General features: G+C 42.2%; 2 protein-coding genes across 2 annotated transcripts; one reads left to right on the top strand and one right to left on the bottom strand.

Moving 5' to 3' along the window:
• The first annotated feature begins 688 nt into the window (after nucleotides 1-688).
• On the top strand, nucleotides 689-16,386 carry ELMOD1 (ELMO domain containing 1). The gene is made up of 10 exons (XM_062020403.1): nucleotides 689-833; nucleotides 967-995; nucleotides 2,199-2,296; nucleotides 6,602-6,731; nucleotides 9,803-9,936; nucleotides 11,135-11,203; nucleotides 11,506-11,529; nucleotides 13,341-13,391; nucleotides 14,892-15,025; nucleotides 16,214-16,386. The coding sequence occupies exons 1-10, from the start codon at nucleotides 689-691 to the stop codon at nucleotides 16,384-16,386; spliced, it is 987 nt and encodes a 328-aa protein (XP_061876387.1).
• An 18,283-nt stretch (nucleotides 16,387-34,669) lies between these two features.
• SLN (sarcolipin) lies at nucleotides 34,670-36,230 on the bottom strand. Its single transcript, XM_062020537.1, has 2 exons — nucleotides 36,142-36,230; nucleotides 34,670-35,068 (listed from the first exon to the last, which is right to left on the bottom strand). The coding sequence occupies exon 2, from the start codon at nucleotides 34,959-34,961 to the stop codon at nucleotides 34,866-34,868; it is 96 nt and encodes a 31-aa protein (XP_061876521.1). The 5' UTR covers nucleotides 34,962-35,068; nucleotides 36,142-36,230; the 3' UTR covers nucleotides 34,670-34,865.
• Nucleotides 36,231-72,089: the final 35,859 nt, after the last annotated feature.

Below are 72,089 nucleotides of genomic sequence, written 5' to 3' on the forward strand. Positions count from 1 at the left end.
GTATTATTGTATCTCAAAATTGGATGTAGTAGCTAAATAAAGGCTTTCTTGGACTACCGTCTGTTCTGTTCATTGAGAAACTGCACAGAGTTGTCACTGTATAACAGTCTTGGGAGGAACTGACAGTTCTCAAGCCAGGTTCTTAAACACCTTCTCCCCTAAAGGAGGAAAGCTTTGGTTTCTGTAATGGTAATTCATCACTCTTGGGGACCTGACCTGAGTGGTGATTCATGTTTGTCAGGATTACCAGTCACTCTGCTCGGAACAGCTGAATGTAGAGACAGAGCAAGCCAGAGTGTAGTGGCTTCTGGGATCCTCAGGAGCCATGATAAGGGAGTGATGTTTTGTATACCCTTCTCATGTCCTGTTTCCCCAAAGCATGAGTAGGAACTATGTGGTTTTGTTTTTTTTTTTTTTAAGGGGACAAAGAATTCTCTAGAAATACTCCTGAACTCCTGAGTATTATTCTGGGCTTCCCATTGTGGTAGTTTTTTTTTGTTGGCTAAGACTAAAAAGCATGATGTAACACCAATATAAACGTTTGCAGTGTGAATGCTACTTTTGCTTTGAATGTGCCTTTAGGCAATTGGAATTTGATGTGAGGAAGTACCTTCTGTTTGGGTGGTGGGTGACCTTGTTGAAACAAACTCTGCTCAAGACTTATTTTCAGGCTTCTTCTTTTGCCAGGATGTTTGTCCAGGTGTGCCTGTACTTCTACTGCAAATGCTTGTGGCGTTGCCTGAAATTTGTGGTCAGGAAGCTAACAGGTCAATGTGAATTGCAGAGGATCTGTTACAATACCAAACCTGGAGCTGCCAGAACTATGAAAATAGGTAACTCCAAAATACTTAGTTCTGCATGTATTGGTACCTTTCTGCATGTGCTAAAAGTAGTTTGACTTCATTCGTATAGGGAAATAAATTTAGCTTGTCTTACATGATGCTTTCAAATACTCTTCTCTTACAGAGGCATCACTGAAAGCTTCAAAAAGTAAGGTGAGTGAAAGACCTGATTGGTCACCTTTTCTATGGTGTCCTGTGCAGTTGGTTTGTTCTGCTGTTTGCTCACTTCAAAAGACCACTTTAAGGTTTGGCATGATTTTGACATTATAACCATCTTCTACTGAAGAAGATTTTTATGTCCACAGTAGCAGATGATCAACCAAAGTCAGGGAGAGTGTTCTGTGTTCCAGAGACAGACATGCAGTAGCACGGAAGGAATCAAGGGGCCAACAGGCCACAGGGAAGATGACAAGGGTAATTTGTTGTAACTGGGGATTTCTTGGCTTGATTCCTCATCCTACCTCAGAGTTGTGTAATTTGCAGTCGGTCACTGCAGAGTTGGTTTTTGTTTTGTTTTTTTTGTCAGGAAAGCAGGGATAAAAGAGGCAGAAGGCAGCAGTGCCTAGAGAGTCCAGAAAACTTTGCTTTCCTTTGAAATACATTGATGGAGAAAGCCTTTGTCACTTTATCCTTTCCCTGTAGCATTGTTGTGCTAACCTAAATTCTTCTCACAAAGCATTTGTGTGTATCTTAAATAGCATCATTCAGCTGTTAGTTTCTCTATGGAATGAGAATCAGTTGAAAAGCTTACCTCAGCATTAATGGAAAACAATGTCAAGTAGCTCATAGTTTAGCATAGTGCTTCCAAATGTACTTTAGCACAAATAGAAAGGCAGAGATGTATTTACAAGCTTGCATTTAAGCAATTGTGGAGTTTTGAGACAAAGCACCAGGAAGTTCAACCTCCTTATTTTTTTTTTGGAAGGCACGTTGATCTTTGTAGAGATGCCTCTGGAAGTTCAGTATTCAAAGTGCAATGGTGTGCAAGAGAAAGGAAAAATATTTTGTTGTGTTCCTGCAACCTGTTGGAATAGGAAATTTCAAATGAAGATAAGAATTCCAGCCTAATTATGCAGATGATCTGAAGCTGCTTCTTGATCAAGGGCTTCAGTGCACATCATCTTCACTGGCAGCTGCCACAGAAATGTGATAGACTGGCTACAAGGGCATGGCGAAGTGACTCAAGTTCTTATAGGGCCAGTGCTCTGAAACAAGTCAGTGGGGCTGTATAGACTGGTGGTTGTGTATGTATGTTGAGCTAGGTCTTCTGTGAGCTTTGTGTCAAATTTGCCATTTTTAACTTCTACTGATCAGTAGGTTCCCTGAGAATTAATATGTGTTTAAAACTTCTTTTAGCGGCTGCAAAGTTCAGTAAGTGTTCACCCTGATGCTATTGAAAAAACAATAGATGACATCATGGAGCTGAAAAGGATTAATCCAGATATAAACCCACAGTAAGTTCATGGTTTTCTTACAAAACAAATGGGAATTATTGATTTCCTCCGTGCCTAGGTCCATAGAGAACAGGTTCTACGTAGTTCTTGTGGTATCGATTTGAAGATGAATTCTTTCTCTCGACATAAAACTTGAAGTTAAGCTTTGCTGTCAAAAAAATGATGGAAAAATGAACACTATTTTATGGTGACTGTAATAGGCAAGTTTTGAGTCTTCATCTAGTTGCTTCCTGAATCATGCTGTCTTAGTATGTTGTCGATGCAATGACTTACGGGGACTGCTTCCTCGTGGACAAAATACCACCAAGGCAGGTGGTCCTGACAGTGTCAGTTATGGCTTCTTAGTGAGACTATATGCAGCTTTTTTAGTAGGGAAGAAGTCATTCAGTTGTAACAGTATGCTGCTTTAGAATTTAAAACTGGCTTTAATTATCCAAACACAAGTTTAAATGATGTAATATAGCTGATCTCTTAATGCTAGAAGATATTAGAAGTAAGAGATTGACAACAAACCTTTAAATTTACAAGTGTGTATTTCAAGAGTAAGTGATAAAAATTTTGTGGTTGCCTTATCTCTCAGGCCTTAGTTTATGGCACAAGATAGTCTAGGTCAGGAACCAGTGGGAGAAGTGTTGAAGTAATCTCACACCCTGACACCTCAGTGAAAAGGATAGTAACTGAGTAGTCTTTATGATCAGTGAAGACTCATTTTAAGGCCATAGAGTACACTGAACGAGTCTCTAATTTGAGTCACAACTGTCGTGGATGTGACTGCTGTCCACCTAGATTGAAAAAATAGCACCTAACCATTAAAGAAAGGAAGAAAGTAAGACAACCAAACCAGGAGAACACCTCATTCTCATAGATGAGATGTCCTGTTAAGCTTTTCTAGGAGTGATCCCAGAGTGTTTCCAAGGTGTGTCTTCACAGGGGCCTTGCCCCTATGGCTGTCAGAAGGAGGGCAATTAAAGAGCAATTGCCACAAGTAGATATTGGGCCTCGCTGAGACGCTGCCCATCTGAGCAGGGTGTCACAGGTCTGATACTCTTGTGTTGCACAGGATGCTGATAGCTAAAACTTCAGAAAAAAAAAAAAATTGTGATGGTAAAATCAGTGAAGGTGACATGAGGAAAAACTGCAGAGTGTAAATGTGTACAGCTCCGAGACCGGCCTGGGGACGTCAGTAATTGCAGCGTTAGCAACCAGGCTGACTCAAGTACTCACTTCTTAGTGTCGGACCCTTGGGTAACTGAGTGGAATAATTCCAAGAAAAAAACCTACAGAATTCATTAGTGTTTTGCATGATACTAGAGATCGCCATCTGATTCTTCTCATGGCATTGCCTTTGGGCTCTTAAGAAATGCTGTCTTCCAGAAGAGAGAGCAAGGAGAGGTGCAAATGATTTCTGCTTGGTTGGATCAGATCTTAATCATCCTTAAATTACATTTTGAGTGATCTGGTCCAAATATTTAAAAATAGGACACAGGTACACACCCCACCTCAAACAAACAAACAAAGCAAAACAACAACAAAAAACAAAAAGAAACCCAAAACCAACACAAAAAAATCTCACAACAAAAACCTGAAATATTTTTTGTTTAATTCAGGTGGTGTTCATGTGGTTAGCAGAGAAGAAATGCTTAATTGCTTTTGGACTAGAACCCTTTCATCCCTGTCTCCCTGCCTTTGGTGAGCTATATTTTCCAAACAGCAAGGAATAGGAGGCTGGGATATACAAGGTGATACCACATAGATAGAAACACATCCAGCTACTAAATTACTTTTTATAATAATATATCAATTATAGTTCTAATAAACTTTAAGGTCTTTCACTGAAGTTTTTGCACATGAACCACTTATACTAAAGTTTTCTGGATGTATTTTAGCAAAAACAGGTCAGCCTATTTCTTTAGACAGGATTAAGGAAAATCTATTAGCTTGCATACTCTTGAAAATAAAAAACCCCTGCATCCAAACTGTCTTGTCCACCAGCTTTGGCCTTCCCTTGCATAGTAGAGACTTGAAATCCTCTAGGATAAGGACAAGGGGATGTGTGTCATGCTATATGTGTTTTCTGCAAATCTGTACGCAGTCTTTTTTGTTAATGTAGCATCTTTTCAGAGCTGAACTAGCATCCCAGGGTGTTTGCACTGTGCTATTCTTGAAGGCTGTGAGCTGCAGTGACCTGAAGAGGAGAATCATAGAATAGTAGGCATTAGAAGGGATGTTTAGAGATCATCTAGTCCAACCCACCTGCAGAAGTAGGTCCACCTAGATAAGGTCACACAGGAATGTGTCCAGATGGGTCTTGAAGACCTCCAGAGAAGGAGACTCCACACCTTTCCTCGGCAGCCTGTGCCAGGGCTCCCTTAACCTCACAGTGAAATAGATTTTCTTATGTTTAAATGGAACTTTTTGTGTTCTGGCTTCATTCCGTTACCCCTTGTCCTGTTGCTAGATACAATAGAAAAAAAGGGATGTCCCAGCCTCCTGACATCCACCATTTATATACTTACAAATGATCCCTCCTCAGTCTCCACTTCTCCAGAGTGATTTCTCTTTATCCATGCTTCTGAGATAAGCATGTATATTGAGTGATAGGAGCAAGTAGAGTGAATAACTCAGTGGTGGCACATGCAGTCTACATTAACTACACAAGCAGCCATGAAATACTCTGAATTTGGGTCTCTTATCCATCTGAGAATTGCCACCACCTGCACAAGGATGGCAGAAAGGAGAGACTTGGGGCATCAGCAGCTCACATCTCTCCTCTGTCTGGCAGGGAGGAGATCAAAAGCTTAATGAAAAGTAGAGTGGAGAAAACAATTACACCCACCCAAAGAACATTGCATGGAGCATTTGACTGGCTTTAGATGAAGTGGAAATGTGATTTGCTTTGTGTACGTTGTACAACTTTGAACTTTAAAATAGATTGGATTTTTTTTAATATAAAATTGCTCTGCTTTGCCACTGCCTGTGGTGTTCTGCCATAAAGTACTCTGAGATTATAGACTAGTTAAAAACATTATGGCTGTGTTTTAGTGATGCACTATAGCAATTCACATAAAGTCTTATCAGGCTTTTCAGCTTTCTTTGAAATTCAGCCTTTCTGTAAAACTGTAGGGTATAGCAAGTGAAGCATGTGAAAAAAAGAAAAACAAACAGTGAAGGAGGGAAAACACTGTGTAGGTTATTCTGAAAGAGTTATAGCATGAAATTGCAGCAAGAGGAATGGCCTAACGATGACATCTCTGATTCTGTAGATTAATCTCAAAAGTTAAGCAGTGAAAATCCTTCTGCTCAGGAAATTTAACAGTATTCTGCAATAAGCAAAATGTTTCAGTATATCAAACAAGACAGATGAGGAACATGTGCAGCTTAATATCAGTGCAATGTATGTTCCATGGAGGGATGAGAGTACAGATTTAGCTGTGCCCTCCAAATTCATGCTAAGAATTTGAGTAATTTCAGACATTATTAAAAATTAAATAGTTTATTCCTAGCTATCATTAAATCTTTTTTGAGTGTGGCAGTTGTACTGGGTAACTTGTATTTAACATTCTAAAATCTTAACCTAAAACTCAATAAGCTGCTATAACTTAAAGCCTTGGGAGACATGGCTTTGGTGGGTTGTTTGGGGATATTTTTTTGTTGTTGTTTTGTTTTGGAGTTTGGGGTTTTTTTTGGTTTGGTATTTTGGTTTGTGGAGTGAGTTCTTAATTCTTCAGGAAATGTAAAATGTGCATTATAATGGAGAGACATACTATGGTGATTTGTAACATGAGGAAAAGAAAAGCTGGCTAGAGGCAGATCTTTGAACTCTATTCAGGGTTTTGGCTTCTTTATGCTAGCTTTTGTGGCATGAAAGCAAAATGAGTATTTTTAGCTTTTTGCTGAGTTTCCTCTCCCCCTCATTCTCTTTTAAATTCACATCTCTGGTCTCAGGGCATTGTTTGAGAAGCTGTCATTTGAATGAGGAGAAAGATTCTGTGATCTGCTTGATGCAGGCATTCAATGCTGCTGTGCATAGTTATAATGAGATTTCAATGTGAAAATTCACTGTTCAAACTTTTAAAAAAGCTTATCGAAGGATTATCGAAGGAATACGTTAAAGACTATATTTCACAAGGCCTTGTTTAACGCAGTATTGATCTCTTGGAAATTCTCCCATTGTAATTAGTATTAGACTATTATTTCATTGATGAAACATTAATTGTGTGAATCAAACAGGTATGTACATGGTATTGCTATTTCAGGGCTATGTATGATTGAGTTGGATTATGTTGCTCCTTTCCCTTGCCTCAGGTTGGGAGTATCTCTTCAGGCCTGTCTGCTGCAGATTGTGGGGTACAGAAATCTAATTGCAGAGGTTGAAAAGCTGCGCCGAGCACCGTATGATTCAGAAAACCCGCAACATGAGGAAATGCTTCTGAAGGTGGGTGCTTAAGAAGTACTTAGAAGGCATCCTTTATTCAAGTCAGCTACAAATGGCCCAGTTTATAGACCTCTTTGAAACATGGAGAGGTATTGTTGCCATCTTCCATCATGTCCTGTTTTAAGATAAGGCTACACAGGAGATTAATCTGGTCTGGGTGTAAGGCCTGCCAAGCACGCAGCTCGCTCCCTGGTTGATAAATGTGTGTCTGTTCACTGGAGTACGTCTAGTCACTGGATACCCAGCTCTTACTGCAGATAACAGCTCTGCTATTTCAGTACACCTTTCCTCAACATGAGAAGGGAATTTTTCTTTCTTAACCAGAATAAACATCTTTCGTCTTCCATTTCTTATATTTTTTTTAAACATTGTGTTTGCCAATGACAAACCTCAAACTTTCATTGTGTGGGATGGAAGAGTGGGAGATGATAACTTACACATTTATAATTACTAAACATCCTTTCAAATTAAAACAAAATTCAAGTTAAAACAAAATGAAACAACTCTTTAGATAGTACATACAGAGTGATGAAAACCATTCCAGTGGGTTTTACTTACTTTGTGCTTTCAGGAAAGCCTCACACTGGAACAGATGTTAAAACTATTTTTTGCAGGAAGATGATCTTGATGCTATAAGCAGAAAGATTGCTAAAGAGCTCTTATATTAGAAAGGAATTGGTGAGAGAATTAAGAAATAATTCTGGAAAATAGTTGGATAGCAAGCCTCAGTTATTCTTCAGAACCTGTTTCTGACTAGATAATACAAGCTGCTTTGGAGAAATTACAAGAAATATAGACTAGTGATAATGAGCTTGTCTACAAGCAAAATGTCTTCTCAGAGAATTTTCAGAGATCTTATAAAACCAACATACCACCTGTCTGAAGCTTTTTAAAAGTATTTGAAACAAAAATATTGAAGATGTAAACACTCCCTGTGCTTCTGCCTCCATGGGATTTTTATAGCACACTCTAGTTTTCAGTTTAGTGCTTTACACCAGTTATAGTGGGAACTTCTGGAAATGTTACCTTAGTTACTTGGGTTTCCAGGTACTTGCAGAAATCCCAGTAGACATCTTATATAATCAGCACTTACAGATGAAAGTGTTTCAGAAAAGTGCCTCAAATGTCACAGAGTTCCTGTAGGTTTCTGGAAAGGTGTCTTTAAGACTGTCTCTTTGCTGGGATGTGGGAATCTTGCTCAGGAGGAGCCAAAATACAGAGCTGCTTCTGAAGGAGTGCTCTAGCCACCAGGTAGGATGATCCAGATCGATAGAGTCTTGTTCAAGTTTTGCTCCTGTATAGCCAAATGCTCACATTTCTGAGAGCAGAATTGCCTTTTAACTAAAAGGAGACACAGATTTACCCTGTGAGGAAGCCTGTGTCTTAAAGGTGGGAGATCCAGATGCCAGCCTACAACCTTGATCCTTGAAAATAGCAGATACCTGGTTGCAGGTTTAATGAGGGTCCAGAAAAGCACTCTTAAATACACTGGAAATCCATATTGCATGGAGAGCAAGAAGTTGGGTCTGAGGATGGGATCATCGTTGAGAATAACCAAGTTGCTGGCTGCAGTCTCGTTCCTGACTACCCAGCCAGTGAGGGTAAGGTCCTGGCTCTTAGAATCATGTCAGTAATGATGTCTAGTCACATAAGTGCTTTAAAAATATAACTGCATGAGAATAAAAGTAGAATGCAAAGTGAGCGTTTGTCTGAGGGGATATTAAACTGGGCAGCTTACGCTATAAAGTGTGTAATGTTAAAGGAAGTATCAGTTTTACCATCTGCTTCTCACGTAAGCTGTATATTAGCACTTGTTTACAGCAGACATTTTGCTTTTGCTGGTTCTCATGTCAAATGGAAATATGTGCAAAGGTTTAATTTGATTTCCAACCCACGCTGAGGAAGAATAGACTACTTGGTTTTCATTCCTCCTAGGTATTCTGCTAAGTGATCTGTGCAACGGGTAATTCAAGTTCCTGATGTCTATCATTTATTCATGCTTACCAGGAGGGTATCTTCTGAATGAGAGCAAGATTAACTTAATGTGATTGAACTAATAAATAATACTGTATTTACTGTTGATGGATGAAAAAGAAAGGTAGCAAATATGATTTAAACAATGATGCTTTATGCAGTCATTACAAAGTGAAATAATTGAAGCTTTGACTTTCCTAAGGTACTTCATGTTAAAGGCAGTTAGAGTTGCTAAAATTAATACCATTTCAGGGAGGTTTATTTGGGAAATGTACATACAGCTCTTTGTCTTGGGTGGTCTTTGTCTAAGTGCATTTCTTGGTGCTTATGGAAAACATGTGATTTCTTAATACGCTTTAGAATGGGTGAGTATGTAATAGGTTGAGAGGTGTGCAGAAAGGTATGTGTTTGCCGGACATGTCAATTTAGTCTGCTCTTAGGTGCCTAGTAACATGATATTTAGGCACTAAAGTTGCTGAACCAGTGCAGCTAAGTGGATTTGTTCTGGCTGAGGATCTGGCTTACTAAATCACTTTGTCCTTTTTTTTTTTTAATGTGAGATCAATGAATGATTCACCTGTTACTTAAATATGAAGGTGGCACATGATACTCCTGTATGGATTGTTTCAAATTTATTTATGTTGTCCAATTTTACTTTCCAGCACTGTGGTAGCTGGGTCGGTCCTCTTGATTTATAGCCTTTCCAGAGACTTGCAAAAGATGCCAGAGAAAAGATTGCTGCAAAGCCTCAGGGACCTGAGGGCTGATTGCCTCCCGCTCTGTCAGTGATTTACAGCCAAACTCCGGCTTACTCCTGTCTCTGTGCTTATGAAGGCAGATGCACAAAGTGCGAACAAAATGAGTACTTGTACAAGCCATTACAGCAGCTGCTGCTAAGGTCAGAAGGGCCTTGTAGGGCTGAAATGTCTGCAATACTGAGAAGTGGTTTGGGATTTCCCCCTTGCCCCCTAGGAATTTGATTTGATGTTTACCGCATTGTTATCCCATCAACACAATGTTACATCAAAACTTAGGTGCATTTCAGAAGAACAAAAAGCTGTGGAAGTTTAATTATGTTTTATGTGTGTTCTTCCTAGTTGTGGAAATGCTTGAAGCCAAATTCACCACTGAAAGCTCGGATTTCGAAGCAGTGGTGTGAAATTGGTTTCCAAGGTGACGATCCTAAAACAGACTTCAGAGGGATGGGTCTCCTGGGCTTATATAACTTGGCGTAAGTATGTTTCTCTGAAGATGGATTTATGTGTGTTTGAAGTTATGAAAAGCAGTATTATTTGCAGATTTTGGGCAAGTCTGTGGGAATAACTTATAAAAGTGTTAGGGACTGAATATAAACAACTGGAACAACTTGTTAGCCCAGTTTTTGGGGGGTTTTTCATCTCAGAGGGGTCTACTTTTCTTTAGTATTCCTAATTCAGCTCAGTAATACCACTTGCTTAAGCCTTTTTATTTTTTTAGTGTCTCTGTGACACACTAAGTTAGCACTCTCTTTCCCCAAGGAAGAAACTGTAAGTCTATTTTCACCAATACCTAAATCTCTCTAAACAAAATGCCCTGGAAGTGGGTGGATGGGAGGATATGCTGCTGCTCAGCTTTCTTATTTGGGAATTTCATGCTGAATTCTTAGGCAAAACACTTGAAATGCAGCTTCTTATGGCAGGCTTCTCTAGTTGGACTACTTGGATTTCTGTCAACAGTCGAAGCAGTGAGCTTACATCATTTTTCCCTTCTGCCCCATGCACACCAGGTGTTGGTACTGTATTTGTGGTTGGTAATTTGGGAACCGACCAATGGCTGTTACTTCCTCCAGCTCTTGTATCTACTGCAGGTAGTTACATAACTTAGAAACATTTGGCAAAATAACCACTCTCCATGAGGGGGAAAAAAATAAAGATGTTCTGTTTTACAGCTTGAGATCCTTTCCAACCCCTCCTGTTCTGTCATTGAAGGACATAAACCATCCACTGTCCATATGTCATTCTTTAGCAAAGCTCAGTTGAGAATCTGGACTCTGGCTTTGAACTTTTATTCCAGATTAATCCCTACCATATACTTCCTTTCTTAGTTTCCTGTGGTGACTCTTGTCTTGGTTAATGAATCTGCCAGATCAAGAAGCCTGAACTGCTTCCTTGAGTTCAGCAGCTGACATGCTTTAAGCAATTGGCAACTGTAGGGCAGGTAGAAAGCAGACTCTGGTACTGCACATTCATTAAGTGCTTGTTGCACTTAGAAGATAAATGCAGCCTCAGATTATGTTTTAGGGGTCTGAGTGGTAGCTTAATGAATTTAACATGTTAAATGCTACTCATACTGCATAGCGCCTTTAAAAGTCAACTTAGTATGACTTTAGGATGCTTTTTTTTTTTGTTGTTGTTTCTTTAACAATTCATCCTGAACGTATATGTTTGCAGGTATTTTGCTGAATGGGACACTGAGATAGCTCAGCAAGTTTTGTCTGATTCTCTGCAGCCTAAATACAGGTAATATTTGTGGCCAGAAGTAATAACTTGAGAGCACACACTGCTGGATTGTGATTGGGGGAGGGGGCTGGATTGGTGGTTCTTTTTTCATTGGGCATATGCTTGGATATTGCCACATGCTGTCTGTTTTCAGATACTGACACTGAAAACTGATCAAGTCCAAGAGGCAAACTTGTATACTGAATTTTAGAAATAGTTAAGTGTAGCGTTAAATGCTTTCACTTGTACTTTTAATTTCAAGTGATTTTTGTGGTTTTTATTTATCTTTCTTTTAATTCTTTTGTCTTTTTTTCATAATGAAGGGAAATCACTAAGAAGGAACTAAGGTATTTTTTTTTCTTTTCTCTTGATTTTCTGAGACCCTACATATAAATAAAGATCAAGCCATACTGCAGTTTGGAACGTTGTAAAACTTTATTTATAGTCATATACTTGGTCTACCTTGACAAATGATGGATCTAATCTGGGTAGTCCAGTGTCTTGATTGTTGAAAGATCAGGTACCTTCAATTGGGAAAAAAAAATATAGTTGTATTGTGAAAGACTTATGAACAGAAGATCTATTCCATAGTTGTTGGGAGTGGAGGGGAGAAAAGATGCCTCTTAACTAATTCAACAGTAATCAATTGCCTTAAAAAACACTTGTCTTCTGCCGAAACTGCTAAATATCCATATAGCAGGTCCACATCTGAATCCTGTGAAGCTTTTTGATTTTCTCAGTATTTTGTGGTCAAATTCTGTGACAAACAATGCTTGGAACATGTTGATGTTTTTTGCTTACATATTTGATTACCAAGCACCATCTTGGAGTGTTGTGTGAGCATGTGCAATCTCTATCCCTTGAAAGAGCATTTAGTAGAAGATAGATGCTGCTTGTGGTGCCTGTGGTGTTCTTCCTGGCATGCTGGTTGCTTAGCAGCCGTGCTGGTTTCTGTTGTGATCATGATCAATGTAATTTCTGGTTCTGTTGAACTGCATTGCTAGTCCACATCCTACATGTGCCATCTTTGTTACTCAATGTTTGCTTGGGGTTTTTTTTAACTGATGTTACACCACAGCCTACAAAGATGGTTAAAATTTTAGAGAATGAGTGAAGATGGATGTATTCCTCTATGCTTAACCATGTAGGAGGTGAACTTTTGTCCTCACACATGCCACCTGGTAACACTTGGGTCAGGATGGGTGTGAACCTGTTAGCATATTAAATGGCAACAGTTTTCAAATACTTTAATTACATGAAGCCCAGGGGATTGTTTTTAGTGTAATACATACGCTTATTGTAGTTCAAGCATAGTCCAAGAACAGTGCTTTCACACAGAGCTGCCTACAATTTGGGATCTAAATCTTGCAATCTCTGATGAGTCTTAGCAAGACAAAACTCTCACAGGCATGTCTAAGTTTTAGCCCACTGGTTAGTTGGTTCTGTGCCTGGTTTTGTTTCCTCTCCTGTTTGAACAGATTAAAGCCTGATTAATGGGATGTCAACTGACTGGTGGCATGTCACAGCTCTTTTAAATGACAGTGGTACTGAACAGCTGAACCTTAATTTAAAAATCAATCTATTCCTGCCTAAATTTGTTTTAAGGGAGGGACCCTCTGTGTCCTTGAAACACTCTATATTATTGTGCCAAATAGTAGGAAATACTGTTCCTTATTTTTGGCTGTTGAATGGTTTCTGATATGGCTGGAAATAAAAACTTTCTATCAGAGAAGTATTTTTCTCGCTTGCTGCATCAGGTGAATCATGCCTCCAGTGATGTGACGTATATCTTTGAAAACACAAAAGGCTGAAACTATCTTTTATTAGTTAAAAGAAATGTAATATTTTAACTGTTTATATAGCTCAGACATAATTAAGTGGATCATCTTTGTGGTATATGTAGAAATTAATTGTTTTTTACTGAGAGCACTGATGTAGGTGCATACTTTATCATCAGTGCTATAAAGCCAGTTAGCCACTTAAAATCTTTTTATACCGATCCATTCAGTAAGGAGGAGAGTTAAATGCGATTATCTGTATCAATGGAGGTAAAAATAACAGTGTTCAGTCAATGTTATAATATCAAAGAAAATATTTGTCAGTCAGCAATGCCTGGCAATATCTGGATTTTAGTTTATTCTTTTTTTTCCCCCTTCAGCCAATTGAGCAAAGCGGAATGGGAGAAGAAAAAGTTTGATAAGGCAATCGGGTAAGTTTTAAAGTCTTCTTGAAGTTACCACAAACACAACCATTAACAGTGATGCTGCTGTGTGTTTGAGGGGAAAAAGGTGTTTCCTGGTTACTTTTTAAAGGAAATTTCAGTGTACATACAACATTTATTGTCTTAACCACGGCTTGATTTTGATCAAATATCATAGGAAAAGCATTCTGCAATGACTTAGGAGAAAAAAAAATAAAGAGTGTAGCAAGGAGAAGTTTCCTCTGTATGCTATGAATAGTACAGTGATGACAACCTGTTTAATTCTTCTTAACACATAATGTGATCAGTTCTTGCTGTCAGAGCCAGGTTCTGATCTGCTTTCAGGAAAATATAATAGGGAAGAAATAGTAGTGAGATTATTTTTTCTGAAGCAGTAGGTTTGGTATAGCTGCATTATTCATGAGTATAGAACTCGATGTTCCTTATGAGTGTATCTGAAAGTCTGTAATACAGCATTTTAAGGCCCATAATTATTTTTTCTGTGAGACTTAACCATTAGGCCTCACATTGGAGTTAACTTCTGGACTTCTGTTATTTTTTATTTCCTCCTGAAACATGTCAAATGTTAAAGGGAAGATATTTTGGTTGGTTTGACAGAGAAAACTGAAAGATACCCCAGTCAGTTTATGAAGACAGCTGTATTTGGAGGAGAAAGGAAAAAAAAATGTCACTGAATGATTAAACAAGTTTGGTTTTATCACTACATGTCAGTATAGGACATGATATGTTTTTCTGGCAGTGACTGTTTCCCAAGAAATGTCAAGTGCTTCATTCAACAGGCTCACAAATTCAGAAATTATTTCCAATATCTTGAGTTCTGTTGTGCCTTAAATATCCTTCCCTTATTGATATCTCTTAGCAGGACAGGAGTTTTCTTCATGAGTCTGACTTCTTTCTGTTTCCAGCATGCTTTGATTTAGGCTTTTTGCCTGTTTTCTGGCCTGTGTATGTGATTCTCTGCTAGGAAGAAATTGATGGTGACTCAGATGGATTTTTTTTTTCACAGGCTTTTTAGCCATATGGATGTCCTTACAGGACTGATTGTTGAAACCTGATGTTCCTAGCTGTCAGTAGTGAATTCCAGTGGGGCACATGGGTTAAAATAGCAAATGATGGGTCACCCTGCAGGCACAGCCACTATGTGGAGTGCTTGCCCTGTGTCAGAGCGAATGCAGGGGCACAGAGATTGTTTGTGTACCCTAGGCATGAATCTGTGCTGTTCCACTGGAAATGCTGGCACGGAGAGGAACTTCTAGTTTTCACTCTGACCATATGTTTCACAAGGGAAACACTGCCATTAGAGTACAAAAAAGGCAGGATAAGTATTTCTCTTGTCTTGCACCCCTTCACCTTGGAAGCTCACGAACGACATAATTAATATGCCTCAATAGCACACAAAATCTGCAGTGTCAGTGTCATCAGTGGTTTTTATAGTCTACTGAAAACAGACAAACTCTCAACAAATATTGTTGCTTCTTTTTCTTACAGTTACTCCTTTGCTATTGTGGGCATTAACATAACAGACCTCGCATACAACCTGCTTGTGAGTGGAGCTCTGAAAACTCATTTCTACAACGTTGCACCAGAAGCACCAACATTAACTCACTTTCAGCAGACATTCTGTAAGTGGGGAGTGGGTGGGAAATGCATCATTTGTACTCCTGCTGACATTGTTGTACTACCCCAACTTTCTAGAAAAATAACAATAATTTTGTAACACAGCAGACATTGTCATTCTAGTCTTGCTCTCCCACCTTTAGGATGCTTGTATTCAATTCTTATTTACGATGGATGCTACTATCAAACTAAGAGGTAAAACAAAACTGAAATGTACACACAAAAAAAACCCCAAAACAACAAAACCTTTGTGTCTGAACAAGTGACCTGTCCCTGATTTTAAATGACCAGTTTTGTAAGAAGAAACTAAAGGTACTTCAAAGAGCTTCTGGAGATTGCTTCCCCATAAATCCAACTGTCTCAAGATATCTGTGTCCACAATCAACTATTACCCCCCCACCCTTCAGCAGAGTTGTCCCCCCTCAAAATAATGTTTTCAGCTCTTTCCTCTAAATTCAAGCATCCCTTCTACAAAACAGACCTAGTGTGCATCCTTGTAGAAGACCTAATGCTGGAGGTAGTGTTTTTTCTTGTCAGTGAAACTCTTTCAGTTCACGGAGGGATTGAAATGGTCCGAGAACTGAGAGGGTAAAAGCCTTAGTCAGAGCCTGTGCATTAAACTCAATAATCAAGCTTCTTTCTTTTTTCTTTTTCTTCTTTCTTTCTTTGTCTTGCTAAAGTTAGTGGTTCTGTATATCACCTTAATTCATCTTTTCAGAATTGTAAGCATAAGCATGAAACACATCCAGCAAAGTCATTCACACACAGGGTGAAATTGCTCATGAGGAAGAAGTGTTAATATAAAAAGACATGATGGTAACTGTTACATTAGCTATGAATATGTGTGTTTTTAGTGGAGAGTAAGCAATATTTGAACTTGAATATAAACAAAAGACTGGTGGAGCAGTGTCAGCAGCATCCTATCCTGCTTTTATACTTGCCAGTTTAACATTTTATTTCATATATCCATATGTCAAGACACCTAGTAACTGCCGATGTTTATTGTGAGAAGTTCATCAAATTTGAGGTTTGCCCAAAATGGGTTTAGTCTTACCTTTGCACAGTGTTGTGATGTGTCATACCTCAGTGACCAGGATTCTCTGTAAATTATAGTTGTCAATTGCCAGTTTTTCTAAAGTTGTAGGTGATCTTTGTGTACAGTTTATATCTTTTACTTTTTCCTTATTTTGTAGGCTACTTAATGCATGAATTCCACAAGTTCTGGGTTGAAGAGGATCCTCTGGACATAATGGAGTTCAATCGTGTCAGAGAGAAATTTCACAAGCAGATCCTGAAACAGCTCCAGAACCCAGAGATGGCTCTGTGTCCTCATTTTGCTGCATCAGAAAATTTAATCAATATGTAGTTACTTGGTTTTATTTGGAAGCACTGTCTCACTCTTGTGTTAGATCACTGTTTAGACCATCACTAGCATACTGAATGACCATGGAGATTGTATGCATGTTTTTGATGCAGTATCCATCTATTTTCATCACACTTACTGGATCCCCTTATGCTTCTCATGCTGGGGATTTCCCATTTTAACTGGGTGCTCATCTTGCCACGTTATGCAGTGTTACATTCTGAGTTGATGTCCAGGTATCAGAGTTTTTCTATTTTTTTAGACTGTCCTCATAATTCAGCATTGACAACGGAATTGTATTTCTCTAGCTGTGTTTTTGTATATGTGGAATAAGTAGCTGGATCTTGTATTGTAAAAGCTTTTTAACTTCTTGGTATGTTTTAAGATATCTATTGGCATTTCAAGCAAAATATATATTTGGGCCTCGTCTAGAAGATGATGTGTGTAATTTAATCTGATGCAGGCAAACACATTACAGTCCAATTTTCTCCATGCAGCCATTATATGCTTAATGCAGAATTAATGAGGCTTATGAGATACCCGTTTTGGTGGGGAGAGCTTATACAGAATTACAATCAGACTCCATAGCTGCATGAATATCAAATGATCTGGTGATGCTAGTACACTCACAGAGAACTGTAAACACACTCACAACTACTGGATACTGGCAGGGGCCAAAAATTATATGTCACCAACACCACCATGCTGAGGCATGGCCTAAATTGCTGCATATTCCTTTGAATATACAAGGGTTTGTATTTTCTGTCACATATAGGAAGGCAAAATGATTTAGTCACACTGCTCTTGGTGAATTCAGGGGAGCAAAACTGTATGTATATTTTGAGTTAATGAAAATGTTGCTTGGGTTGTCAGTTTGGTTCAGAAGAACAGGGAGAAATAATCAGAAGGTTTAGAGCAACACCACTTGAATTTCCCAGACTACTTATTAAAAAAAAAAATTAAAATGGCAAATTGCCCTTTTTCTAAAAACATAAATGAATGAAAGTGTCTGACACTGAGATTGTGTAGTATATTGAACAGCATCTACCATGGCATTTCATACCCATGGTATTTTTTACCTTCTAAGCAATCAATTTTAGTATTATATGTTTGTGTAAATCACTTGCATATGGAGATTGAGTAGTGTCCAACTACTTCTGAATTATATTAATAAATTATATGTCATTCTAAACTGAAGCACTGTGGGTTTTATTTTTCAGATGTGCAGTAATACAGATGAAAAATATTTTGTGTTAATGGATCAAGTAAAAGGGGATGTAACAGCTTTGTGGTATTTCCCTCATCTGAAGGGTGATATGGACTTCCTTGGAGCACGTTCCTTGTACCTAGAAATGTTTCTAGTTACAACTTAGGCCATCACTTTAACCACTCCCATTATATTTTTAAGTTCTTGGAGAAACTCCTTGGATTTAAGCCCTCTCATTTCTTTGCTGAAGTGTAAGATGGGGAGCAGGACTTTTCTGCAGGGCTGGAAACTTGCACTCATCATGAAGTTAACCAGCAAACTCTGTGGGTGTTGCGATAATTAGTCTTCTCCGATGAATTTGGAAATGCAGAACTGGAAATATTAACTATAGCATATTTTGCATGAAAACACAAGGAATAAAAGCTGTGCATGTTTAACTTACTACCATTGATTTCTTGGAAAGTGGTTATTTATAATCATAGGTATAAAGGACTTCTTTCCATCACTCCTAAAGCTTCTAAAATAAGTTTCTAGCAACAGTTCCCAGTGTTTCAAATCTTAGAGTCTTTCTTCCCCTGCACCACTCTGACTTAAATACCTTCTGCAATTTGTTAGACTACCCTGGTTTATTTCTAATACTCTGCACTGGAGTTTGTGGATTTAGGGGGAAGGAGGCATAAAGGTCCCTACTCCCTTCTTATTGGTGTAATCCTCTCAGTTGTTACGCCTTGTCTCAAGGTGTTGACTTCAAATAAAATAAACTGTCATCTGGCTCCATGTCAGATTGTGTCACTCTAATCTAGCTGCTTGGGGTGTTTGTTTTTCCTGTCTGCAGGGAGATGGATTTAATGAAGGTTGGAGCCCCTGCATGTAGGTGCATACAAATCTTATTGTCCTGCCCACTTGTGCTTCAGCTTTGGCCTGTGATATTCTTGCTCTCAAAATCCTTGTCAAACTTGGGGCAGAGACTGTCCCTTGTGACCGCCAAACTGCCTGTGCACTGCTGAGGAAGGGTTCCTGAGCATTGCCTGCTCTTTTCCTCAGAAATGGCCTCTTACCATGATGCAAACCTAAACTTTTAAAGAATTAGAATTTACACTATCACTGATACATCTCCAAACCAGCCTCTAATGAACTAGATGTTGCTTTCCCTGGGGAGGAAAAAGTGAAAGAAACATAAAAAAACCCCAAACCAAAACTGCAATAAGTTGCTTCAAGAAAGTAGAATCAACTTTTATATTCACCACAGAGTACATATTTTGACTTAAATGAGAGTAGAGAAGTTTTAAGTTAGATCTTTTGAGGAACTTTCCACAGCCTCATGGTTGCTGCACTTCTCCTGACACCTCTTATAAAGCCAGCAAGCTGCCTGCTGCTGGAAATCATCATCTCTGGCCCTGCATGGCACAGCAGCTCTGGCAGCAAGTGCTGCGTGCTCAGCCTTCGAAGTTCTTTGACACCTTTTTTAACAGGTATTTTTCTCAGACAAATAGTTTTACGCTGGTAGTGCCATTCAACCCAAGTGTTTTAAAAAGGCACAGCCATAATGTTAAGTCTAAGCTGCTAATTTACTTCATTAAATACAAGATTGTGTACTGAGGAATGGGCAAGTAGAATTATAGGTGCTGAAAACATGATATTGGCAGGCTATAGGTGGAGTGCGGAAATATGTACTTTGATCTATTTAAAGCCAGAAAAAAGGGCCCATGTTCTAGTTCTTTAATTCTGTATGCAAAATTAGAGAATGGTGGCCTCTATTTCTCCCTGTTACAGATTCAGCTGCTTCCCATTGCACAGCACTTCCTTATCCTGGCAAATGTGAATTTAAATTGTTACCAGAGCTCGTTCGACAACGTAGGTGGGCATTGATTTGGCTTCGGTCATCTCAGTGCTCCACTAGCATCTGTGCAGTTGGGGCTGAGAGCACTGGCAGGATCTGCCCTTGGGGTTTTGCTTACAACCAGGAGGAGAGTGGATGCTGCTCCAGCTTCCCATTGCTTTTTGGCTTGTAACATTGTTTTCTTCCCTTGGGGAAGGGAGAATTATTTTTGCTGAGGTTCTTATTCGCTCTTTTGCAAGATTTGTTTTTCAAATTCTGGTCCAGGTGGTATTTCTATGGACTTTCTTCTAAAAATAGTACATCTTTTCTGTGCATTTTGTCTTGGAGAATTGCATCTACTGGCTACTTCCTGGAGCACCACTGAAGCTGGGCTGGAAAATATCCTGTTGTGTAGAAGGAAAAGGGGTTTAATCCATTGGCATTGTTAATAGAAGAGCAATCTTTTAAAGCACCTGTACCTGCCGCGTGGTCTGTGCTTTGTGCCCTGTGGGGCACAGATGAGTGGCGATGGCTTAATAGCTGAAGCTCTTTGTTGCAAGCAGAGAATTTTCAGTGTGTTCTCAGTTGAAATTAAGTGCTGTTTTGTGGAGCAGGATGCATGCAAATAAAGTGCTGACGGTGAGGTTAATGAACCCAGATCTGCCACTATTGACACAAAGAATCACTGGTAACATCATGCAATGTTGGTTTCTTTTATACAGATGTTATTATAATTTCTTCCTTAATCCTGTCCTTCAGGGACCATGGTTACGTTTTAATATTTTATTTACTGCCTGGTTTTGTCGATTGTGACCTGAGATTTTTGAACCTTCCACAGGGATGATCAGCATTGAAGGTATGTCTACTAGTGAGGTCTTGCAGGTTGGAGTCATTTCTGCATGAGCTCTAGAGGAAGCTTCAACCTTCAGCTCTGCTGCTTGGTTGGATCTGACTGAGGTAAGAAAGAGTTACAGCCTGAAACACTAACCATGTGGAATTTTGCAACTGCTAAGTTCATGTATTTGACAAGTATTGGCAACCAGGGAGGATGTGGAGCCTCCTTCCCTGGAGATCTTCAAGACCTGCCTGGACATGTTTCTGTGTGACCTGATCTAGGTGAACCTGCTTTTGCAGGGGGGTTGGACTACGTGATCTCTAAAGTTCCCTTCCAACTCTCCCTTTCTATGCTTCTATGATTCCATTCTATGATACTGCTGGGAAATAGGGGAGCTCTGTATATACTTCCATCTGTCTCTTAGTTGGTTCTTGACAAGCTTGACATTGTCAACATATAACTACTTTGGTATCAGACTCCTCTGTGAATGACTCTCTTAATCTCTGATTTTCAGAGAACAATTCTACTTTGACTCTTGTAAACTACCCTGATTTTCTCTTCTCACTCCTTACTTGGAGTTTGGTCCAATGTGGTCTGGAATTCTGCACTAAAAAAATCCTTCAGGGCACACAGTATGGCTCTCCTCTGTATTACATCTGCAGCATGGTGCAGCTAAGAATCACATGAATTATTAAAATAGATGTTTTGCAGAAAACAGCCCAAAAACAGATAAGAAAATGAATTATTCATTATTTTCCTTAGTTTGTGGCACTGCAGGTTTTCTGTAAGTCTTGACAAAGATTAGACAGGAGTCTTCCTACAGGCTCATGTGAGAATATATAGCAGGACTGACTTTGTGCTTTCCCCTGTGAGCAGTACACATAGAAATCAGGTCATTATTTATTAGAGTATAGGAAAATGTTCTCTTCTATATAGAAATAAAAATAGAAGAAGTTATTTAGCTCAAAAACCTTCAAGCAAGATATGGGTATAGCAGCTTAGATCAAAATGATCCCTCGGGAAGGGCAGAAAGTGTTACTGTTTTCCTAGACTTGGAATGCATGTGCTGAATGACTGTGAAAACACATGACTAGAGGCAGAGTATTCACCAAAGAGCTTGCAACCTGAAGCAAGAGAGGTGAACAAGACACAGGCGAGTGTGGGGTCAACACTTGTCAGCACAGCTGGTAGCTCTGCAAAGCAGAGCAGCAAAAGAGGAGCCGGAGAAAGAGACATGGGGAAGCTTATTATATGCTTATGGGCAGTTTTTCCTAATTGCAAAAGCAACCAAAGATGACAAAGGCACACGAAGATGACTGTGAAAAAATCAATGAATGGGCACCAAGGCATGACACCAAGACATGGCACAGTGATGTACTGGAAATAAGGACAGATGTATCAGCAAGATCTCAACCGGCTTCAGAGTTGGGCAGAGAGGAACCTCATGAGGTCCAACAAGGACAAGTACAGAGTCCTGCAACTGGGAAGGAACAACCCCCTGCACCAGTACAGGCTGGGGATTGACCTGCTTGAGCGCAGCTCTGCAGAGAGACACCTGGGAGTCCTGATTGATACTAAACTGAACATGAGCCAGCAATGTGGCCTCGTGGCCATGAAGGCAAAAGGCATCCTGGGATGCATCAAGAAGAGTGTGGCCAGCAGGTCAAGGGAGGTTCTTCTCCCCCTCTACTCTGCCCTGGTGAGGCCTCATCTGGAGTCCTGTGTCCAGTTCTGGGCTCCCCACCTCAAGAGGGACAGAGAACTTCTGGAAAGAGTCTGGTGCAGGGTCACCAAGATGATCAGGGGACTGGAGCATCTTCCTTATGAGGAAAGGCTGCGGGAACTGGGCTGTTTAGTCTGGAGGAGACTGAGGGGGGATCTCATTAATATTTATAAGTATCTAAATGGTGGGTGTCAGGAGGTTGGGGTATCCATTTTTTCTATAGTAGATAAGACAAGGGGTAATGGGATGAAGCTGGAACACAAAAAGTTCCATTTAAACGTAAGAAAAAAATATTTCCTTTTGAAGGTGAGGGAGCCCTGGCACAGGCTGCCCAGGGAGGGTGTGGAGTCTCCTTCCTTGGAAGACTTCAAGACCCGCCTGGACACATTCCTATGTGACCTGATCTAAGTTGACCTGCTTCTGCAGGGGGATTGGACTAGATGATCTCTAAGGGTCCCTTTCAACCCCTACCATTCTATGATGAGGGGAATGCCAAAGGGGCAAGATATGGAAGAGATGAGGATGCAGTTTGCTGCCTCTTTGATAGGCCTGTTGATGATGCTGATCTGGCTCTGCGTGTTCTCCCATGTTTCTTTGACCTGTTATGACTAAACCATCACCTGCCTCATTGCTTTTTCCTATTTTCAGTTAACTTTGGTTGGTTGGTTTGGATTTATTCCAACTGGAATATGCTTTGCCTTGAGTTTACATCTCCTTGTCCTCATTGCCCCTTCAGCTTCTCTCTCTTTTACCCTTTGTCATGAACATTTGGCAGAGACATTTCTCTCCATAGCTCTGTGGCCAAAAAAAGAGCCAAAATGAACGGTGAGAGCAGTCATCTGAGTAGCTACCAGCTGACCTGGTGAGCCCTTTCCTCCCATCCTGCCCATGTCCAACTTGCACAGGACCATTGTGACACCAAAGGTAGAAGGGTTGCTCTAAGCTTGACTATCCGAAGGCTGTTGCCTCCGACTGCTTTGCACCTTTTCTGAGAGCTGTGGAAAAGCTCTCAGAAAAGCTTGTGGCTGCGTGAAGAATGCAGAGCTTCTCTAGCTCAGCTGCTAATTCAGTGCACAGAGTTGCTCTGCCCTTGAAGCACTCTCAAACTCCCGCCGGACTTCCTCTGAGCAGAATCAGCTTCTTCTGCCTTGCAGAAGAGAATTTGTTTTTTGATCTATGCCTGAGACTGGCCTCAGTGTAAGTCATGCCTGTCTGCTGCAAAGCTGTGCAATCTTATACCAGCTCCAAATCTGGCCCAGAAGAGATTGATCGAGTAACGGCAAAGAATAGGGGGCCCTGAGCAGCAGCAAAAAATTATAATCCCAGCACAGTGCTCTCCTTCATTTGCTGGATAAAAAGACAGGTCTGAGGAAGATTTGAACATCAACTATCTATTGAAGGGGTCAGAAAGTCTTCTTTGATCAATGGTATGATTGCCCTTGTATTAAAAATTAGACTAAGCATTCATATCCTTGGAGATTAGCTGAAAAGCAAGTCAGTGACTTTCTTATCACATAGAAACTCTCACAGTACTAAATTAATTTTTAATTCCAACGGAGATCCAAAGCTGCAGAGAGGTTGTGCAATGCATTTTGGAACTTGCAGTGACTCATGTCACTTTGGAGCTGTCTGGACTGCAAGTCATAAAGAGATATGGAGGCACTTCAATGTTTTGTTCTATATTCTCAATTTACACCTATAAATGCAAAGTAAACATGGCTGTCTAGCAACAGTATCTTTTGGAATCCTCTTCAATTGATTGTGGATGTCTGTAATCACTGCCTATGAGTCTCATACATAAAGGTAATTAACTTGTATGCTACAGTTCTGTTCCATTATTTTTCAGGCACAGCACTGAGAGCTCCGAGATGTCTGTATGATGGGAGTGAGTTACAGAGTGTTCTCCCAGAGGGAGAGTTGCCTTTGGGGGTAGAGTATGGTGGGAGGCACTGCAGCCTATGCCATTTGGGTTAGGTCATCTGTGATGGTACTGAAAATTTAATCAATAATATAACCCTAGTATCAAATGCCTAAACTTCAGAGAGGAAGATAAGTACAAGCAAAAACGTTTATAAGACTATGTACCTATCTAAAAAAAAGATGAATCTGAAATACCCAGAGGCAGTTGGGAACTGCAGAGTGATGCATTATTTGCGTAAGAGTGGGACTTCTGTCTGATATTCTGCTAGGAGCTAATTCCAGGATACCTCAGCTTACTGCTTAGGATCAAAGCAGTTGTAATAAATTCATTTTCTTCACATTAAATTACCTGTAGTAAACACTGCAATAGGGAAACTTACCAAGTTTTAGGAGAACAGTTTTTTGTTAACAAGCTCACATAGTGTCAATGTATCTCGGCAAGTTGCAATTGTATGACTGATTCCAAATGTTTTCAATGTTCCAACTAGGACAAGTAATGCTTTGCCCATCAAAAGGGATTCAGTTTCACAAACCCCCTGTATATGGATGAAGAACACCTGCTTATCACATTTGGGGAAAGTGAGATGTAATGAAAGATAATCTAGGTTTTAATTATGCTAGCACATGGCTGAGGCCTTTATTCCCAATCTCTTCTTCCTTGTTTCAGCCATGAAGAAGCTCTGTCAAAAAAAAAAAAAAACCAAAAAAAAAAGTAGGATATCCTCTGGTAACTATGTGTCTTGGTTTATATTTGGTGAGTAAAACTTTTGGGTAGGATCTCACTGCCTTGACTCAGCTACAGTAGCAGCCACATTTTTTATGTGGTTGAAGTTAATGTTAATATATATACTGAGTGTGCAAGGCATTGTCTTGTCTTATTTAAAGATATGTCATCATCATTCTGCAACATTTGAAATAAGACCCTGAAGTGACATCTAAATGTACAAAGTCAGATTGCCCAGGCAGAGAGAACAGCTTCTTCTGTTCAGTGCCTGGTATATTTTCCAGTTTCCTAACAATGAGATAACCACTGCCCATTGCCTTCTTTGGATTCTGTCTTTTTACTTATTAATTTCACTTGCATTCTTACCTGCTCAAACACAAGCCTTACTCCCCTTCAAAAGCTTTTCTTCTTGCAAGACCCCCATAACCTAGTCCTCGCCACTGATGTCTGACTATACAAAAAATTTGAGGTTGTAAAAGAATTTTGAAAACCTACAAAAGGTAATATAAAGCATAAGCACCAGTGTTTTTAAGAACAGCTTCACATTAACGGCACATTACTGGCAGCACGACAGACCCGCGCGGAGCCGCCGCGTCAGTACCCTGGACAGCGCCGCGAGCGCCGGCCCCAGCCGGTGCGGGGTCCCGCGGGTCTCTACCGAAGCAACACTGCTTGCTCATACGTCCTTGTTCTCCTTGCATATCCCCCTCTGTTTCAGCCCCTTGCTGCTGGTTGACTGACGGAACTATAGCAGTGGGACGCTTTTTAACTACCCTCAAGTAAACTACATTAATCAAATAAGGTTGGAACATACGTAGGTTTGTGGTGGGAATCAGAGCTCGGCAATCACGTTGAGACTGTGTCCCTTCAGTGGTTTGCAGCTGTATTTCACCCAAGTTGCTTGCCAGAGTTCAATGAGTGTCTGAACAAAACTCTTCCTCAGATGATTTAGATTTAAGTAGTCCTGCAAGGAGCAGGGAGTTGGACTTGGTGGTCCTTATGGACCTTATGGTCCCCTTTCCAATCTGAGATATTCTATGATTCTGTTCCACAATATGTTACCTGGATAGGAGTCAGTTGTTGTTAATGCCCTCAGCGTGGGGGAGGACTTCCAAGGATCCTGCACTCCAAGGCCTGAGAGACCTCCAAGAGGTTGCAGTATCCTGGAGGAAATAAAATTTCTACAGCATTTGTCTTCCCTGAGGTAAGCATTTCCCTGCTGGTAAACACTGCTCTGAGTCACCTAAACACTACCTAGATTCTGTCAAGTACAGTGCAGGTTGGCCTATTCAAATACTCATAGCTAGTCCCTGAAAGAAAATTGGAGCAACTTTCTATTAGCATTTTTCTTCATTGTAAAATGTCCTCTCTTCACTGAGCTGGGAAAGCTGAGACCTCTTAAGCACTAAAAGAAGGATAGCCCTTGGTGTTTGGTTTTGTATAAGCTCCCCATAAGATAGAACCCCTCTCTTAGCTAGGACAGTGTAACATAATACTGAACTGTGCCATCTATTAGTCTAAGAAAACTCGTCTGAAGTCTCCTTTGCCAACATTCAAGCTCATTCTTTTGTGTGCAAGGAAATAGTTTATTGCTTTCTTTTTTGCTGATATATTGTGTACGTTTCAAGGCTGTCAATAATCTTTTACTTGACCCATTCCCATTGCCAGTGAGGTGCCTGATGTCTGCTGCTGGGACTGCCACCGGTTGCCCCTGTCTTGCACTGCTCCATGGCTGGGGTGGTGGGACGGGCTCTGACTGCCAGGCTCAGTTCTGCTGCCCTTGGACAGCCCCCAGCCCCTGTGGTGCCCTGACAATAGGTAAAACAAGGAGCAAGTAACTCTTTAGAATACCTTATGAGCTTTAGCAGTCTGTGGATGAAACTTCCAATGGAACTGGTAAGTCTTTCCTCATATTTTTCTTGATGGGTTTTTTGCTTTTCCACAGATTTGCCTAAACAATTTTAAGCATATCTCTCCTGTTTTCTTTCAGATCACGTTGTCCTTCTGAGTTTTACAGTTCCAAGTTGCTCTGCAAAAAAACTTTATGTCTCTATGATGTCTGCTATTTATGTGACGAGTTGAGAAAGTGTAGAGCCAGCCCATGTGCCCTTATTTGTAACTGCTCATATCTTTTCTTCAGATATCTTTTTTATTTTTCAAGTTAAAGTGATCTAGTCCACTTAATTTCTTCTCAAAATGAAAGTGTCACAATGTTTTTTATTGTTTTATTGCTCCTCTCTGCAATTTTTCCAGCACTCATCATGGAGCTGATGTGTTCAGGGAATTCTCTGCAGTGATTCCTAGATCTTTCCTGTTTGCCAGTTTCTACTGTCCTCATTGGTTTTTTTTTTTGTGTTGAAGTGATTTTTCTCCCTATATATCCTACTTCACTTTTCTCAACTTTTTAATGTCATTTACCATTTTATCATTTATCATTTGGCATTGAGATCACATTCTACATCCTTTCATCTATGACATTTGTACCACTAGAAAGTTTTGCAATCTTCCTGCTTTTGCTGGAGAAATGTCAAACAATACAGTCTCTTATGGACCTCCTTTTATTATGTAATTTTACTGTTCTCTGTTCTTCTTTCTGTCCTTTAACCAGTTAAACAGTGAACTTCCCTTTCTGTCCTATTTAGGTTTTTTTCAAATGTATTGATGAGCTCACTTTTACCAACATGTTCGCTGGCTCTGAGTTGTAATAGACACCAAAAGCTGGATTTCCCTTTGCAGAAGCTTTGCTTATTTTCTCCACTTATGTGCCTTTGAATTCCATCCATTTGCTTTTCTGTGTATTGGGGTTTTTTTCCAATGAGTAGATGAAGCTCACTGGTCTGTATCTGCCCAGCTGTCCTCTGCAGCCCTCTTAAAAAACAGTAACTGGGTTTTGTGACCACTGTGCTTTCTGCCTTACAGCCTTGCTGGTGTCCTGCAGCATGTCAAATTCTGGTTGACAGCTGAGTCCTGATTGTAATTTTCTTATTTTTGAAATATCAGGCTAGAGGGATACTGTCTTGTTTTTTGTAACAGTTGGTGGCTGGGCAAAACCACAACATAAACACAAACCCACTAAGCCTTAGCTGTTTTTTCAGCCTAGGATGCTTATTACCCTCTGAGTACCCAAGCTGCATTTTCACTTGCATATCAGCAAAACAATTACACTCTTCAATAAGGTACAACCAATTCCATGTCATAATAAGGTTGAATGAAGTATCCTATGAGACTGATGAGATGAATGTAGAAGCCATCTTTACAGCCCCTTCCCCATCACCAGAAATGGCTCCACACAAAACCATGACACTTTATTAGCTTCTGACTTCACATAGTTTTAAACCATTCAAAATAAACCTCAAACTAAACCCATTTTTTTAATGGCCTATTTTTTAAAAAAAATGATATTAAACTCAGTTAACTGTTATTACTTATTTTGTCCATAGCCCAATAAGCTTTATAACCTAGCAAATCAAAGGCACAGTTTAAAATACAGCTATGGATTTAAAGTGTGAAACCCATTCTTTCCAAATCATCTGTTCAATAAGGAGTTAATATAGCTTAATAAATATAGGATATAAGATTTCTTACAGTGAGTTTCTATTCAAAACTGGGCTTAAGTGAAAGATATAAAGGTATTTCTGCCATACCTCTTCTGAGTGGCGCTGAAACAGGCTTTTGCAGAGAGCAGATCAGAACTGGAGAAACGTGGAGGGACTATTCCTTGTTTGATACAAGCAGACCCAGCTCCACCAAAACAGGGAAACTGTTTGCAGCAGGCAGAAGCAGATATTTCCTAACCTAGTCGAAAGGCTCTGATTAATCCTACAGAAATTAGCACTCATCAGTGAAACTGCACTGCAGGTATTTTAAAAATCTCCTCCCTGCTTTCAGATATGCCAACAGATGTCTGTGGACAAAAAGCTGACCAGCAAAATGGTTGAATACTGCAGGAACAGAGGTACATGCAAAATCCATTCTAGATTATTGATTGGTTGGCATGTTCCATAGTTTTTGATGAAGGAACTGGGTCACTCCTGCTAGGTATTTTGAAGGATGCATCTAGGCTAGGCTGTCACAGTAATGTGCAAGACCAAAGTTATGCCACGTGCACATAGAAATGTGAAGAGTTCTATGAACACAAGTTGGGATCTTCTTCAGGAGTCCTCCCAAGCTACATATTTACAAGGATTAGGTCTCTCCTAAGAAACTATTAGATACTGGGTCACTGTGACTATCCTGACCTCATTGATTTTATCTTCAGGTCACCTGAGCCACAGTCATTCCAGACATTTTGTCATGGTTTAGGCCCATCAGGGAACAAAAGACCACAAATTGCCAAAGGTGAGGGAGAGCTTAATTGCCGCTTAAGGTTCAGGACAAAACAGACCAGGCTACTCGGCTTGGGGAAGGAAACAGAAAATAATTTAATGCAATACTAAAGCATAACCATAAAACCCCAAAACATAACCAAAATAAAACAACACAGAGTGGTACAACAATGAAGAGTGTGACCAGCCCTTTAAGACCACTTTCTCCCCACTCCTCCCCTCTTCCCCGGCTCAGAGCCCTGACCCTGGTGTTTTTACCTCCTCCTCCCCTGAATGGCCCAGGGGGGCAGGGAGTGGGGGTTTCAGTCAGTCTCTTCAAGATAGCTTCTGCCATTTGTCCCTCCTCAGGGCAGGTGGGCTCCTCATCAGTCCTCCCTGCAAGTCCATGGGGTACCTCACACACGGCAGCCCTGCATGGGCTGCTCCTACATGCATTTATCCCAAAAGCTGCAGCTCCTCTCTGCCTCTCGTGTGGGGCTGTGCCATGGCCGCCTCCCCACACAGTCCCTCGCCCGTCCAGGCTCACTCACACGGAGCTGCTGGTGGCTCTCAGTCCTGCCATGGCCCTGCATGGGTTGCAGGGGTACAGCTGCATTCTCACCACGGCTTGCAGAAGGGTCTCTGGTCTATTGCTTCTTCTTCCTTCCTCCTTCTCTGGCTGAGGGGTCCGTGTGGTCACCTCCATCTTGTATCACTCTTACACCTCCTGCCAGCACTTCAAATTCCCATCCCTAAATAGTGATGGCAAAGGTGCCAGATTGGCCCAGCTGGGCTGGAGATGTATGTGAACCCAGGAGCCAGGGGAGAGTCCAAAAACTCTTTACGGGGTCTTCACTGCAGCCCCCTCCCCCTGTTACCAAGCAAAAGCTGCTCCTTGCTAAACCAGGACACCTTTATACACATGAACAGGGACAGCAGCGCAAAGCAGATGTGACCAGGGCATGACATTGCTGTGGTAGACCATGTGCTACACTAGCCATGGGGTTGAGAGATAAAAGCCTCACAAAAGGGGAGAGGTGAAGCAGGAGGAAAGCAGTCATTTGAAAGAGATGCACACCTCTGTATGGTTTTCTGGGTATATGAAGAGGCCTATATGCAAAGTCAATAGATCAAGGCACATCTATTAACTGCCATATAAACACTGGTCTGTACCCTGCTGTAGTGTGAGGAAGTATGAGTCTACCTTTAGCTAACAACTGCTGCCAAAAACAACTTATTGCTCACGTCTCTCATTCACCCACTACAGCGAAGAACTGGCAAGTACAAATGCAATACAGCACACATCCAACATGAACTGACCATCTCCATTCATCTGGCCTGAATTTATGTTTCTTTACACTCCTTCACGGATCAGCCCAGTGTGAGTAGAGATTAACATAATGCAGCCTGCTTGAAAATGCTGTCACCTCTCTTTAGAAGCTGACAGCTGAACTGTTAAGCTACGAGGTCAGAGTTGACTGACTTCATCACCGGCAGCATACAGCCCTGGGAAACGTGCCAAATGCTTTTCCAGCTCAGACCTGTAAGACACTTGTCTGGGTAACCCCAACGCACAAGAGGCAAGCCAGCTCAGCTGTGTAGGTGAAGAATGATTTAGGAGCCACGTAATGGCATCCCAAGGTGTCAGCAGCTGTCAATCTTCTTGATCCCTTATAGCTTATTGCACCAACAAAATATAGATAATTATTATCACCATTGGAACACTTCCAAATGCAGCTGTATAAATAGAAACGTGCTGGACTTGCTATGTAGTGAGGAAGTTACTTATGTTTCACATTCTCTTGGTTTGATCCAGAGAAAACTCGTGTGCATACACACAAATGTCTTGATAAGCTGAGAACCCTGGGTTTTGTCTTTCCCTCTGCTGTGCCATCTACTGAGCACACACACAGCAAACACACACAGTTTACACAGTGTACAGTTGTCTTCCACAGAAAACTGAATTTTGAGTGAATCTTTGCAAACTAAAGAATGTCACAAGAAATGGTTTGTAATCAACCCACTGAGAAAGGCAGCACATCCAGCTCCTCAGTGTCAATCACTTTTTTTTCCCTATCCTTAACTCTCTCATTGCATGGCAGTTTCCAGCCCTGTGACTTCGAGCTGACACATGATGAGTGACAGGTTATGTCACACAGGACAGAGAACCTGCCTGACAGGGAGTATGGGCAGTAAAGGAGAAAGGGACACAACCGCAGAGTTTACAACAGCTATGATATGATTCAAAAGCAAAAAGGACACAGCTGGTTTACAAGTATGGTGTGTGCCTTTGACAAATTTCAGTTTTCCTTGATAAAAACACTTCTTGAAAAAAATACAGAAGTCAGTTTCAACCAGAAGCACTGTGATGACAATAGCATTTTGGTAAATGCCACTGAATAATTTTCTAAGCTTTATCCAAAGACTCAAACCTTGGTGCCTAAAATCTGGTTTCTAGGTTGGTATCCAGGCACACAAACTGGGGGTCTGATTTTTCCTAAAAGCATGTTGAACATCCGATGTCTCTAGTTTCTGTTGAGTGAAGTGCTGAGTGCTTAGCAACTCTGAATTGCCAGGCCTAGTGCCAAACTTTTGAAATCTGAACATCTAAAATCAGGTAGCTATGGTCTGACAAAGCCCAGCAAAGCAAATGGAATCCTACTGAACTTCTGGTTCTGATTGAGGCTGACTTGTCTACACTTAGATGACAGAATGAAAATGACCTTTTTCAGGTCAGGTCAAAGTCGTGAGCAACCACCATTTTGCTGGTTGTTGGTAGTTCCTGATGTGCCTCTAACAAAGAGTGCCTTTAACAAAGTAGGTGGGATGAGAGAGGAAACAGGATAAGTACAGCTTCACCTTGGTAGCCTCTCCATGAACAGGTACTGTGCTACATTCATGTCCTGTGCACATCACATATAAAACTTACAGCAGATCAAATGTTGATATACATACATATACACATAGAAATAGAAACATAGAAATATATTTCAAACCAAAAAAGCTTGCAGATATAAAAGAGAGCTTGTATAATCATAGAATCATACTTTTCTTGGCACCTCATTCATAACGTGTACAGGGGCCACAAACAAGGGATAGAAGTCTGCAGCTTAAAAGAGTTATGGGTTAATTAAAGTCATTAAAGGATGCAAATATATGTATGGAAAGAAATAAAGATATAGAACTGAAAGGAGCGTCTCATATAACAGAGTGTTGTCCTGCTCAATGGACTGGAGAAATGAGCTGACAGCAATCTCATAAAGTTGAACAAAGGGAAATGTCAAGTTCTTTCCCTGGGAAGAACTCAAGACACCAGTATAGGCTCAGGCCAACCAGCTGGAAAGCAACATTGCAGGGTCCAACTCAGAGCCAGGGGAAGTTTTGAGGACTACTTACAGGGGCAACACTGCAGCCCACTCCACACAAACCAATCATAGTTAAGAGCAGCCCTGAGGAGAAGGACATGGAGGTTCTGGTTGACAAGAAGTTAAACGTGACCCAGCAAAACTAAATGTGACCCAGCAATATGTGCTTGCGGCCCAGAAGGCCAAGTGAATCCCGGGCTGCATCAAAAGCAGCGTGTCTGATCAAGGGAGGAGATACTCCTCCTCTATTCTGTTGCCCTGAGACTCCATTTGGAGTGCTGCATTCATCTCTGGGGTCCATTAACATAAGAAGGACACGGACCTGTTGGAATGAGTCCAGAGGAGCGCCACAAGATGATCAGATTAGCTATTAGGAAGAAGTTCTTCCCTGTGAGGGAGGTGAGGCACAGTAACAGGTTGCCCAGCGAGTCTGTGGCTGCCCTATCCATAGAAGTGTTCCAGGCCAGGCTGGATGGGGTTTGGAGCAACCAAAGGTCCAACCCAAGCCATTCTATGAAGCTTCCTAGCTGAAAATGGCTAGGATCACCTTGAGCTGTTACCGAACCACTTCTGGTTGAGACAGTGAAGTTCACACCTCTATTTTTCCCATTGCTTGCCTGAGACAAGCCCAAACACACCAATTTGCTCATGCTATTGCTCTCCTTGGGCAGTGGCCATGTGCTCTGGGACTGACAGAAAAGCCTCAGCCCTGCCAGGTGGGACCAGCACACAGTGGTGAGGTCCCCTGTGAAAGCTGTGATGCATTAGAGCCCCTGAAAATCTATTTTTAAGCCACAGGATGCTGGATAAAGACATTGTGTTCAGCTGGCATAGGGAGTCACAGCCACTGAAAGATGAGACTCTTTCATACTGAATTTTCAGGTATTCACTGTATTTAAAAATAGATCTTTCCATGTCCTTCTCCAGCCACTGCTGCACATCTCAGACAAGCTTATGGACACAAACTGACTGTGTAAATCAGTGAGAATATAGCAGCATCAAGGCGGGCTGCAGAGAAAGGCTGTATCTAGCACTGGCAAAAGTTCATTTCAAGTTCTCAGGTTTCTCACAGAAAATTTGGCACCTCTGGAAGTGCTGGAAGGAGGTTTGCCCAGTTGTAGCCAAGATAAAACAGGAGTCAATTTTTATCATTGCACTGGAGTGGGGATTTCTTGACTGGGATGATGTGTGCAGTGGGGGTGGCTGCAAACCCAGACTGACAGCACAAGTGACACAGGGTGATGGATCTTTCATTAGTAATCATTAAGCAACACACACACTTAAAAGGTGGTGATATCACAACATTTGCTGTCTTTCCCTAAAGCCCAGGCCTGAGCCCCAGCTGCCATGGCCAGCACCACTCCACCATAACTATACCAGAGATCTGCCTTGGGTAACTCACAGCATAGCCCTGTGATGTTGCCCATTCCTTGCAGAGGGCAAGGAGAGGAAGAGGATCTGTATCAGCAGCATGGCACACATCTACCTACCCTCCTACAGAAAGATGTGTTTTGGAGAAGATACTGATTCTCTGTAGCCGTTGAAATAACAGATGGGGAATGCCTAGGAGGAGTTTAATTACTGATTTCACAGACCTGGGGACTGTGGGCTTTTCAAGCTGGCTCAACAGTTTTTAGCAGGTGACGACACCATCACAGCAACCCAGACACACTCACACCTTGTCCTGCCAAGCAGATCCCAAGGGACTGCTGCCCCAGGCAAGGCTCACAGCAGGGCCTGGGCACCAGCAGGCGCCTGCGCCTGAAATCAACCCAGGGTCATCCTTCCAGGCACTGCTCCAAGCATAGCTTGGCCGAAAATAGGATCCTGGGAATCCCTGCCCAAAATCTAGCTTCAGAAAAATAAGTTATTGACAAGGGCCCCATGGGACAGAGGTTCTCATTGAAGTCCACATCCACAGGAGTCAACAGTGTGAGAACAGAAAAGTGACCTGAACAGCTCATTCATGTGGTTATGCATCTGTTAAGCTGCAGGATTTCCACTGCACAGAATTTTTTTTATAAAATACAAATGAAAATGGAGGTAGGAGGAACAAGCAAATGCACCAGACTCACACAATGCACCATACCATGGGTACCAGCAGGCCCCTCAGGGAGCAGCAGCCAGGCCAGGAGGCAAATAAGGAATGCTACAAAAAATGGGTTTACTTTGTTTTTTATTTCAGTGAAACAAGCAAATGAAAGAAGAGCTTTCACATTCCTTTCTGCAAAGTGAGTTTGCGGCTCTCATTAATAGTTACATTTGCATACTGCAGTTTTATACCCTTAAGAAGGTAACACCAATGCCAGGGGCTATAGCACTCACAGTAACTACTGGAGGAGACAGACACGTCAAACAGTCCCTAAGGATCTTGCATTTTACATTTTACAGCTGGATCACTGCAGAATAAAATGATTACACCATCATAGACCCATCACAAACATTAGCACAGGCAACAGATATGAGAGTAAAAAAAGATTCACAACATCCTCATTTGACTGAAAGCAATTCCCAGCAGTGTGCTGTGGGTGTTACTTATGTCTGCAGAGACACACAACTAACCTCCCAGAGTTTCTGATTGTCTTTTACTCGAGGTAAGACTTCATAAGGAGCCACATGAGCAATACAGTAATCAGGACTATCATAAAGTTGAGGCAAATTTCTCGTGTGGATCTCTCCATCTTTTGGGTGTAATCAGGGCAGAGCAGAGGTCAGCAGGTGGACCAAAGGGAGAACTTCAGTGACTTGTCTGGGAGCGCCCCTGAGCTCAACCTTCAGGTCACAGGCTCTTTTAAGGAAAAAGAAAAATATATGAAGAACAGATGCATGAAGGCGGCAGGTTCAGTAAAGCTATTTATATTGGTGGAAATAAACCTTGTTTCATTAGCTAGAAGTTAGTAAGCACTGGGAAGGCTAAAAAGTAAAAGCTATCTCTGGCAGCTTATCACCTTCTTTGATTTCTAGAGTTTGACAAAGAGTATTCTCAATGTCACCCCAAAATACACCAGGCAGGGGTGAGCAGTCCATAGAAACCACGCTGCTTCTTACAAGCATTTTCAAATAAATAATGCCCAAGCCCCACTTATTACTTTCAACAGAAATACATTGTAACTACATTAATGTTTAGAGCTCTTTGAACTCTGCTATTTATTTGCAAAGTTTCATTTTTTAAAGAAACTAGTTGCAAACTATTATTTTATAATGAGTAATAAATCTAAATTATTTATGTTACTACTAAAGTACAAGGAGAACCTAAGGTTAGACTTTGTCATTTCTGAAGGACTTCATAAATTTTGTGAGTTAATCCGAGGGATCAAGTAGTATTTTCTCAAGAACCTTTTGATTTTCCTGCACTTTCAAGCTGCTATAGATCTCTTACTTCAGATATCCCGTTCAAGTTGTATTCAAAAGCTTTTCTGTTGGCTGTTTGGTTTATTTACTTTTTCACAGCAAGTTTTCAATTTTATATGTCTTTGGGGTATTTGCAGAGAAATGAGTATACTTTATCACAAATATCATGCACTAATCCCATCTGCATGTCATGTAAATAACACAAAAACGTTAAACAAATGAGGTATAAACTCTAGATAAAGAATTTCAGCCACACAATCAAGATCTCAGCAGAGAAGCCAGATTAGGCTGTAACATCTATGGTGCAAACAAGAGTAGTTCTGAGACCATACTAGCATGAAAGCAGAGAGATTAAATAGAAACTACTTTAGTTTGTAGATTAAATATTAATAGCTCAGTGCATGCAGTTAACAAATTCCTGCATTCATAAGTTGTTTTGCCAGGTTCTTATGTCCTTGGCCAAGAGAAAATCTGACCTAATAAGTAAGCCAAGTTTTGGAGTTGTTTTACCTTGAAGTGGTAAATGGAGCACAGTGGTTCTGCTTCTGGACTTTGGGTCACTGCAGATGTTATTTCCCTCCAAGCTTCTGCCTATCTCCCACTCGGTCTGGATGTCTTGTCCCTGTGTGGGAACTAAAGTAAGCTGAGGGAGGAGAGCAACAAGTGCATTGGCAACCCAGGTGCTGACATCACCCTCAAAATATTTCAAAAGGGCTAAGCTGAGCTGCAGGATTTGGTTAAGGCTGTTTATGCAGTGGGCTCTGTGGGCTGATTATCTTCCTTTAGTTCTTCCTCCGTGGTGCTGTGTGAAGAGCAGGGCTCTGTGCAGCCATTGGGAGTCAATGGGATCTGATGGAATTTCTTTTGGCCCATTGGCATCTTCCTCAGTGTGGGGAAAAGATTCACATGAATGAAAAAAAAACCACTTGCAGAACTCTGTGTGCAGAATCAGGATCTCTCAAAACCATTTTGAGGGTATGAAGACCTGATTTACATATTTACCCTGTATGTATGTACATTGCAGCTGATGTTGTCCTATATATTTATAGTCCCCACAGCTCCTCAAGTTCATATGCATGTCAAAGAAAGTGAATAGCACGAAATCCAGGATCATTTGCTGGATAGAAAAGTTTGGGACTAGGAGGTCTGAAAAGCATTTAAAGCTTTAAAGAGCCACTGACTGACTGCATGCTTTTGCCCCATCGATTTTCAGTGCTGATGTTAATGCTCCATACGCCTGAGCGTACAGAGGAGTATTTCTGCTGCTCTGCAGTGTTTCTTCAAGGAAAGAACACTGCTCCGTGGCCTAGACAGCTGTAATCCCCACATCACCTTATCTTTGCCCAAGGCACTGCTAAAACTTGCTCTATACATGAAGACAGAGAAATGGCTGTTTCCTTTCAATCAATATGGCTGAAAGAGAGTGTCAGCTGCAGGGCTGGACTGGACCGAATCGGGAGCATACTCTGCGGGCCTTGTGCCTCCGTGGGCTGCCCTTGCTCGGGGCCTTTGCTTTGCATGAACAATATGATTACTTGCACTGAAGTCAAAGGGGTAACCCCTTTGGTGCTGCCAGATGAGGATGAGGACCCTGATCAGGTTTAAGTGTGTAAGACTATCCACAACACTGACCTTACTCTGGCAAACACTGCATGATATATAGCATACAGATTGTTTACTCATCCTGATGCCTTTTGTAATGTTATATTCGGGCATGCTGGGAGGTGCTGTAGCTCAGAGTGTCCAAGCTTACTGTGAGAGTCCCCCTCCATCAGCTCCCGGTTTTCTCCCTTTGCACCAGCGTTGACACACACATCATAGTGTGATGCCCCGATGAGGGAGGCTGGCTGGCTGGGAACCAACATGAAGAAAACTACAACAAAACAAACAGCCTTGGATAACCAGGGGGTGGAGGGGAGCACTGCTTGAGTTTTGCTGGATGACCTCCCTAAACATTCTTCCCACAAAATCACTGGAGGTAGGGGAGGGATCAGAACCGTAGAAATCTTGTCTTTCATTGGCTTGACTGCCTTGCCACCGCCCTCCTAGACACCCAGGCAGCATGTGTGCAAAAGCCAAAGTGCTGTCAAGGAGTCTGGCACTAAAATATACAGATGAAAGGGCAAAGGCTTAACCCATGCCTCATTCAGGAGTTAGATGCCTAAGTAGGTTTGCAGGGTCCTATTACAACTTGTGCTCTGCTGGACTGTGCCAACAAAGCCCACCCTCTCAAGGAAAATTTATGCAAGTCTGTCCCACATTTACAGGGTATTTGGGAAATCTACATTCAAAACACTCTCCCTCAGTCCGAGGGAAGCAGGGTACACGTCTGCCATGAACCTGCCCTAGGCTATTCCCTTCCTTGGTTTGTCCTGAAGCAGAAATCTGCATTTCTTGTGAGATGGCTAATCCACTTCACCTTGAATCACATGAAAATCCACCAGGAAAAAGGTGAAACATTTGAGTGCCATTGATCCTAATTACTAAACGTTACACATCAGTACCCAAATATTCCCCTTGGGCTATGCATCTTGAGGATCTTGGGAGTTATTTTACTCTTTGCCAACAGAAAACAAAAAAAGGTCTTTCTTTGACTGGAAACTCTCAGATCTGGTCCCCAGGTTTATACCTGCACTTCCACACTGATAGGGAGACCCTTTCTGCTCTGTCCCAGCGCACTTCCTTCTCCTTGGACTTCATCCATGGCAGCTAGAAAACTTCCCTTCTTCAAACTAGAGAGATGGTGTTAGAAATGTCATTAATCACCACACATGATAAAAGCCCTAATTCTTCTTTACAGATAGAATAGCTTCCCTCACTTTTGTGCTGAGGATCTTACAGGATGCCATAGAAGAGTGTATAGGACCACAAAAATTCATTAATAGACCAGAACAAAGGTTCATTTAACCCAACACACTGACTGGTAGGGAAATCTGGGGAAAGCATATAGAAACACAGCAAATATAACATGATCTTTGCCTGGATATCCTCAAACTTTTTGTGTTCAACCTGTTGGGGTTGCTGGATTGGGACTACAAACAGAAAATGATTTGTACTATCAGGGTGTTGCTTCAACACAAGGGTCTACTCCTTGTGCTGCGGCAGCTCATTCTGTGAATAGTTCTAGACCAGACAAATTGATCACAGCTGAGCTTCTCTACACAACATCCTACATGTTTTCAGCATTACAAAACATGAAAAAGCAAATTCAAATATTCCATATAGCAGAGGAAGTAACTTTCCTCAACCTACCAGCAATTTGAAGGCAGCTCATTCACTAGAACTCAGACAGAGGTAAGAAACACTTTTTGATTGACAGAGATAGTCTCTAGTAACCTTACAAGAGCCAAATTATGTTATACCTATTTTTTATGTCATCTGACAGAATATTCCTAGATATTTTAGCATATATAAATAGACATACATGTACACACATAAAGACTCGTGGAAAACAAAATAAGGACTTAGCACTGAACAGGGGGTCCAATAAACACGCCTGAGCTGTGGAATGTGCCTGGACACTAGTTGTAAATCTAGCCAGTGTCTGAACATCTCACTTCAATGTGCCATAGATTAGAGTCCGTAGTTGCTAGAGGCTGAAATTTTTTACCCACTCCAACAAATACTTCTGCTATTTATGAACAAAGAGTCCAAATACCTCAAAGACCATATCTTTAAAAGGATGGTTTATTTAACTAAGCATTTTAATGCTGATTAGGAAAGTAGAAAGAAGAGAAAGTAAAGAATAAGCTAAATGATTTTACTTTAAATGCTAACCCGAATGTTTGGATGCCGTGCTGAATATTCTTCTCCTTAGCACTTTTATTTTTTTCTTCTTTTTCTGATAGATCTGGATGTTCTCAACTTTCATGTGGCCCATGCCAAAGCTCCCTCTTCATGCTTCACATACTCAAATTTAAGGTTCTAGTCTATATTTAAAGTCACTGTGACTATCTCAAGTTCTTCCCAGCTCACTAATCAAGTAGCACGTTAGCTTTCAAAACCATTCTTACATAATTAGAACAGATTGTGATCATTTTTTACTCTCATTACCTTTCTCACTAAATGCAGTATATATATATATTTAAAATCTGTTTAATAACATTTACTTTTAAGTTGGTACCTACTCTCTAGTGTAACCACAAGTATCTTAGGACACCCACTTGAAGCATTGATGTCTCATCTGTATGAACTCAAGTTTGCAGCAATATACTGTACTTGCAATCACAGTATGTGTTTCACACATAACTATCACGTCACTCTATGGGATGTGAAGACAAATATCACTTGAGACTGCCCAATAGATCTTAAATCTGATGACTTACAGGACTTCTAAACAGACACCAGCCCTTCATAGAAAGTTGAAGGAGCATGAATACTGTCACATCTTGTTTGTAGGCTTTCATAGCAGGACTTTACCTGTCAGGAAGCTGTGAGACCCACAGCTCTCAACACAATGGCTATGCAATTAGAGTACAGAACCTCCCGCAGACCCAATCAGCATAGGCTTCCTTAAAGGAGTTAGTGAAGGAAAACCAACCACTTTATATGTGCAAGTCATTTACCTATTGTAGATGTCTGCTGTAAGGTCAGCCTCCCTAAACTCCCCAGATCGTACTGATTATCTCCAGAGGGACTTTTAGGAGGCTAGGAAGGCTCAACTTGGCTAAATGGCAGAGGTCTGTATTTTTTGATAGATGAATCTACCTGAGTTCCCAATAACAGGATTCACACCATCCACACCATCCACAAGATGCCACAAGATGAGTAGGCAGTTGCTTGAATTAAGTCTTAAGTGTTGTCATCATTTGAGAGCCAAGTACCTTTCCTGAGGCTGCAGAGAGACACCACAGTTTACTTAGACACAGGTAGCCTTTTATTTTGGAAAATGAATAAATTGGCACTGTTGAGTTCCTTCCTTAATACAAGGACTCTTCACCTTGCAAAGCCAACAGTGCTGTGTCCTTGCCCAGATATGCCATGTATTCCACTTATGCCTAGTTGAAACTATCCAGCAGATCAAGAGAGTCTGACAGTTCTTATGACACATTAGCATCAGTATGTCCTTTGGGCCTTAGTGAAGTGTAAAACAAAACTGAAGGTCCAAAAATGGGTAGGGTCAGCAGATCAGCAGAAGCAAGGGAGCAATCACTAGATATTCAGAGCACCCAATCACAAAAGTAGTTCCTAACTGTATTTGCATGTCTCTCCCCTTCTACAACAAACTACATGCTTTGAAAAAATCCTCAGATGTCACAGGCATTGTTTCTTCAAACCACGGCAAACTATACCTCCATTGCCCCGGCAGGACCACTGTTACAAGACATACGTGGGATGTGGAGATCTGTATTCGATTCTGTTCTCCCTCAGAGTGGATGGGAAAAAGAGTGCACAACAATGGAGGCACAAGATGGAGAGCTAAATGTCTGCCTCTGCTTGTCTTTCAGGGAGCTTCAGCAATAAAAAAAGCATCTGTGGCTAGTGTCTCCAGGATGAGATGTCAGCACAGTGAGCATCTTAAGGACTTACATTCTGGGTGTGGAATGCAGAACATCTTGCCTCATGTTGTTGATGTTTGCTGCTCACAAATCTCATCCCTCTAGAGATCACTGAAAATACTGGTGAATTAGACTTCCAAACTTTAATGGTTACAGCACTCTCTCTTTCAAAATCCCTTCCAACCGTTAAGATTCTGTGATTCTGTGATTCATATTTAGCTTTGCTTCATGATGACTTGTTACCAAAGACAATTCCCAAATGGAATACAACAGGGAAAGGGTGACAGACAGGCAATCATCACTATTTTTTGATGTCTGGTGGGTGGGATTAATCTCTCCCAATATCAATGTCACACTGCAGTCAGCGGGGAGATTCCATTTGGCAATTTATTTGACATAAAATAGATATTTAGAGTTCTCTGGAAGGTATTTAACTCTTTTATCTCCACAGATATGCAAGATGAATATGACCAGGAAAGTCCAAGATAACACAGAAAAACATTTTGGTAGACTTGTTCTTATCATATTTTTATTAGGCTTATTTTATTGTTTTCATTTTTAGTTTTATTCATTTTAGACTTCATAACAAGCCTAGAGTCAGAAGATATTTCTCTTATTTCCATGCAACATTTTCAACTGGATAAAAGCTGCAGTTCTACGAGCCAAACTACAAACCCACATAGTAAATGCTGTTAGACTGATAAAAGATCACCTGCAGCCTTGAACACAATGAGGAAAGAAGATAACTCCTAAGACTATACTTCTAAGACACCACAAATGAGAGAAAAGACAAGAAAGATAAAGAGATTAATACCTCAATTTCAGTCTTTTATAGCTGGTTGTCTCCAAATGATTTCAAATATCAGGTCAAGAGTGAAGAAAACATCAATTTGCCTGCAACAGCAGTGACCCAGTCACCTCAGAGAAAATCAAGATAGTGAACAGAATTTAGGAGATTAAATATAAGAGGTGAAATAACTCAGAAATGCTGCAGAAAGTTAGCCAAAATGGATGTATTTCACATCTTGGCTCATATGTGTTCCCACTTGCTCTGAATGGAGCTGAATTCTGAAACACAGCTTTCATCTTTCACTGGACTTCAAGGAAAGGCTTTAAAAAGCAACTTTTCCCAGTGATACTAAACATCAGATCTTGCAGTTAATGAGTTTCTCCTGGAAGACAGCAAAAAGCTAGTAGGAGACTCACAGCTGTGCACTTGGGTATGCTCTCACCGTGCTACCTCATCTAGCCAGTATTGGTGGAAGCCAGAGAGGTGCTTTTGAACTTAACCATCTGTAAAGCTAATTTCAGCCATCAGAGTCAAGGTCACAGAGATGCAGATTTCTGTGGCCACTCTCTTCCACACTATTAGAGCTTAAAATGTGCCTCTGTTAATGTCCATGATAAATTCCTGCAACTACAGGACTGTGTGCTGGCCAAATCTCCAGGAGCAGAACAGTGAAGACCTTTGCCACATCAGTAAAAGTTCCTTATTGCAATGGATGCCATTTCTGGGGTTTATATTTGAAGCAGCAGACTTCTGCCCACAGATACAAGGTGTTACCGGAACAGAAAAAAGCCTAGAAGAGAAATACATGCTAGGGTTTTATGGTAGAAGCTGCAGTGGAAGAAGAACACATTCAATTCAGAAACACAATCAATCTCTTTTTAACTCATTTCTGAGTGGTACAAGAAATCTCTACAAGTGGTAGAGGAAAAACTTCAGTGCAACAGGGTCAGGGACATATGCCCAGTTTTCCCTACCCAGTCTTTGATGATCAGAGCTCTTGTATCAAGACTGACTGATGCCCTTGTATCTGTCAAAGTGTTGAAAGTCTCCAGCAAAGGATCCAGCCATCCTGGAACAGTATGGACACAAAACAACAAGAGTGGCTGTGAATATTGGTTGCAGCCTGGCAACTGTTTGTATAAGCTTATCTCTGCAAGGAGGGGATGAGTTACTGTAAAGTTATTTCTGTGTAGGAGTTTGGCCATGAACTGCCATTGATGTCAGTCAAGTTCTCCCCTTACTGCCCTAGAGTGAGATGTCTGTGTGTTCACAGCCTGGCTTAGTTCTCTTATATGAAAAGAAATGAGTCTTTAACAAACTATGCCCTGGCAGCATGTAGAAATACAATCTTTAGCTCTGTGAACAACCGTATTAGTGCTATGTGAGAAGCTTTCAGCCCTAACTCATACAACTGTTCGATGAGTTCTTAAATCTCCAGAGTAATTTATAAGACAGCTTGTAAATACTCCCTGAGAGGACGGTTTGCCTTTAGTTACTAGGTAGCCACCCACTGTTATGCCAACACAGCCTGATACTTCCAGCCAATGGTGTTGGTGTGGGTTTACAAGGCTATGGGTCTTGTTTCTGAACCTGTTTCTGAAAGCTCACAGCCCAGCTCTGCTACAAGCCACATGGCTGCTTGCCTGAATGGATGCCCTCACTCCAGGCATGATGTGTGGTCCTTCCTTCTCTCTGTGGGAGAAAATGGTTCATATTCACCACAGAACAACACACATGTCATCAAGCAGGTGCTGCATTTCAAGAAAGCAGCACTATTTTTCCTCAGACAGATGATATCCTGCCTAAATCCTCATGACAAAGCTGTGGCAGCCACAGAGAGTGTTATCCTGGTGGGCTGTAAAGACCTGGAGAAGGGTATACCCCAATGGTGTGATGGAGGCTGCTTTGAAGGATAGGGACAATTGAAGAGAGTGCTGCAGTGGAGCAGCCTGTGCACCTGTAAGGAAGGGAGGCAATCTCTCTATGTGTGCCCATGAAACAAATGATAGCCCCAGCTGAGTCCAATAAAGGAAAAACGCTGACATTTGGGGTAATCTGTGGCCAAACTGGGCTCTTGAATACCATTGTGAAGCCAAATAAGCAACAAGCACTGGTTGATGCTCTAGCTATTGGTATGAGCATTCATCCCCTTCCATTCTCATCGCTTTACAAATGACAAAAGCAAACTCTTTTGACAAAAAAATGATGCAGTTTGGTTCAACTGAAAAAAACCCAAACCACAAAGCACCATGGTGGGACATCATGCCCTCAACTAGAAGATCATCAGGAAGTTCTGGCTGATTCCCCAGAAGGCTGTGCTGCCATTCAGCAGGATCTCGATCGGCTTGAGAGTTGGGCAGAGAGGAACCTCATGAGGTTCAACAAGGACAAGTGCAGAGTCCTGCATCTGGGAAGGAACAACTCCATGCACCAGAACAGGATGGGGGTCAAACTGCTGAAGAGCAGCTTTGCAGAGAGACACCTGGGAGTCCTGATTGATAATAAGCTACATATGAGCCAGCAATGTGCCCTTGTGGCCAAGAAGGCCAATGGCATCCTGGGGATGCATCAAGAAGAGTGTGGCCAGCAGGTCAAAGGAGGTTCTGCTCCCCCTCTACTCTGCCCTGGTGAGGCCTCATCTGGAGTCCTGTGTCCAGTTCTGAGCTCCTCAGCTCAAGAGGGACAGAGAACTGCTGGAGAGAGTCCAGCACAGGGCCATCAAGATGATCAGGGGTATGGAACATCTTTCATATTATGAATGGCTGTGGGAACTGGGGCTGTTTAATCTGGAGAAGAGGAGACTGAGGGGAGATCTTATTAACATTTATAAATATCTAAAGGGTAGGTGTCAGGAGGTTGGGACATCCCTCTTTTCTATTGTATCTAGCAACAGGACAAGGGGTAATGGGATGAAGCTGGAACACAAAAAGTTCCACTTAAACATAAGAAAAAACTATTTCACTGTTCAGGTGAGGGAGCCCTGGCACAGGCTGCCCAGAGGGGTTGTGGAGTCTCCTTCCTTGGAGGTCTTCAAGACCCACCTGGACATGTTCCTATGTGACCTTATCTAGGTGGACCTGCTTCTGCAGGGGGTTTGGACTAGATGATCTCTAAAGGTCCCTTTCAACCCCTACCATTCAAATGATTCAAATTACTACCAGAAACAGGTAGTTTACATAACCTACCATCCATTGTGAGAAGACAGAGAGACTTTCTCTGTGAATGTGGAGAGGAATCAGTGTCCTTCCCCAGAGATGCTCAGAGCAGTGTGTGAACAGAACCAGCAAGCTGAAGCCACAGCCTGAAACCTATCTGAGGTAAAAAATCCCAACAAACCAATAGATAGAAAGTACCTGCCCTACTCCTGGAATATGAAGCTCAGAGGTAGATAGGAAGCATCATACTTCTAGCCAGGAACCACCAAAAGGACAAACAGGGGTCTGTAAACAGGATGTGTCTGAGTCCAGCCCATGACTACCAGAGGAAACCTTGCTAAGCTGGGTATCTGTACCAGAGCCAGGAATATTGTTGAATTTAAACAAGAAGGAAGCACATCTCTATAAATGCTTCACAGCATGAGCCCTGGTATGAGCAGCCATGAATTAGATACTATTTCTTACAGTAGTTTGTGTTTCCAGTTACCATAGACAAGAACACTTGGTTACTCAAGCGATATCTGGGAAGGGGGAAGCCAGCAGGGCTGGCTGAAGGACCTAATGCTTCTGTAACATTTAGGTGTGCCCTGCAAACATAAATAGGTGTAATGAATAAATAAACTGCCACTAAAAAGTGCCTAAAATATCTCTGTTGGCCCACCACACCCACAAAGACCCTCTACAGAGAGATGCTGACACTTTTTTGTTTATTTATTGGGCCAATACAGAGCAGTGTTAATCATCCTCACTCCAGCAAGAAAAGCCACAGTTGAAACACTTTATTCTGTGAACCAAACCAAATGAGAGGCAGCACTCAGCACAAGCAGTGTTGTTCCTATGGGTCTGAGGCAGCTGGAGGAGCTCTGGTATAACTAGTGCAGCATTTGTAGCATTCATTTTTCAAATTGCCCACATCTAACATTCCAACAACACACTGAATTGGGTTTGCATAACAGTACCAAGTAACTGTAGCAACCCAAATAAGTAATTGATTCCTGAGAAAAGTATCAAGTACAGTAGAAAACACAATCTTAAATTAAGTAGCCATGTTCTAACCATCTTTCCCTCCTACCTAGGTTTTGGTGATGCAAGTCAGCCCATAAAGGATCTCATCCTTCTCTCATTGAATTTAAGAGGAATCTTGCTATGGGTTTTAACCAGGGACAGACTGAGCCTTAAGCACATGGTGGCATTGCTTTGTGTTTGTTAGGACAAACAGAGCTATAAGATCTGGAGTGACATGATGGGGAGGGAAGACAGGAACACTGATTCACCTTTCACCTTTGAGGTGTTTATACACAGCCAGAAGGAGTCAAGAGGTCTCTAATGACTTTCTAATCACATCAGTCATTGACCCTGGATGAGTGGAATGAAATCTGAAATGAACCTTGGCTCAAGACAATGCAGACCAGAGTCTTGTATCTTACTAATGAAAACAAATTGATATTCTTTCTCAGTGCACTGTACTATTATGGATTAAGAAGTCAAACATGGATACTCTCAACAATTCAGCAATCCTCTCCCTCTCCAGGACTCAGGTACTTGTTCCAGGTTACCAAATGTAGCTGGGAATTAGGGACTATGAGGATCTAACCCAGAAAAAAAAGTTTAAGCAGACAAATAGTGGAACACCCCAAACCAGCACCCTCAGTCTGGGCACCCCTGGTGCTTCTTTCCTTTCCCTCCATCAGAATCCACATCCATTACAACTAGCCTTTTTTCAGTCACTCTCCCAATCTGTTTTGCTAGACATATATTTGTCTGGGCTCTTTGTAAGACAAGTGTTAAGAGTGAATAACAACTTTTAACATAGCTACTGGACAATAGCACATTGGGAGCAAGTCTTTTAATAGCTACAACACTAAGGTTAGGCTTCCTCTTTTGTTAGTGAATGATATTCCTTGGCCTCTTCTTGCCTTAGTAGCCACACTTTGTGAGTCACTGATGAACAGTTAAATCCACTTTTCGCTTTCTACAAAATCAATTAACACATCTCAGCGTGAGCAGATGGAGGCTTCATTACCTGAGGGTACACAACTGCAGACAGCAGTGAGCAGTACACAGACACCTACGTTTATGCCTACAGACTTGAGTGTGATATGGCTAAGGGAAAAACAAAGTACATCCTCTCCCTGTTCAGCTATCATACCTTTCCTTAGGAGGATTGTATCCTTTACTGACACATTATTATTCATTCTCTTCTCTGAAACAAGAAACTACCTTTTTTTACTCTCCCAGTGCTTCATTAGGCAAGCACTAACATCAAACCTGCGTGCTACCAAACCAGCTGTCAGCATGACTTTCTCTGAATCAGGCCATGGACATAATGAAAGGAGGTTGTAGTGAGCTGGAGATCTATCTCTTCTCTCAAGTAATGAATGATAGGACAAGAGGATACAACCTCAAGTTGTGCCAGGGGAGCTTTAGAGTGGAGATTAAGAACTTTTTCACTGAGAGGGTTGCTAGACACTGGCACAGGCTGCCCAGGGAGGTGGTGGAGTCACCATCCCTGGCGATATTTAAAAGCCATGTAGATGAGGTGCTGAGGGACATGGGTTAGTGATGGGCCTGGCAGTGTGAGGTTAGTGGTTGGACTCAATGGCCCTAAAGGTCTTTTCCAATCAAAACGGTTTTATGATTCTATGATCCTATAATCCTGCAGCAGCGGAAAACCAACCTGTCAGCACACAGCTGGTGTTTATGGCAGCTGAAGCCAGGCACCCCACCTTCCCTCCACTCCTGTGTATGCTACTTGGTGCTACCCATTTTGTATGGTGCAACACTTCCACAGCTGGCTTCAAGATGTCCTGCTTGAAAGTGGTGTGTTAAAAGCATTGGCTGAGTTCACCTCAGACATCTGCCCCTCTGAGATCTCTTGCTGTTCTTCTTAACTGGAAGAGGTATCATCTGTCATCTTCTAGACATTTGTGGATCACAGGAGATAGATACATTCCAGATGGGAGGACTGGCTAAGCTAGCAGCAAGCATGAATTCCAGCTCATCGTAACTCTTCCCTGCACGAGAGAGTTGGGGACACAGGTCAGTATGCTCTTTGTCTTGGCTTGATAATATTAACAAAATCAGTACTTTTCCCAGAGGACATAGCAACCACTTGACACCTAATAGACCACTCATACTGGATGACATGACATTGAACTATGTCAACTCTGGTTAATGAAAGTATCTCTTAATCAAGCAGGAACAGCCAGGGAACCATGCTCCGATCCTCTGCAGAGCTCCTTTGGATCTCACTATGCTCTTGAGAGAAGTGGCAATCCCTGCCAGGTCAGACAAGAAACTCGTTATCCCAGGAAACATTAGAGGAATGTTGCTTAATTATCTTCAGTTAAAGTTCAATTCTTCCACCCTGACACACTGGTAGGGGTTGATGTTGTTGATGATTACCTGGGCAATAAGGGCACACAAACCCTGCTGCCTCGTGATGTTTTCTCTGTGCAGTCCTCCTTGCAATAAATGATTGGTTCTGCACCAGTTATTTTCTGAGGTTTGTCAGCACGTGGCTTGGACATGACCAGCCTGGGTGAAGGGGAGGTGCTGGGGAAATGTCAGCCAAAAAGCAATGGAGAAGAGTAAGGGAGGGAGTGAGGGAGGGAGAAAGAGAGTATGTGTTCAATTTGGAAGAAAAAGATCTTGTCCTGGCACTGCCCTAAGAGAGTGCCTTCAACTCAGTTGTAAGGAAAAGGGGCCAAGCAGAGGACTATTGAAATTCAGGGAAATGTGACAGACAAGTCATAGTGCCTTAGAAAATGCTGTTGGGCCCAAAGCACTTACTAAGAGGCTAGTAGGACTCAGTGAGAACAAGGGTGAACATACCTGGAGACAGATGTAGGGAATGGAGCTTTCTGCATCCAGCCAAAAACACTTTTTAACAAGTCTGACTTCACCATCAGTTTTCCCTTGATCAGCAGTGGCACCTAAACCAGGATACACCCTTATGTCTGGCCAAGGTTAGTGCTTCTGGCTTTTCTGCACTTGCCAGGCAAAACAGAGCCAATTTGGAAGTGTCAGGGAAATGCATGTGACTTGGGGCAAAAACTGAAAGTGAAAGCACAATTGTAGAAAAAAAGGTTTTTTACCAACTAATCTCAAAATCTCTCTCTTCAGCATAAATTCAGACTATTGCAAATTTAAAAACACAGCAGATGAGTGCACAAACAGCTCATCCCAGTTTCAGTCTGCAGAAGTTCTCTCTAAATTCAAGGGTTTTTCAGTCACAACACTTCTCTGTTTTTCAGCCCATGAACATGCCAGATCCAGCCCATCTTAATTGTTCAAGTGATGAGTTTCATAAACGCCTGTGGTGCTTTCGCTGACCCACGCCTATAAAAGAACTGTAATCTCCATAAGAAATATTGCTGATCCACCTATAAACCCAAATTTAGATTTCAGTACTGCATATCTTGTCCAAAACACATCACAGAAGCCATGCAGGAGGTGATGAGTTTTCTGATCAGCCTTCTGAGTGCACAACAGAGATGAAAATTGCAGCCATCTGTCTGCAGCATGCCCAGTGTCCACCTGGAGTGTCTACATGGAATACCTGGTACCCACCAAGTCCTGTTCCCACAGAGGAAGACAATTTGTCCTGAAATCAAAAAGTGTGTTTTTAAGCCTCAGTGCCTACCAACTTCTGCCAGTTTCACTGCTCTATGTTTTTATTCCCTTTCTGTTGTGTTTGATTCAGAAATCTCAGATTCCCATCCCAGGGTACTGGGTTACCCGTGACACAGAGAGAGAGGAAAAAGACATTGTATTATTCTGTCTCAGTCCCATCAGGCTTACCATAAACCCAGAAAAATCTCATATAGGAGGCAAGTTCTTTGGCTGTGTTATGATCTAAGCAGTTTGGACTGAGGTGACAGCCCAGCTGTTACACCGATTTCTTTGGCAGGAGGTCTTAATCCCATAGCATACGTTGGCAACATCAGCTTGGTTTTAACATCTTTTTTAGAATGAAGCCTAGCTTGCCATACCTGACCTTTATCTTCCCACATGGCTAGGTGAAAATCCTCATTTAGTGGCTTGCTGATACTCTAGCTAAGCTCCAGGTTGGGGATTTTTTAAGAAAACACAGAAGTGTTACAGGATTCCAGGTGGTCTTGCTCTGGGAATTGGACTAGATGATCTTTCAAGGTCCCTACCAGCCCTTGAGATTCTGTGATTTTGTGATTCATCTGCTCATAAATTTGATAGGAGTATGTTTCTTCTGCTTCTTCTCTTTTCAACAAAGCCTCCGGGTACACAGGGAGGAGTGGAGGGCTCTGCTCCCCCTTGGAGATTGTGCCCCTGCCATGTGGATGGCCCCTGCCTCCGTGCTTCTCACTAGCCCCAAAGATCCCATCTGTATTAGTAAACAAAATACACCCAGGACACACACTTGTCCAAGCCCCATGAGTGCACGTGCATGACCCAGGCAGTGTGGCACCAGAGCCCTTCACTGGAGGCAGTTTGGACATGATTGTCCCATTTTAAGAGGGAAGGGAGTTCAGTCATGTGCATGGCAGCTGGGCCATGCCTCCTGCTGTCAGGGCAGAGGAATGCTCCTGGCCTGTTTTATTTAGCAGTACAGGACTAACACTGTGCCAGTCAGGTCAGACTCAGCATAGCCTGACTTACCCTCATGCCTGCTCCCTGCCCAGGTCTCTACACCTCCCCTGGTAGATGATAGACCTCATTGAACCTTTATTTGGGTGCTTTGGGGCTGATACACAAAGCAAAGTGTTAAATTGTGCCTGGCAGGGTGGCAGCAGCAGCAGCTCTGTGTGTTGGTGATACAGGAAAAGGGCAGGGTTAGGGAAGCCATGGCAGCACAGCAGAGGATGGGACACAGCAGAGGGTATCTGTGCTATTAACAGTGCCACAAGGCAACAGCTGTTCTACTTGCAGTCCATTGGAATGTGATAAGGATGTTTAATAGGATGTCACCTCCCAGAATTAATGGACCACTGGAAGAACTGTAAGGTCGCGGTCCTGTGGCAAAGAGCAGCTCTGAAGATAAGCCACTGCACTATTCAACTGCTTTGATTTGTGGTATGTAGGCATATAGTCAAGAAGTTCTTTGTGCCAAGCACCATTCAGACAAAGGATTAGCAATCACCACATATGACCTGGGGAAACAGGTGCTGAACCCAACCAGGTCACTCCACTTACTCAGAAGGACAGAGGCTTGTCCTCATCAGGGAAATCTCTAGGGGCTTTGCTCCTGGCTTTTGTACATCCATGCAAGCTACAAGAGCACTTTGTCTTCCTAAGCTGGACTGTGGATTTGTCCAGCCTCCCATGTTAATGTTTATTACCCACTTCTCGGGGCAGGAAGAGAAGGGATTCATAGCTGGGGCAGACTGAGCAACACTGGATGGAGCACGCCACAGCTCCAGCATCCTCACAGCCAGTGCTACTATGGCATATGGTAGGCAAACAGCACCTGGGACAGGCACAGACAGAGGAGCATCACACCAATACCAGCACTCATACTCTCATGACAAAGGTGTTCAGTAACCCAAATGTCACCGCAGTGCCCTTTAGAAACAGTGTGCAAACACAACCCTGAGGACTTGCCGAGTACCCAAGGATATGATTTCACGGTGATGTAAAAGTCAAAACCTAGTTAGGCAAGTTCAGGCAGTCAGACCATGGGAATCTTGAGGTGTTTTCCTGTTTGCACTGTAAATGCACTAATCAATGTATGTCCAAGGAGGCAAGTCATTAATAGCTCCTCTCCTAATTTCAAGTGGTTATTATAAAGAGCATTACACATGTAGGAGGCCCACAGATACTGCACCACATGACTATCCTGGCTTCTGCCACTGAAAGCTAATCAAACAGTGTGATGACCATTACTTAGTGAGCCAAAAAGTCAACTCCCACCAGTCATTCAGCCTAGCAAGTACGTGACATCCTAAAACCAGCTTGGTGGCAGGAAGGCAGTAAGAGGAGGCAGGTCCATGTGCTTGCATGGCTTTCACCTGCCTATGGTACACATTGCCTTTCCTCATTCTGTGTAATCCCATCTACCAGAAAATGTCAGGAGTATTAAATTGGCTGCTCTGGAATTTAGATGCACCATTTTCCATTCGGAACATTCTCTCCAAACTTTTGGTAAAGACTATTTTTTAACACTGTTTCATTTTGCTAAAAACCATTCAAGCTAAGAAAGCCCTGGAGAAAATCACTGACATCTTGAGTGAGATTTTAAACTATCTTGTCTCCCATCTCCCTCTTTGTAGGACTGAGGATGAATTATATCAGTTTATTTCTCATTATCTTTCACGAGCGCTGTTCACTGAGGTGATGAACATTTACATAAATTCATCTGATCTCTGAGTACTGTAGCATTTCTTAGTTTTCCTGTAATATATTCATGGGTAAATGTGAAAATTTCAGTAGAGAAGCAGCTAATGTGTACTGCAAATTTTAGCTCCTGTATGCTTAGGGAGAAATAGCACAGTTGGCAAAATAACCTCCCTCTAGGGCCTGACTGAAACCCCAGGAAAGCCAGAAAGGATGTCTGCTTTTTAGTTTGAGAAAAACTTATTCTGTCCATCGTTCGGACTTCATACACTCTTACAAAAATTGGACAGACCTGCAGGCCAAGACATCATAAAGAGTGGAAAATATCTCCAGGCCTACTTATTTCCTTTGGATAAACAAAAAAGAAATCTTTGAAACAGGGTGTGGGATGCTTTATTGCAAAGAGACAGAAAGAGGAAAGCTTGGAACAATCACTTCTACCAAAAAAAGAAAAGGTGTGGGTTTTTCTCATTCAAAAGCCTGGGATTTGTTTACTTCACATACAACAAATTCTTTTCTTTGAATTTCAAAGCTTCTGAGCAGTCACTAAAGATCAAGCTACATTTTTTTTCCATTTGATAAATGGCATAGTGGAAAGCTGTTTGCTATAAATAGTTCAGGGACAGCAAAACTGTTGCATTGACTCTTATGTATTCCTAGATAATTCTAGAGGAGAGGAGGGGAAAAAAGATGAGAAAGACATATATAGAAAAGATGTTTTCTTCACTCACCTGTCTGTATGATTAAAACCTAGGGGCATACAGCCAAAGTGCATCTTCAGCCTAACAAGGCCAGTCTTTCTGGGATCCCACAGCAGTCAGGAGAGAGAGAGGTCTGACTCAGTCTCTTTGGAGATCCTCCACGGGGTCTCAGCCAGTGAAGGCCACTGCAGACAGGGAGCTGGTGGACAGAGGGGTGCTACTAGAGCAGATGGCTGCCTTGGTCCCACACACCCCTCGTTGGGGGAGTCTAGCCTGCAGCCCCTCAGGACTGTGGTGTCTAAGCCTGTAGCAGGGATACGAGGCTCCTCACATGCCTGGCACTTTCAAGGAAGGAAGAGTCCTTCTTGTGGTTTGGCTCTATGCTGGGCTGGGAAAGCTATGGTGAGGTCTGCAGAGGCCACAAAATCCAAGAAGAAATTTCTGAGAGTGCTGAAGGGCTGGGGCAACTTTTCCTAAATACAACTTGAGTTCTCCAACATTCACAGGCCATCTGCTTCAGTCTCAGGGGGAGATGAATAGAAAGAGGGCAGTTACATGTATATGTCTGAGCCCAAGACATTCACATTTCTGACTGCTCTACTCCAAAGAAATAGACAAAAGTAGCTTCTCTTGCTGCTCTTGGGGATGGAGAAGAACCAGAAGGACTATTTTCATAAGTAGACACAGTTAAGGATACCAAAATAGCCCTCAGCTTCCTAAGTCTTATTCCAGTACAGACTTGCTCCCCAAGCACAGAAAGATCAGAGCCATGCAGCAAGATGCTCTCAGCAAGAAGGAAAGGAGGTCTAGATATACAGGCTGTGAGTTTATGTAGGATTCACCACTAATCCCTTTGTTCTGACTGAAACCAATTTGCTTTAAAATTGCAATCCAAAGCCAGCAGGGATCAGTTTCACTTCACATTTCATGTTACAAAATATCTGTATTCTGCATATACTTTATGTACTGTAAACATCTTCTATAACAATCTAATAAAGCTTTTTTAGAAGTCTAGATCAAAAATCACGTTTTTAAGAAGAAACATACCATCCACAAATTCCCTGCCCTTGCTCTAGGTAAAAACTGCGATTTCCCCATTGGTGCTCGGGCTCTTTTAATGATTGTGAATATGGGTCTCTTACCAAAGTTTTGGAGCTTGTCGTAGACTATGAGTAGATAATCTAAAGCTCTTGGTGTTTTCAGAGATGTAAAGGAGAGATTCTAATAATTTATAGAGGAGTGAAAGTTAATCTTCATAGATGCAGAATTCCAGGGAGAGATGGCTTTTCAATCATCAGTCTGCTAGAACAGCAACTAAAGTGTTCTTTACAGCTTGCAGTTACATATATTCACACCACTCCTGTTCCAATATAGACTTGAGGTTTGTCAGATTTCCCAGGTCATAGCTATGTGGTCTCAAACCACCAAGGTACAACCCACAGCTTCAGCCTTCTGCTGACAACATGCTGGAGCAGCATCGTGCTGCACTGCCATGGCATCTGGGGCTCCAAAGTTCCCCATAGCCATTCCCAGCACGTGCATCCATTCCTGCCACCAAACTCCTGCCAACTCTTGCTTCAAAATCTCATTAAGGACTGTCTGGGCACTATCTGCTCCCAGAAGGACTTGTTTGGATGAATTATTTCCAGAGGGAGGATTCTTCAGTATAATGTTTCAGCTAAAGTTTGGTGCCCTTACTCTTACAGACATGGAAAGCAAGAGAACGTGTCAAGAAGGATCAGGAGGATTAGATGACTCTTCACTGAGGAGACTGGTTAAATAATCCACTGTCACGTTTGGGTGAAGAAATCGCTTGTCTGGCTACCAAGAGGCAGCCCTAAAATGTACGCAGATGATTCAGTTGGATTAAACAATAACAAAAAAAACCCACTAAGTGGTCTGGGCCTGAAAAAAAGAACTCTTCACACAGAAACAAAAATGTCTTTAGACATTTTAAAAGTACCTTAATTATTCAGTGGAAGGAACGTGGATGTGCAACTTGCTGGGTGCTTGCAGCCAAGCTGACACCAATGACTGCATTTAAATACCTCACAGGAGAGGCATTTCAATCCTGTTCTTCTGAGAGCCAAACACCTATTTAAAGTTGGAGCAGCTGGCACAAGAGAAAGAAAGCTCATCAGTGCTAGTGGCTTTTAGATCCCAACCTCTTTTCTGCCTCATGGCAAAAAAATGATAATAAAATATATGTACGACTGTGAGACGTGGCAGTTCCCTGAACCCACAGCCTGGCTGGGTGCAGAGCTACCCAGAGGCAAGGAGACAAGCTACAGCATCCCATCAAGTGTCTAAGTGCATGTTTAGCTGTACATGAGTCAGCTGCTGACTTCAGAATATCTCTTTTCACTTGAGCCGAATACACTTGAGGAGCTTTGCTTAATCAGGCTGAAGGCAAATGGTTATGTGGGCATGTTATAGTCAAATAGTGACTCTCCTAATGAAAAGATGGATCTAATCTTATTGTAGCCATTTAAGATTTTGTAAGTGACCAATAGAGGGACTCTCTAAAGTCCAAGAAATATTGTGGAAATGCAAATACAGCTACGTGTAACCAGTTCCAACATTTTTAAAGCTGCTTCCATTTCATTAACCAGAAGCCACAAGTAGGCACTACACAAAATGGAGATGATGAGTATCATCACCCTTGCTGTGTGTATAGCAGAGTGGTGCTGTGTATAGCAGAGTGGTCTCCAGGGCCAAAGAGAAGGAGCATGACCCTGTGTCCCAGCAGTCTGATCCCATGCTCTGGATGACTGAGGCAAAGACAGTTGTAGTTGGCTATCAGAGCCATCCAAATAACTAAAGTTGCCAGACAGGACAAGAGAAGTGCAAGGCCCAGGAGTGGAGGGGACAAGAAGGACCAACAGCAAGATAAAGGAAAATAAGTGGTAAGAGGAGCATCTGAGGCCTTCTGCTCCTTTTTAGAGTGGCCAGTAGCATAAAAACATTAGGCATAAACAAGGAAAATCAGAGGAGAAAGAAGACCACTTGGGCTCTGAGTTCTCACACCCATAGCCTCTCAGGCCTGAGGACTTGCACCTCAGTGAGTCAGTGCAAACCCCATGGCATCATGTAATCGCTGCTAACTTGGAGTATGACTATTAAGGACTAAGAGTTTTCTCTATGTAGTCACAATGCTCAACATTGTGTAAGAATTACCCATTAGTAAGTTTGGTGCTACTGAATGAATTTAGCAGACAACAGTGGTATGATTTGCAAGCCCTCTAAATATTCCCATCACGATCTCTAATAGCATAACTAATATAATGGAAGACAGTAGAAGTACAATTTGATTCCCACATTAAAAGCTGCAGTGTAGCTAACAGCTGCCTATGAACTGAACAGTGATATTATTGCTGCCCTTTGATTTAGAACCTGGAAAGGTGAACAGTACATTTGCTTGAAAGGTTAAGCACAAATTGCTGGGGCTGAAGGTCATTTCCCTGACAGTTTTACACCTCAGGATTTTTATTTTCAAGCTCTTTTAACTACAGTAGATGCACATTCACTTTTCAGTTAAAGTTGAGTATTTTTGTTTGCCAAGATGCTTCCAGGTTCTGGAGCTGCAAGGAGGAATTCAAAGATACTGTGAAAATAATTACAAATTGCAAGACTTGGGAGGTCTATCTCAGTTAAAACCTCAAGTTCTTCAAGATTTAACCTGGCTTTTGATTAATAATGGGATCCCAACCACGTCAGAAATTTGTCTGTTTTAACAAGGGAAAGGAACTAAATCAGTCCACTGTCCTGGGCACAGCTTCAAGGAAAAGGTTCAGACTCACAAATAAAACCACTCTTCCTTTTCAGGCTCAGCTAAGCCTCAGTCTTTTATGCTGAGAGCTCATGGATCACTCTCCTCGTGTTGCTTTGCCTACAAGGCTTATTTGGATATCTCCTTTTGGTGTACTCTTTCCTTCTCATCCTCTGCAACGAAGTGATTAGGATGAGACCAATGCTGGTAAAGACATTTTGGTCTTGGTTCCTCTACCAAGGTGGTTGTAAACAACTGCAGTATTTCTGCCTTTGGAGGGAAAAAGACAGAAAGGAACTTTACCTGAAAAAGAGGCCAAGCCTGTTTAAAAGGCAAGCTCGAGCTATAATTAGGCAGTGCTCAACTGGATGTGGAGGAGGTCCCTGAGCTGTAATGTAATACAAGTGTGGAATAGAGTAGAAACAAATTTGTCATGCCAGACCAAAAAAAACCCAAATAAAATATTGAATAAAATTGGTTCGTTTAAAGAAAAAAAGGGGGATTAAAATCAGAGCTGGCTTTGCTACCTCATTTTACTCCATTTTACTTTTTAGCCTATAAATGGACTTCCTCCACATCTAAATGTTTCCATCCCAGAGAGGGAGAAAAAGGACAGAGAGAGGAGAGAGTAGTGGGTTTGAGGAAGCTGGAATCCTGCTGAGATGTTCTGCAACACTGTAGGTGGAGGCACAGTGCTGGTGGAGGCACAGATGCCCTCAGGAGGAGGCTGGAGTCAGTGTCCTCGAGATCCCCTAGCTGCTCAGCCCCATCAACCTCTGCTGCTCCTCAACCTTCCTTTCCAGGCAGCAGCACTCCAAAAGCAGCCCACTGCTGCTTGCTGTGATGCTGACCAGATGTGAGTAGCTCCAAAGTGACACAGGAGTTCAGAGGAGGGCAGAAATGGTGATTCCTCTGGGCGCTTTGGGAGACCCCAGTCCATGGACCTCTGTCTCTTGCTGCACCTCCAGCCATCGCTGACACCTCACTCCCTGGGAGGGTCTTGGTGCAGCCAGCGACAAATGTGACCTGAAATTCCTGTTCAGCCAAGGTGGCCTGGAGGTGACTGCCCTGGTCTGCTTCCAGGGTCGGTGGGCATCTGGCGACAGGCATGAGATGGAGAACTACATTTGCAGGAGTCAGGAGCCTGGGTTGACTGGGACAGCCTGCACACTCATCTCAGCTCTGGCAAACGGGACGGTGGCACTGGGACTGGAGTCACTCCCTCACGTATACAGTGTGTTTTATTAGCAAGCTCTAAGCACTTATTGAGTTGCAACTTCCTTTTTAGTCTCATTAACTATTTAGCTTTACCTCGGGAGCATATGGATCAAAATGCATTTGGTAAAAATGAAGATGAACCAAAAGAACAGGTATTTGGAGACTAAATCAACCCTGTCCATTTCATCTCTCTGACTGAGCATACTACCAATGTCTGACCATATCAATTTCTGTTGTTAGTGGGGATGGTGTTTACAAGTACCAATCGTAACTCGACCTACTTATGCTTTCTTAGTCTAAGAATAGTGTGTTTGGCTGCCACTGCCTGCCAGGACTGGCAGCTGTTTCGGAGATCACTATCAGACATACTTTAAAGGGTGTTTTCCACTTAAGGAGATCTACAAGATGCCTTTTGCCTTTTTTAGGTTTCACTTATTGATGGGAAAAAAAAAATAGTTTCAAAGTAGTTGTGACCAAACCCAGCTCTGCAAAAAGCCACCCACCCTCTGCCCACAGCACCACGCAGCAGCTCTCAGCCCACCATTGCGGCATTTTTGGTTCAGCTCTCACTGGCTCACCACAGGCTGCATCAGGCCCTAATTTTACACCTGTCTTTTCATTATCCTTTTCTGAGTTTTCTAGTTCATTCTAATATGAGGGTTTTTTTCCAGAGATCAAGTATACTCAGTGGCTTCTGCTGACAACTGAATATCTTTGATTTTTGTTTTCCTTTTATTTCTAGCGGTAATTTTTTCCTACCTTCCAGGTTAGATCTGTCAGCTCTCTCTCCCTGAGAAACACTTGTGCTTTACCAAAAATGAGACTGAAAACTAAGTGATTGCAAGTACCAGTTAAACAGAGCTTGAGTTCCTATTTTAAAGAAAACAAAGGAGGAACCTCAGCTCAAAGGGCAGTGAAGTCCATGCAGCTCCCTGGGTGTATTAGTCTGTGAATGCAGGAGGCCAAAAGGCAGTGGCTAGTGTGCCTGTGGCTCTGTGCTGTGCCACGCCAGGTGACCTGCAGCCCTGCCCTGGCCTGTGCCATGGTTCCAGCCTCTGGGCTATGTAACTGCTTGGACTCTCACCAGGCAGCCCTCCTCATAGCATCACAGACCCCACAAGCACCTCAATTTTCCCCACATGCCATCAGGCCACCTCTGCATGGAGAGCTGAGCAGGAACGTTAGCAGTGGGAGCTGCTGGAGACTAATCCCCCAAGGATTTATCACCAGGGTTTGCAAGGTGCAGACTGTCCCTGCGCAAGTGCTAAGCTGCAGCCGTTTGCAGCAGGGCTATAAGCCTTGGCAAGGGCAAGGCTAGGCGTGAGGCCTGCAGCAAGGAGCAGGTAACTGCTCCCTGGCTATGTGCAGTGAGTGGCAGCATCCCTCCCAGGTCCAGAACCACCATCAAGGGTGGTCGTTTGCTGCTCCTGGATGCTGAGTGCTAATTATGTTGCATAGGCCTCCCCACGGATAGCAGCTGACAAGTTCTGGGGAGAAAACATGTGCTTCAGCACTACTGTTGAAGACACAGGTGGTCTCTTTGTCTAGGGAGCACTGGGGAGTAGTGTGAGAGAAATCACAGAGGAGTCTCCATGCGGGTCTTCACTACATAGGCACCCAAGCCCTTGGCCTGAGAAAAATGTCTTATGGTGCATTAAACCAGAGATTGTATATTCCAGTGCCTTGATGAGTGGTGAGGGCCAAGCTGAGCAAAGGGAAAAGTGATTGTCAGTGCCTGGGAAGCTCTGTGTAGGATAGGTGAGCTATTCTCCCTGCCCAGTCCATGCAGCACCTCTTTGCTGGCCCTGCCCCAGGGCTGTATCACTCACCAGCTACAAGATAAAGGCTTCCCACAGTTTTGCCTTCCATTTTGCTGTGAGATACTAATTTTCTCCTGTTAGGCACAGGACCAAGCAGGACATTCACTGGGGCAAGCCTGAGCCCCCAGCTAGTCAGATCTTGATTTGTTGATCATTGGCAAGCTTTTCATTATGGAGCTTGGCTCTGAGACACCATCTCCCTTTCAGCCCTGAGATGCACACCAACCCCTTTCCCTCCTGGCCACTCCAACCACTACCTTGCTACACAATGTGTGTAACACTGCACTAAATGTCTAACAGAAAGATAGAGCCAACCTCTCCATTCTCCAGACTTTCAAAGACTGAGGATAGGCTTCATCTGACCCCATCAGACATCTCCTGAAAGCAGCAGCTGGAATGTGGGCTGCATTGCCTTTTTCTTCTTGTTTCTAATGCTGTTTGTGGAGACTGTGGACAGACAAGGACATGCCCTGGCAGGTCATAGCCAAAAACCGAGCCTGACTGAGTGGCCAAACCTTAAATGATTTAAGATGTATATGCTCACAGAGTTTGAGACAATGGCAAGATAGACTATAATTAAGACATGAAGAGCTCCTCAGTGTAGTATGTTTGTGAATGTGACACTTATTTTCATGAAACCAGTGATATTTATTAATACTTGTCAGTGATAATGGACATGGTTTGCAGAAACACATTTTGATCCATCATTCTTTGTCATCTGACTGCTGTTACTAACTACCATGGCTTTGTAATTTGCTCCTTTTGGATATCATAGATCACTTGAACCACACGATTGTTATCCTCCTGACTTAGTACTGTAGATTTTATAAACAATAATCTTCTTATCTCTTTGACACGTACATGCAGGCAAGTTCAAACTTTTAGTGGCTATCTATAATTTATAGTCTCTTAAGAGGCTATATATTTATACTTTTATTTGCCACTTGGTAAATGAAAGCTCTTCACAACACCCAACAAGCAATTTCAGCAAGTGCCTTCACTAAGATATTATTAGCATCATTATGTTTTATTAAATTATTAATGTTAATGTCTAAAGATCAGAACCCACCAGAAAGCAACAAGCAGTTTAACAAAAATATCCTTACCTTAAAGAACTTATATCTATGCACAACAGTATAAAAACAGCTAGCCAAACACATAGATTTTCTTTGCATTTAAAATGCAAATAAATGCACGAGGAAACACAAGACAACTAATGATGCTATTGGAGGAAAAACCATTTCCACTTGCACAAACTAATACTATGTTCTTCTTTCAAAGTTTCCAGCAGAGAAAACTTCCACATTCAAACACATGGAAAATTGTGACTCATTTGACACACACTGATTATAATACTCTTCATGTTGTTTTTGTTTTGTTCTATTTGCTTCATCTTCAGGACAACCTGCTTTGTCCCACTCCAGCACTGAAGCACTCACCACCCTGACATAGTGATACACAGGGAAGCCAGGGCTGTGGTCTGTAGCCTTGTCTGAATTGGCAATAGTTGTTTCTTTTGACCCATTGACAAAAATGGCACATTGTTTCTACAGTGAAGAAAAATGAAGGGATATGTTAATTTCCAAATATGTCAAGCATATGAGAGTAGTAAGAGAACATCAGTAACACACATTGCCTCTGGCCATGATTCCTGCTACCTGAAGTTCAATCCTTTGGTTTGGTTTCTGTTTTTTTTCTCATGATTTCACAGAAAGCACCTCTCTGGTTGTCTATGGAGCTGAACCTAGGTGGTTTCCCTCCTTCCCTCACAAATATGCAGCTGCTGCCACACCTTTCCTTCCTCCTTTCCATCAGAGCAGTAAGAAATATCTCAGACTCCAGGGTCAAAACTTATCAGTGTATCACAGAATCATTAAATGGGCTAGAAGGGACTTTCAAAGATCTAGTTCAAGCCCCTGACTATGGACAGAGACATCTTTCACTAAATCAGGTTGTTCAAAGTTTTGTCCAAGCTGACTTTGAACACTTCCAGTGATGGGACAGCCACAACCTTTCTCAGCAACCTGTTCCATTGTCCTGATACCATCATCACCTTGCCCATATGCAGAAGTTTTCCACTATTTCTAACCAAGGAGAGCGTTCAGTCTTCCCTTGTTCCCCAAAAGCAAAAGCAGCTGCTATGGCCAAAAGCTTCTGTGTATTGATACAACTGCTCAGCCTGCAGCACACCAAGGAGTTGTTCATTCTCCTTCTGTTTGGTAGTGTTTTCAATGCAGGAAGTTAAAACACACTGAACATGCACAAGTCGAGGACTTGGGTAAGACATTGGTCCCTCAGAGTAGAATGTGTGGGGCACCAAAAATATTAAACATTATCTTTACTACTTTTCTGCTACATCAATTTTGACCTGGTTGGAAGCCACTTTGGTCCCAGAACAAAACAGAGCCATTTCAGGGTGAGGGACCAGTTAGCTTTAGACTGGCACTTGCTAGCATAGTAACCAGAGGCACCATCTCACAGGCTGCATACTCCTTGAGTCCATTCTACAATGGCATCATCCTCAGAGCTATCAAACAACTTTAGTGGGAAGGAGTCTGCACTGAATGTAAGCACATATCTGAATGTAAGCTATCAAATTGTGCTTTGCTTTGAGCTTTGACTTCAAAAAGGCAGAGGAAACCCTTAAAATGGAAACTCTTGCTCTATTTTTTATTAGCAATTAATATGGATCTCACTGAGTGAAAACAACATTGAAAAAAGGGAAAAAAAGCTTCATGGAATTACATTATGCAAATGGTTTTAATGGAAAAGCATGCTTGCTTTATTAGAGCTTGTATTGCCTGCTCTACAGTCACGTCCTTAATCAGACTAATTGCTCTTGCTTCTGCAGCTTAGAGGAAAGGCAGGAATGCATGCAATTGTCTATGTAGATTAAAACTCATTTACAACCTCAAAACCCTGTTCTGCAGCAGTTCAGCTGAGACACAGACCACTCCACCCCCTACTCTGCCTGAGCTTGAGATGCTGAGAGAGCTAACAGTTTCTTGCAGGAGTGCTGAAGTGTGGTTGTGCTAACAGTCTTGCTCCCTTTATGATTTAACCAGGCTCTCTCTCACAACGAGATGACGAGTTAGTGCCCAAGGAATTGAGGTGGGTGTACTTGAGCATCTCCTGGGTTCACAGTAGTAATCCTGCTCTAAAAACTTGTCCATAAGGGCTTCTGGAGCAAATTCACACATGCAGAAGAATTGCTGTCTCTGTGCACAAGGTGCACAGTGAATAGAAAGGCACTCAACCTTCCCTGTACTTATCCATAGGGGAAAGGTGATTCTTATTTGGGAACACAGTGATGACACAGAGGGCTGTTCTGGAATAGCTTACATACCTAGAATAGTGAGAGTCAATTTACAACTTTTTTAGTCATTTTTTTAAGACAGAAGCATGTGAGAGCTCATATACTCTGCCAAAAGGAAAGACAACCCCATCCTCCAGATAGATTCTCCATATCGGGAACAAAAGCCTACTCAGGAAGCTTGGACCTGGTCATATGTCAATATGACATTTCAATGACTTTTTATGCAGTAATCATTTCCACAGTAGCACCAAAATAAGGCACCTGCAAAATGACAAATGATTGTCCTTCCTTCTACTCTCCTGGAATTAAAATAATGTGAGAAACTTCCTATTTCCTACCTACAAAGAAGATTTGTTTCTACAGGAGATGGATCTACATTTGAAACATGAATAAAACCTTCAGATCATCAAGTCCAACTCTCTGCTCTTGCAGGATTCTACTTGGAGAAGGGCTCCAAGTCAGTCAAAAAACGTACAATTGGATGTGGAGCTTGGCTTTATTTTTCTTCTTGTTCTGCTTTCAAAAAAACCCAAGGTGAAAGGTGTGCCATTAATGTGAATTCTTACACAAATACTCAGGTCCCTGTGTGTTGATGGCATTGTGATTACTTTGTCAAAAGCCTGTGGAAGTTTCAAGCAGAGAAACAAAGAGTTATATTGCTACCACTAGCTTTAAATATTTGAACATTATGAGTCAGATTCCCCCAAAACCAAACAAACAATTTTCTTTAAATAGCAGCAACTAGGAGCTCCCTTGACTTCAGCCATTATTATTCCTTTATATCATATTTCCTCTCCAAGCACAAGGGCAGGAAACTCACTTTTTGTAAAAGGCAAGACCCTCACCTCGTCTCAGATCTCCAGGACTCCTAGGTCTAAAAGCTCCCACAATGACTGAAAAAATCATGGACATAGTGCTAAATAAACCCATATCCAAATGCTGCTTTTGTTTCTGAGTGTGTTGACTTGGCATCTGGGTAAGCATTGAGTGTCTTCTCTTTGTTTCATATATAGGGAAAAAAAAAAAGCCAATGTTTTTTCAGAGTATTGTGATAACATCTTTGCAAGTAGGTCCAGAATTTCTTTTCCCCTTTGAAATGCCTTAGATTGTGAGATACTTTCAAGTTAAAAAATTGCCAGGGAAGGAAATTTCTTCAGAAGTGTCCTTTGAGTCAAAGATGAAAGCGATGCCCAGCGGGTGTAGGCTAGCGGTAGTCAAAGAAAAGATGAACTCCCAGCAGAAGCTGTGAAATTCACTCCCTCTAGTTCTGCTACTGTACAAGACTACACTGTTCTCTATCCTAATTTTTTCTTCCTATCCACTGGCTGTACAAATAAAAGTACAATAAATCTGCCAGTGAATCTGCCTCTGTAGCCTAATTGTCCTGCTATTTACAATGTTTTCCCTGAGAAAAGGACTTAGACCTTCAACCATTGATGCTGTGAGCCAAGCTCCTTCCAGAGTTGACATTCCTGGACACCTCTGCAGCCCCGTGGCACCAGCTTGGACCTCAGGAAGGCAATCTTCAACTTGCAGATATAGCAATGATCATCTGGAATATCACTGGGCATGTAGCATCTTCTGCCTTGGTAAATCTGAGGTCTGAGTGAAGTTCCCTGGTATTCTGTGCAATTAAACCTTTGGATGCAATGCTATGAATGCAGGAAATGCTAGGATCCTTTTGCAGAAGGATAAAAACTAACCTGGAAAGGCAGGGTAAGCATCTGGACCAAGTGCCAGGAGAAATGCATCTCTTGCAAATCATTTCAGCCCATATTCCTCATTTACCCTCACGCCAACTATCCCGGTTCTCACTCCACTTTAAAACTGGGGTAAGCCAAGGGGAGAAGCTCAACGTCAAGTCTGTGTCCCACACTCTCTAATGCCACCTGCAGCTTACCTAAGGAAGCCAGGTATGCAGAGAGAAGTGACACACTGTCTGCTGTGGTAGGGTAAATTGCCAGATCCATTGGTGCTACAGCATAAAATCAATGTTGCACTTTGAAGGATCCTTTCATGAACATGGAGAAGGAAATGTCATTCTTGTCTGGTGAGATAAATTAACTTTTCAAAATTAACTACATTCCTAGCACATGTCTAACTCACAGTCCTTTGAGATTATTGAGGACTAGACCATTCAGAAGCTATTTCCCATTTCTAAGTACAGAAGCATTTACAATGGAGGATGATGTCCCCCTCAGTACCTGGGAAACTTGAGTTTGGAAGATCAAATTACTTTCCCCAGACATGTAACAGTCCTGTGGCAGACTGAGTCTCACTGGCTCAGCTCCTGGGGTCCTGGCTATCAGTATGGCTGCTCAGAGCATGGCAGTTTCCCTGTGTTATCTGAGAAGCTGTAATAAAATAGCTCGTTTCCATTCTTTCTAAGTAACCTGTACTTCATGCACCCCCATTGTGCCAGTATTGCAGGCAGAAACCCAATAAGCTCATGCTAACTGCTGCATACTCAAACATCAAACAAACAATACCATAACCCCATTACAAAGTTCCCTTAATACACTTCTAATTTAACTAAATGTTGCTGATATTGTCTGATAAATAAAAGCCCTATAAACTGTTCCCAGTGGTACAGTACTGATCAGGGAGAAGTGTATCTCAAGGCAACTCCTTTACACTGAAGTTTTATACCAAGAATATGATGAAGCTTCACCATGAATAATTAAATTACTTTCTAAAATATTAATGCAGTTTGTTGATGGCTTCTGTTTTGCTTATGGTGTTTCAAAGATCTTGACTGTAGGCAAGTACAGATCTTATCACTGATGAAAAAAACTTGGAAAAGAGTCTAACACCTTTGCAGTTGAAAGTCTTTCTCCAGACAGGCACTTTTAACCGAAGTGTGCTGTCGGCCAGGCAGCCCTCCTAAGGAGAAAGATCTGAAGATCAAACCAGAGCACAGTAAAGTCACTACAAACAAATCTATTTGGTGTTTGACCAGCTAATGTCATCCACTTATGAATGACAGAAGTTTGATTCCCTAAGGCTACTTCCAGAAATTTGCTGATCTAGATAAAGTTGGTCTGAAGAAATAACTGATGTTATTTTCAAACTAACTAATATCAAAAGTGGTTATTCAAGGCACTTCAGCAATGAGAAATCAGACAACAGACTGTAGTACATCACTTCCCTTTTTATAGTTCCTCTCCATTTAGGAAGAGCTTATGGGTATCAAGGCAGATGGTATCTAATAAATGAAACTATCCTAGTTTCTAGAGCAAATCATGATGTTGCAGATACAACTGCATTTTTAAACTTGGAGATAGGTGTCAAAGCTTTGCCAATTATTTTTTTGTTCAGAAAGATTTGAGGTTTCCAATCATCTGGTGAGGTGGTGGGGAGAGGAACTTGGAGTATTCTTTTCGACTCTGCCATGCAGAGGGTGCAAATGCCACAGCTCTGGTGCCAGTTTTATAAGTACCTGTCTAAGCTCACTCTTCTAAAAATGATCATTTGACCATGAACAATTTTTGTTGTGAGCCACATGTCTTCTGCTCCTACGGCTCCAAGCTGATCCATAGCTAATGTTTCTGTGCTGTTTGTTGACAATGACAGCCTGGTAAGGCCAAGTGTCTCAGTAGTTTGTACTGAACAGTAAGGATTTAAGTTCAAGAAGAGGTTTATATTAAAGGCAACAGAAAGAATGAAGTACAGAATCAAACCATCTTCTGCTAGCTTTGAGTAAAGTCCCAGATGTGGAAAAACACCCCTCACATCCTTGTCTTCATAATACCACAGTTAAGCAGCCACTTTCAAAATGCCAGCATTAAATCGAATCACCTCCTGTTACTGCAGTAAACCTGCAAATGAGCATTGTTAATCTGTTGTGTTGAAGACAGGAAGCTATTGTTTGTGTTACTATTTGCTGAGTGCAGATTCCAGCGCTGCACACAGCTGCAGGGCACTGGTGTCCTGGAGCTCTCTGCTCTGGTGTTTATGTTAAACAGGTACACCTAAGTACCAGTTCAAACCATCAAACTCATTATTCCCTTCTAGGAATGTGCTCCCTCCTATTCAAAACAAGAAGGTAGTGAGTCTGTTGACTCCCACAACTTCACCAGGCACCCAGAGCAAGGTTTGCCTGCAGACCTGTTATTGAGACATGACCTCAAGTCAATTGGGCTGTTTCAAAATTAAAAGAGAATACTGAATGGCACTGGCAGATGGTGACAATGTCTAGTAAGTAGAAGTCCACATACACTTTTGGGGAACATGAATGAAAGAAGCAGCAGATAAAACTGAAATGTTGCTAGACCTTGGAGCAGGAATGTGGTTTTCTGGTGCATGTCCTGCCTTGGCTAGGCAGGAGTAGTAGATCAAAGAGGAGTGGTGTCAGAGGTGGATGTTCTCCTTCAGCCTGCCCTGAATCATGGTCCTGCCTGCATCACACGTTCCCAAGAGCCTCCACCCATGACAGCCTAAGCAGAATAATCAAAGCTCAATTGATTTACCTGTATAAAGGATATGCATAGCTTTCTCCCCATCTCATATGGCTCCAACCTTCAGTGGTGGCATGCTGGGGCACAGACCTTTTTCTGAGTGCCTGGTCCATCTTCCAGAAAGGGCATTTTCAAAACTACCAAAGTACTTTGAAATTGCTTTTGTAAAATGCTATCAGTCTAGATTCTTATTTTAGCAACCTAGCTTCAAAATGTCACTGCCTGATCAAAGCTCTGGAATTCACACTACTTTTCCTCTTTGCTTGAAGAAGAGAATATATCAACTAGGTTATTAGAATAAAAACTTAACTCTGTATATATTCACAACACTTTGCTCCCACTAACTAATTTCCAACTGAATAACCTGCCAGAGGATCAAGTTACTACTGAGACAGAGATCACAGCACACAGAAGCTTAATTGGTTGGGAAGAAGTCTCAGAAGGACTTCACTGCATCTTGATGCTGTGCTGGACTGAAGGCTGCCCGGGACCTGGCAGAGCTGGAGCCTCATGAGCTTGTGCAAACACAGTTGCAAGGCTTTTCTGGTGGTGGGCCTCTCATCTCAGCCATTGGAGCATGCACAGGAATGTGTATACTTCATAACAAAAAGGGATTTTAATCAGCTTTGCATCCCCTAAAGCAAGCAGGATTCCATCTCAGCAATAGGATGGTCAGGTGTTTAACAGCATCATGTCCATGCCAGGATGTCAGCAAACCTCAGCTCTGCCTTTGCAGGACACATCCCCAGGACTGGTTGCCATAGCTCTTGCTCAGTTGACTCCAAATTGCCCTATCACACTACGGCACCCTTGCAAATAACCTTTGTCCATGTAGGCTCAAGCAGCAAAGGGAGAAGGCGGTGAGACCAGGGGGTGGGCACGATGCCCATGACCATCATTCCTGGGACATGTCAATAGCTAGGTAGGACTAACCTTGCTATGGTTGATTACACAAAGGGTAGGTCAGTTTATACAAGTTCATTTTAGCCAGTCCTAGTCAATCAGACTAGAAACGTGACCAAAATTTACCCAGCAAAAGCATTCACAGGACAGACATTGGGCACAATCCTCAGGGGAACTCTTCCCTGAGGCTAAAGGTTGATCTGGTAACAAGTAAGAACTCACAACATCCCTAAATTATAATAAAAAAATGAATATTGAATCATTTTAATGAAATTTCTCTGATCCATCACTTCTGCTACATGAGTGGCAGCTGAATGACCTGGGGCAAATTGAGACAGTCCCTGAGGAAAACTTCATAACACGAACAGCAATTTAGAAATGAAAATGGGGGTCTTTAGAATCACAGAATCATAGAATAGTAGGGGTTGGAAGGGACCTTTAGAGATCATTTAGTCCAATCCCCCTGCAGAAAGAGGAATCTTTCAAACAATCTTAATCCAGTTTGTTACAAACCTGACTCTGAATTCTGCCTGATGATGCCACTAAAAGCCAGTTCTAATTTCTTACAGAAAGAAAATTGATCATAGAATCATAGAATGGTAGGGGTTGGAAGGGACCTTTAGAGATCATCTAGTCCAACCCCCTGCAGAAGCAGGGTCACCTAGATCAGGTCGCATAGGAACATGTCCAGGTGGGTCTTGAAGACCTCCAAGGAAGGAGACTCCACAACCCCTCTGGGCAGCCTGTTCCCCTGCTCCGTCACTCTCACAGTGAAATAGTATTTTCTTATATTTAAGTGGAACTTTTTGTGTTCCAGCTTCATCCCATTACCCCTTGTCCTGTTGCTAGCTACTATAGAAAAGAGGGATGTCCCAACCTCCTGACACCCACCCTTTAGATATTTATAAATGTTAATAAGATTTCCCCTCAGTCTCCTCCAGACTAAACAGCCCCAGTTCCTGCAGCCTTTCCTTGTATGAAAGATGTTCTATACCCCTGATCATCTTGGTGGCCCTGTGCTAGACTCTCTCCAGAAGTTCTCTGTCCCTCTTGAGCTGAGGAGCTCAGAACTGGACACAGGACTCCAGATGAGGCCTCACCAGGGCAGAGTAGAGGGGGAAGCAGAACCTCCCTTGACCTGCTGGCCACACTCTTCTTGATGCATCCCAGGATGGCATTGGCCTTCTTGGCCACGAGGGCACATTGTAGTAGCTCTTCCATTCTCCTCATTCAACACTGAGATGAAAGTTCTTTTTCTTTAGAAATTAAAAAACTTCAAGCTCTCAGTAGACCCTAATCCTCATGTTGGAGTCTTAACACTCTAGGTTGGGACATTCGTCTATGGAAATGTCTTTAATGCCTGGATAAAGCATTCCCTTCCCTCAATGCGGTATGTTTTTTCCCAGCAGTCATTCAAAAGCGGTTAAAACATCTGTGGAGGAACTCTAGATGAAAGACAATAGATGCCTCAAATTTACAAGGAGTTTTGAAAACACCTACAGAAAACCCAGAAGCAACATTTTATGTTTTATTAGCAACAGTCATAATAGCTCTTTGGAGCCTCATTCACTCCTCCAAGTGACTTTTTTGTCCCTCATCCCAAACACAGATTGCCCATTGCAGTGGACAATACTGACTTTGCAGAACAGCACTAAGGGATGAAGAGTATGTGTTCTGCAAATTCATGGGCTGCCCTCTAACAAAAATAGACCTCCCTGAATGAAAGCAGTGCCTGGCCATGTGTATGGGCTTGACCTTTAAGAGACTATCATCACAGCGGCCTTAATGAAGTTTGTGCTAGCGCTTGTCACTGTACTTGGATGAAGTACGCGCAGATTCCTGGCACGCAAACGGTTTGTTGCCAAAAGCACACAGCAAAGGGAAGCAAAGGACATCATGAAAGGAACCTGGAGCATGAGTGACGTGCCTGGCATATTTACCCCTGCTTGCTCTCTAGAAATGGTATCACAACAGCACCACATTGCGCATCCAGACCTGAGGACATGAGAGAATTGCTGGATTCTCCCTCATTGACATCTCCTGAGCTCTCCATTCTTGCAGCTAACTTCTGCCATAGCTTTTACTAGATAAAACACAGAAAACAAGATAAAGACTGGCAAATCTCGTCCTATGCTGGCTGGACTTCCACAGACAATTTTAGGGAAGACCAGCTGCTCATCCTGGAAGGGAGATCTATGAGATCTCAGCTTTAAGGAAGGGAGTATAGCTATATGGACATGAGCCGTGTCACACCACCTGTGCGCAGGACCAGTTAATAGGGCTTGAATATTTTATCTTCCTCACTAACTCCTGGATCCTGCTGCCTTGATCACCCATGGTGCTAAAAGGTCATTTCCCTCCCAGATAGTCTCTTGTGAGTGAATCCATCAGCCTCTGATGAAACAAAAGTGGTGCGTGGTTCCTGGCAAGAGCCAGTCCAGGTGGGCAGTGTGGAGAAGGCTGCAGCAGGCTTCAATACTGGCAGAGGGACCATGACAGCTCTGTTGTCACAGTGGATACTCTTTGCAGAGACCAAGGGACATTCACCTTTGGCAGACAGAATCATAGAATCATTTTGATTGGAAAAAACTTTTAAAATCATCAAGTCCAACCACTAATTCACTACCAACACTACCAAGCCCATCACTAACCCATGTCCCTCAGCACATCATCTATGCATCTTTTAAATACCTTCAAGGAAGGGGATACACCACCTCCCTGGGCAGCCTGTGTCGGTGTTTAACAACCCTCTCTGAGAAAAAGTTTTTACCTAATCTCCAAGCTTAACCTCCCCTGGTACAACTGGAGGCCACTTCCTCTTGTCCTATCATTTGTTACTTGAGAGAAGGGACCAACCCCACTACAACCTCCTTTCAGGTAGTTGTAGAGAGTACTCATGTCTACCCTCAGCCTCCTCTTCTCTAGACTAAATAACCCCAGTTCTCTTACCTATTCCTCATCAGACTTGTGCTCCAGACCCTTCACCAGCTTTGTTGCCCACCCTGGACATGCTCCAGCACCTCAATGGTTTTCTTGTAGTGAGGGGCCCAAAATTGAACACAATATTCAAGATTTGGCCTTACCAGTGCTGAGTATTGGAAACAAATTCTGAGAAAATCACCCCAGTTGCCACACATCCCAGACATGGATTAGGCTCCTGCAGTTCCTCTCCCCTGCCCCACGGCAGCTCCTGCAAGAGTTAGGGGTGAGTGAGAGGTGTCCAACACCCTGCCCTGCCTTCCTGCGTTTCTGTGCAAAGAGCAGCCACATTTCCTCCCAAGTTCCTCCCTTAGACTATGGGAAAAGGCCAGAATAAGAGTAAAAATCTGACAGAGCACAGCATGTGTTACTGTCCACAAGCTGCTGCAACACAGAGATAAGATGGCATCTCCTGTCTGCATGCATGATATCCATAGGTAGTCCTCAGATTGTATCTAGTTCATGCAGACATTTATCATGTTAGCACGACCAGACAAACACTGTAGGAAGGAAGGAACCTTATCTTTGTGCACATTGATTC

This window comes from Colius striatus, chromosome 1, assembly GCF_028858725.1.
Source record: "Colius striatus isolate bColStr4 chromosome 1, bColStr4.1.hap1, whole genome shotgun sequence".
NCBI lineage: Eukaryota > Metazoa > Chordata > Aves > Coliiformes > Coliidae > Colius > Colius striatus.

Excerpts from the sequence above, each read along its gene's own strand:
- ELMOD1 (XM_062020403.1), top strand. The coding sequence starts at position 689 with ATGTTTGTCCAGGTGTGCCTGTACTTCTACTGCAAATGCTTGTGGCGT. Across the intron at positions 834-966 it reads TGCCAGAACTATGAAAATAG|AGGCATCACTGAAAGCTTCA; the intron begins GTAACTCCAAAA and ends CTTCTCTTACAG. Across the intron at positions 9,937-11,134 it reads CTGGGCTTATATAACTTGGC|GTATTTTGCTGAATGGGACA; the intron begins GTAAGTATGTTT and ends ATATGTTTGCAG.
- SLN (XM_062020537.1), bottom strand. The coding sequence starts at position 34,961 with ATGGAGAGATCCACACGAGAAATTTGCCTCAACTTTATGATAGTCCTG.